This window comes from Ovis aries, chromosome X (assembly GCF_016772045.2).
Source record: "Ovis aries strain OAR_USU_Benz2616 breed Rambouillet chromosome X, ARS-UI_Ramb_v3.0, whole genome shotgun sequence".
Classification (NCBI taxonomy): Eukaryota; Metazoa; Chordata; class Mammalia; order Artiodactyla; family Bovidae; genus Ovis; species Ovis aries.
The window spans coordinates 99,641,630-99,713,718 of record NC_056080.1 but is presented as its reverse complement, the minus strand read 5'-3'; the positions used below and the strand labels follow the sequence as shown (position 1 = coordinate 99,713,718).

Sequence of the window (72,089 nt, the reverse complement as noted above, 5' to 3'; positions counted from 1 at the left end):
CACTCAAAGAGCCTTCTAACCTTCAGTCTCAACAGACAGCTCTGGTTCCTCTGGTTTATTAGTGGTACAAGTTTGAGTCAGAAGCTGGCATCACAGGTCCTGAATTTCACCCACTGATGTTCCAATTACACATTTCCTTTTTGATGGGAAACTAGAGTGTGTGGCTTTTTCCCAGCACATTGACACTCATCTTCTTTTGTTTTACACTTCTAATGGGTTAAATTACTTTAAATCCTTGGATGATGGGTGTCATTGTGGATTCCTCATGAGGTGACAGAATGAAATGTATAATACTGAGAGAAAGGTTTTTCCTAACCTGTGTTCAGTCACCATGAGACATAATGGTGACCAAGCCTGGCTCATCTGCTAGACAAAAGAGTTGTGAAACTTAACACTAACCATGGCCCCTTCTCTCCTTTCCACACAGGCTTGTACTGGCTGTCCATTGCATCCCAGTCATCCTGAATCTCTTCTTTGGAGAGGGCTGTGGGCAGGGCTTCAGTGAATTTTTTCATGCGTGCTTCTGCTGACTATTGTCTTCTTAGGAAGCAATCACAAGGCAGAGCATTCGCAAAGAGTGTTTTGCCCATTGGCAGCAGTCTTGAGAACTGACAGTCTTGAGCAAGAGAAGTGGACAGTACTCAGTAGAGGTCAGATGTGACCTGGCTCCTCTGTGCTGTCCCTGGTGCTGTTCCAGGTGCTGTTCCCTAGCCCTGCGTAGTCACTTAGCCTCCTAAGGCATATATTTGATGAATGTTTTCTCTCAGGTGGGAATGGTAATGTCTTCAATCTAAGTTATATTTATCAAGCTCAATCGATGAATGTATCAAGTTATCTGTGTCAAGTTATCTGTATCAACCTGAATGAATCTATCAAGTTACCTGTATCAGGTTCAAATAATGAATGCTTTCTCTCGGGTGGGAATGGTAATGTCTTCAATCTAAGGTCTTCAATCTAAGTTATCCGTGTCAAGCTCATGCTTGCCCCTGATTTCTGTGGGTGACAGAGAAATGGGAAATATTTGGCACTTGAAGGTGATTATTTTGCAATGGGGTATCTTTTTTTTTTTATACTGCTTTCCTGTTATGTGCAGAAACTAGGTTCATCAGGATACCAGCAGTCATTTGGAGTGGCATGTTAGCCTACTGGAAATGATGATGATGTTGGTGGCCATGATAGTGCTTTTGCTGGTGCTGATGCTAATAAGAAATCTACCACAACCACCACTGATACGAAGGCTAATAGAAGCAAGAACTATCCTCAGTTCCTTTCATTGGTTTATTTCTTAATCTTCTCAGATCCTGTGATTTGAGTACTCTTTGTAATAGATAAAGCTCTATTTTGCAGGGGACATTCGTTGTACAGAATGGGTCATTACATTGCCATGGTAACAGAGCTCCTGGCCCCCCACATATGGTATAGATGGGTGTTAGAGCTGGGTTTAGCTGGCCCCATATCTTGTGATGTTATTTATGAAGCTGTGAGAAGCCTTCTTAAGTAACATTTTCTTGCTTCAAAAGTCAGTGGTTACCCACACCTCCATCTCCACTTCATTACCAGTCAATATGGTTATCTAGGGGGGGACACAGTGTGTTTTTACAGTAGTAGAAATAACTGGTAAGGTAAATGCTCCCCAAATTGGGGAGAATACATGTTGAAATAAATGGATTTCATGGCTGATTGGCCAGCCAGTTTGATTGTCTCTTCTTTTACAGAGAGGCTTATAGAGGTTACAGGGTCACACGAGGGCAGGAGTCTCTCTGATCAGGAAAGATGGAATGGCATACAGACCATGGTCCCTCCTTCTGAGGCCTGCGGGTGGCAGGTGGGCAGAGGGTAGGGAAGAGCAGCACTATATGCAGCTGCTCATAATGATTAAGGACAAAGGACTGTGGTGGGAAAAATACGAGAAGCTTCCTTATTCAAAAAGTGTTTTCTTCCCTTTCCACATCTTCGCCCCTGCCTGGGATCAGCAAAGCATGAAGACTGATGATAGAAATGCACATCTTTGAGTGAGACATGAGAATGGATTGACTTCAGGCACAGGTGAGACTTTTATAACGGGGGCTTTACCCTACTTTACAGCATTCCTCAGACTATTGGATGTCACTGTTAGAGAAGTTCTTGTGTTCCTGCTTCAGTCTGGGCACTGCCTTAGGCTGTTAAAAACAGCTCAGGAAACGTGCCCCTGCCCCTCCTATGCTGTGGCCTAGAAGAGTAATCTGAGGGTCTCCTGGGAGGTGACCATTGAGGTTGACTGTACTTGGTTGAGCTCAGCTCTCCTGTTGAGATGTCCCTGTTTGCCATAAAGAGACAGCTGAAAGTCAGCAGCTATTCTTGGTATGTTCTACTGAGATACCTGCCAGACTCTACTTCCTTCAAAGCTCGCACAACCCAAGTGCCTTGTGAAAGTCCTAAAGAAGGCCCAGGGTGGCATTAGTAGCTTGTGGACATGGTGATTGTTGGCTCCAGAGGAGAAATTGGCTGTGGCTTGTTGTCAGAATTCTGTGTACTATGGTGCTGGGAGGTGTGGGTGATAAGATGGTTCTGGCCTACATCAGACTTCTGTGTCACAGGAAGGTCATGGTAAATATTGGGTCTGGGGAAAAAGTTTGCTCTAGCCCAAGTCAGACATTTGTGTCACACAGGGCCATGGGAAATGTTGGATCCTGAATGTCAAATGGCTCTAATTTGAGTCAGACTTCCCTTTTCCCACCGGAATGGGAAATGTTGGGTCTGGGTGGTAAGTTTGCCCTGGCATGTGTCAGACTTCTGTATCACGAATTGCATAGGAAATGTGGGGTTCCAGGCCTAAGGCAGCTCTGGCCTGAGTCAGACTTCTCTAAAGCAAGGGTCATGGGAAATGTTGGGTCTGGGTAGTAAGGATTCTCCGGCCTGATTCAAACATCTGTGCCACATAGCAGATCGCAAATGTTAGGTTGGGGTAGTAAGTCAGCTCTGGCCTGAGTCATACTTCACTAAAGCAAGAATCATGGGAAATGTTGGGTCCAGGTGTTAAATAGGCTCTTTCCCAAGTCAGACTTCTCTGCAAGGAGCATGCAAAATGTTGGGTCAGGAGCATAAGTTACTTCTGTCCTGAATCAAAATTCTGTGCTACAAGGACCATGGAAAATGTTGAGTCTGGGTGTTAAATTAGCTCTGGCCTGAGTCATACTTTCTGTCTCAAATGACATAGGAAATGTGTGTTTCAGGGAATAAATTGATTCTGGCCCAAGTCAGAGTTTTCTAAAGCATGGTTCATGGGATATATTGGGTCCAGGTCATAAGGTAGCACTTGCCTGTGTCAGACCTGTGTACCGCAAGGAGAAATGTTGTTGTTGAGCATGGAAAGAATCAGGGATTCTTGGCCTCCAGTGGAGAGGAATTCAATTCTGCGCCAGTGATGAGGCCTGATCACTCAGAGCGTTTGTGTAATACAGTTTTATAACAGTATGAAGTAGATAGTGTAAGCTTCCGATGTAGACATCAGAAAGGGGCAGAAAGAGTGTCCCCATGCTAGTCTTTATCAGGCAGTTATATTGCTACCAGCATGCTGTTAACTAGAGAAAGGAAATGTCTCAAAACTTAGAGACTGGCACCAGGCTCCACACCCACACCATGCATTCTGAGAGAGCACTGGCACAAGGTGAGTTGTCCTCAGTCACAAATCCACTGACATGAATCTTGAAGAAAGGCAGGTTTCCAAGAAAGACAGCATCTCCTTGGAACATAGCTTAACAGAACATGTGCATGAGTAAAACATCCTGGCTTTCACGGTCCTTCTGAGTCTTGGGCAGAACCAAGATGAAGGAAGAGAGTCTAGGGTGAACACATAGTTCATTAAAATAGCTTAAGAAAATTATTCCATAAGAAAAACACATTGCTTAGCTCAGGGTTTGAGAAATGTTAAGTTCAGGTGGAACCAGCTGTTGTCAGGGCAAAACAAAATTTTAAAAGAAACCCCCTTTTGAATTTGTTTAGAAATGGGAAAAATATCTGAGGCTTGTAGTTTGTTCCCTCCTACCACTTAAGTGAGAGAGAGTACAATGTCTAACGCTTGCAGCCTATCTCCTCCATTTGGAGACTCCTTGCCTTTCTCCTTGTTACCCTTTCAAATGGACATAACAGGGTGGGTTCAGGGTGTAAGTTGGCATTGGCCTGAATCAGAATTCTCTCAAACAAGGATCAAGAGAAGTGGTTGGTCGGGGTGTAAGTTACATCTGGCCTGAGTCAAACTTCTGTGCCACAAGGAAATTGGAAAATGTTGGGTCTGGATGGTAAATTAGCTCTGGCCTGATTCATAATTTGTGTCGCAAATAGCATAGGAAATGTGGGGTTTAGGGCATCTACTGATTCTGCCCCAAATCAGAGTTTTCTAAAGCATGGGTCATGGGAACTATTGGGTCGAAGCAGTCAGTTAGCACTGGCCTGTGTCAGAGTTGTGAGCCCCAAGGTGAAAGGTTGTTGACTGTGAAAGATGGCAGGGTTCTTGGCCTCCGGAGGAGAGGAATTCAATTTGTGGCCAGTGATGAGGCCTGGTCACTCAGAGCGTTTATGTAATAAGGTGTTATTAACGTATGAGAGAGATAGTGCAGGCTTGGGATGTAGACATAAAAAGGGCGCAGAAAGAGTGTCCCCATGCTAGTCTTTAGCAGGAAGTTATATCGCTACCAGCATGCTGCTAACTAGAGAAAGGAAATGTCTCAAACTCAGAGACTGGCACCAGGCTCCTCACTCACACGATGCATTCTGAGAGAGCACTGGCACAAGGTGAGTTGTCCTCTGTCATAAATCCACTGACATGAATCTTGAAGAAAGGCAGGTTTCCAAGAAAGACAGCATCTCCTTGGAACATAGCTTAACAGAACATGTGCATGAGTAAAACATCCTGGCTTTCACAGTCCTTCTGAGTCTTGGGCAGACCCAAGATGAAGGAAGAGAGTCTAGGGTAAACACATAATTCATTAAAATAGCTTAAGAAAACCTTGCCATTAAAAAAAAAAAAAACATTGCTTAGCTCAGGGTTTGACAAAAGTTAAGTTTAGGTGGAACCAGCTCTTGTCAGGGCAACAGAAAATTTTAAAAGAAACACCCTTTTGATATTGTTTAGAAATGAGAAAGATATCTGAGACTTTGTAGTTTGTTTCCTCCTACCGATTAAGGGAGAGAGAGAAAAAAATGTCTGACGCTCGCAGCCTATCTCTTCCATTTGGAGACCCCTGCCTTCCTGCTTGTTACCCTCTAAAAGGGACATAGGAAATATGGGGTTCAGGTTGTAAGCTGGCACTGGCCTGAGTCAGAATTCTCTCAAGCAAGCATCGTGGGTAATGTTGGCTCCAGGTGTTAAGCATCCTTTGGCCTGTGTCCGATTTTTGTGATACAGAATACGTAGGAAAAGTGAGGCTCAGGTCATCAGTTGGCTGTGGCCTGAGTCTGACTTCTCTAAAGTAAGGGTGATGGGAAATGTATCCACGGTAAGGTAGCTCTGGTGAGTCAGACTTAAATGATGCAAAGGGGGTTCAAAAGGAGGGGTTCCAGGTGTAAGTTGTCTCTGGCGTGAGTCAGACTGCTCTAAAGCAAGGATTATGAGAAACATTGGGTCTGGATGGTAAAGTACCTCTGGCCTTAATCAGGCATCTGTGCCGCATGGGCCATGGTTGTAGGCTCTGGGGCAGAAGTTGTGAGTCATCTTTTGTCAGAATTTCGTGCCATTGTGCAGAGCAAGGGGATATTGTCAACTGTGAGGTGTCTCATCTCCATGTTTAGGTATATTTTTAGAACTTTCCACATTTCCTTTCAGCACTCTTCTGTTGAGCACACTCAGCACTTCAGTTGGAAAAATGAGGTCAGGTGGGTATTGTCAATGAGCCGTACTTAATACAGGCCTTTCTTATACATGCGCCAATGAGCCTAGATGTCCACAAAACTACCGAGTGAGGTGTAAGGACTGGAGGATGAAAATCTTGTTTTCCTCTTTATGGAGAGTGCTACGACTCCAGGCTGTATCTGTTTCTCCCTTTGTGTGTCTGCTAGATAGCCTTTTCTGCTAGGTGGCTGCTTCACTTCCATATGGGTCTTCCTGTTGGTGGGGTTATCATTGCCTCAAGGGGATCTTCTCTGCACCCTCAAGGAAGAAAGTGTTGTTAGTCCCACAGTGGAGGGGCAGTTCTGCATTGTTTGTAGTATTGCGCTACAGGAGTGGGTGAGACGAAAGGGGAGCTCGTTTTGGGTAGGTAAAGGGTCCAGTGGTTTCCCCATTTAAGGTTTTGCTTCCTCTTGATGAGGGTAATTTGGGCCCAGCAGGGGTATGAGGAAGAGGCTCTGAGATTATAAGGAAAGACAGACATTGGAGGGGACAAGGATCTTTGGTGTGAAACATATGGGAGACATTTTGGTTCAGGGCTCTTTCTCCTGTTTCCTGGCCCTGTTCCCTCACACTACCATTGGGTGACCATATCTCTGATATAGAAGATAGTAAAGCACACGGATAGGTGTGAAGTGAGTTAATTTGGACCTCTATTGAAGGTTAGCCATTAATACTGGGATCAGGTCTTCACTTTTCATTTTCCTAGTGAATTGTGGGCCTCTCTGCCGGGAGATGATTTTCCTACCGCTGTTCTTTTCTGTGCACTGTTTAATGTGGTTTACAATGTTTTCTCCTCTTGCATGATAACATAACCTAAGGAAGTTCTGAGAAGGAACACCTCTTGCTTCTGAGGATGCTGTAATCCTCCTGAGATGCTACCTTCCCTCACCTTTTCATGATCTTCTCCTGCAGCTTTACTGACTCTTGTGAACTGCTTTGAGGGCCATTTCTTTCTCTGAGTGTCCAGAAGCTCTAGCAGTTTCTGATTTCAACTGCTTAAGTTGTTCTCTCCTTACCTAGCACCCTGCTTTGCAAGGATTTTCCTGCCAGGTCCTTAAAGGACCATTCCTGGATTGTGAAATTGGCAACAGGCTTATTGAGCTTTTTAAATGATTTTCACACATATGAAGTGGCAGAGGAAGAACTGACATGTTTTCCAAAGTTAACCCTCTAAAGCAAAGGGAGGAGTGAAGGCCTGCTGTCAGTTTTTAATGGGAAAAATTAAACTTTTGTTTCTTATGTAACTTTGTATTTGCCCTGCAATACCCTAACATGAGAAACCAGGTTTCCACAGTGTGTGTCCCCTACGAATTCTGATTGCCGCACCTTGGGCCAAACTCAGGCCACAGGGAACATCCTTCACTGGAACTTGTGCCAATGGTACTTCAAGCGAGGGGAATATGTAAGAACCATTGTTCACCCTCCACTTTGCTGATATTTTACCAAAACCTGTGTCCTTAAGGCGAGTTTTTTGTGGTCCTTTGCAGTAGGGAATATAATCACAGGCCTTGTTTAGAGATGGTTCTATTTGCTATGCTGATCTCACCAGTCTTGGCAAATGGAAGATGTACTGTACCAGTCATGTCAGAGAGGAACAGATGACTGTATGAAATATTTTCAATTTGTAAAATGTTGTTTTTCAATAAAATATATATGATGGAAAAGCTCCCCTTGTAGAAGTTATTCTTTGTGATGAATCCAGGCACCATCAATGAAGAGGTGACTTCGCATGTGCATCACACCAGGTACCGAGTGGGACTCTGGGCTCAGTATTCTGGGCATTGATGAGAGGTGGTGGGTGGCAGAGGGGAGGGGTCTCCAGGCCAGAACTGAAGTTCTGCCCTTTTTAAGGTAAGAAGGATGGTAGGTAATCTTACATCATCCTAGGAGAAGTGATCCTTCTCACCTATTCATGAGGATGATAGAAACATACCTGGATATTGTGTTTGTGGGGGAGGTTTATCACCTATTCCTGCTAAGGGTGAGGATAGGGGTGGTCCAGCATGGTTCTGGAGAACATCTTCTGATGTTTTGTTCTGATGGGAACAAAAACCTGGAAGCACACAATAAACTGCTGGTCCAATTTGAATTAGAATCCAGTCCTTTGAATATTAGGAAATTATTCACTACATGTCACTCATTATCAGAATATGAATGAACAGAATTGAAAAGGTAGCTGACTGGCTGAAGTTTTTGCCTCTGACTAGTCATTAAAGACAGAGAAAGCAATGGCTACCCACTCCAGTGTTCTTGCCTGGAGAATCCCAGGGACAGGGGAGCCTGGTGGGCTGCCATCTATGGGGTCGCACAGAGTCGGACACGACTGAAGTGACTTAGCAGCAGCAGCAGTAGCAGCAGTCATTAAAGAAAACTCAAACTCTACACTCATTACCTAAAACATCTAATAGTAAATTTATAAACCCTTTGTAGAGCTGAGAATGCTGACAACTTTTTCTGAAACAGTCATTCAAGTGGCAACGTGGTGCAGGAATAATAATTCTAGGGAATTTTAAGATAACTCTCTAATCTGCCTACTAAACGTAGGCAGAGTGTGGAGTATTCAGGAGTTGGGCAGGCAGGCAAGTTAGGTGGGTCACAGGTGCACACCTGGTCCCAGATGGGAATGCCAGGTGGTGGGATTATTCCAGGCAGGTGAAAGGAAGTACCAGAAAGAGGGCTTAGGCAGGCAGATCCCCCAGGACATCTGCAGTCCAGCCCCAAGTCAGGTCGTGAGGGCTCAGGCTAGAGCCTGACTCAGGGACACAGTGTTGAGGCCTGGCTCCAGGACCTTGGATGGCTCTACTATGGACTTCCAATTGCTTCGGGCTTCCCTGAGCAGGTAATGGAACTCAAGGTGTGTCTACTAGTTTGATTCAAACACTCTGGGAGGCGGCCAGGGAGGTGTTCATTTCTCTCCTCTGGGTGGTCCAGACAGGTGTTGACCTTATCCAACATGGGATGAGTGGCTGCCGTACTGCTCCTCAGGTGAAGCAATGGTCCTTGCCTTCTGTGTGCACATCCACAGGCACTCCTTCTTCCACACAGCAGCCAGACATGACAGGCTCATGCTTGCACAGGTTCATGTGGCTTTGGAGTGAGGGGGCGCAACTTGGGTGCATGGATGGCCTAAGGCAGGGAGGGCTAGGGAAGTCATTAAAACCTTGTGCTCACTGAAATCATCCTCCTGGGGAAAAGAAAGCAAGACTTTCACAGTCTGTCCTGATTGAAGATGTGCCCACTGGGTGGGTGGGCTCGGGTCTCTCTCCAATTATTCAAAAAGTTCTTAAGACTGCGGGTGTCAGCAACTCATATCTTGCCATCACAGTCTAGGGTCCCCAAAGCTGCAATGTGTGACCTCCTGCCCGAGGGGTTCCTCAGTTCGTGGAGGTCGAACAAGGTCATCTATACAGTCATTACAGCTGAAATTACTTTCTTTATCTCAGTATTATGACCTACTGGTGTTAAAGAATGACTTATGCATTAAGATATGAGCTACCGGACTTAGCTATGCAAGTCCGAGTCAGCAGGCAGGAGAGAAACATGCTGAGATTTGGATGATGGGTAGGATGGGACTACTTCTCATCTGTATTCCAAATACAGGATCTGAGGGTATCAATTACATAATTAATCAATGGATGTGTTTCCTGTTTTTATAGGAGACTAAGGCATTTTGAACCTGGAGAAGACTTGAGAGGAGTGTGTATAATTTTTCCCATTTATTGAGGGCTTTCTATGGGCCAGGCGTATGTGTCTCCGTCATAAATATTGATATGCGGAAAAACGTGATGATGCAAGGGCATCTATGTGAAACACAGGATATCCTGGCACTCAGAAGGAGGGTCTTAGTGCACAGGCACATTCATGAAGCAATACATATAACTCCTGGATGTGGTGTGCACTTATAGAACTCTGTTATTCTGGTGGAGGTCAAGGATCTCGTAAATTGCTAAGGCTCACCTGCCCATTCCACACACACACACACACATTCAGAAAGCAGGGGATCCCTGCCTCCTTCTACTCTTCTTTTTCCTTGAATGTGGTATCACCTTGGAGATAAATGAACGGGTGACAGGAAGCTTATAGGCAAAGAGGATCAGTAGGGACCTGACCATTCTGGGTTCCTTTTCTGCTTTTTGTTCTGATTCATTTCCCCATCCCAGGAATGCCAAGAAGTGAAAGGCTTGAAGCACCTTTCTGCCAAGATTTTGGGACTGACTGGTGGACTGACTGATGATATTTGGGATGGATCTCCAGGCATGGAGGTATTCTGGTAAGGCTTGTAGGAAGGGTGTAGTCAGACTGGAAAGGCTGTGAGTATCTTGGAAGACCCTAGGGCACAAGTCTTCTCCAGACAGAGGCAAATGCAGGCTAGTCTGTACCTTGCTTCCAGCACTGGTGTCTTCTCAGCCTTCCTCCCACTTCCACATTGTTATTTCTGTCTCTATATTCCTCTAGTGATCTTTGCATCTCACTGTATCCCAGAGACACAGGCTACAATTTCCTCCTGGTCTCCAGCCACAGTGGCACAGACATGAAGGTCCAGTTCCTGCTATGTGTGGTCTGAGTTTCTCTGCTGATTGTGACAAGTGATGTGGGTCTATTGAGGTAGCCATTACTCTTCCAGATGTAGATCTACTCTGGGTGACTGAACCAAGTCCCAGAAGATGATGGACGAAAATTTGTATACCCTGGTCCAGCCCTATGTTGTGGCAGCCCATCTCATGAGGGGAAAGGCGAGGGTGGCAACTCTGACACTAAGGATTCCCAGTTCCACTGAACTTCACTGGTTAATGTCACTGTCCTAAGCCAGAATGCCATCACTACAGAAACCAGACACAAGTCTGGGTTTACCAGGGACACCCTCACACTGACCAACTGATCGATGGGCCAAGTTCTCGATCAGGCAATTCACAGAGAATAGTTCCAGAAGTCCAGTGAATATCTGGTATAATTTTCATTCGAATGCTTTTTGTCTGCCCCCAAGTATTATTTAAACACATGCAAACTAAAGAACTTAAGACTCGCCTTTTCCCTATAAGATGTACAATGTTGGTTGGAAAATCTAACATTACGAAAGCAGGGAAACAGGTACTTTCACTCCATTCATGAGTGGATTGAATTTGGGAGACATCTTTTGTAGGAGGTTTGCACATATAATATAAAGTTGATAATGTGAATGACCTTTTGTCAGTGTGTGTGTGCGTTTACCTACACGTGTGGAAACCCTGGTGAACACTACTTCAGTGTGGACACGCAATGCTTTGACAGAAGGAGGGGCATCAAAGATTTGGACAGGCAGGCAAGTAGTGTCAGTAACAGGCCCACACCTGATCCCAGGAAGGGATGCCAGGAGATGTGGTCATGCCAGGCCCCCAAAGGGAGGTACCAGAAGCATGGCTTAGGCAGGCAGATCCTCTAGGACATCTGGAGGCCAGCTTTCAGCCAGGTGGTGAGGGCTAAGTCTAGAGTGTGCCTCAGGGAGGCAGGGTAGAGATCTGGCTCACGGGCTCTTGGAGGGATCCACTAAGGGCTGCCAATCCTTGGGGTCTCCATGCATGGCTGCTGAAACTCAAAATGCATCTGACACTCGCATTCAAGCACTACTGCAGGCGGCCACGGAGGTGGTTCTTCCTCTTCTCAAGATGGTCCTGACAGGCTTGACCTGGTTTACCATGTGGTTAATGGTTGCCTTTATGGCTTCTCTGGTGATACCATGGTCCTTGCCTTCCACGCTTGCGTCCACAGCCACGCCCCATTCCACGGGGCAGCAGACATGTGCTCGTGCATGTGAAAGGCTCAAGTGATGTTGGAGTAAGGTGACCATGGGTGCTCAATCTCCCTCTTCTTCTGACACTCTCTTTTGATCTGTTCTGTGCACTGACACCCAAATGGTAGATCTGAAAAGAAATTGGACCTCAATGGAGTTTACCACATCCAACTCATGTTTCTTTGTCTTGGGCCACTTATCTTTTTTCCCTACATCATTTGCAGGTTATATCATTAACTCTCTTCTTCCATGAGGCCAGAAGATGTGTTCTTCCCTGAGAAGGCCATGTTCTTTCACATTCATGCTCCTCTGCACTCAGTTCAGTTCAGTCACTCAGTTGTGTCCGACTCTGTGATCCCATGAATCGCAGCACGCCAGGCCTCCCTGTCCATCACCAACTCCCGGAGTTTACCCAAACTCATGTCCATCAAGTCGGTGATGCCATCCAGCCATCTCATCCTCTGTCGTCCCCTTCTCCTCCTGCCCACAATCCCTCCCAGCATCAGGGTCTTTTCCAATGAGTCAACTCTTCGCATCAGGTGGCCAAAGTATTGGAGTTTCAGCTTCAGCATCAGTCCTTCCAATGAACACCTAGGACTGATTTCCTTTAGGATGGACTGGTTGGATCTCCTTGCAGTCCAAGGGACTCTCAAGAGTCTTCTCCAACACCACAGTTCAAAAGCATCAATTCTTTGGCGCTCAGCTTTCTTCACAGTCCAACTCTCACATCCATACATGACTACTGCAAAACCCATAGCCTTGACTAGACGGACCTTTTTTGGTAAAGTAATGTCTCTGATTTTTAATATACTATCTAGGTTGGTCATAACTTTCCTTCTAAGGAGTAAGCGTCTTTTAATTTCATGGCTGCAATCACCATCTGCAGTGATTTTGGAGCCCCCCAAAATAAAGTCTGACACTGTTTCCCCTGTTTCCCCATCTATTTCCCATGAAGTGATGGGACCAGATGCCATGATCTTCGTTTTCTGAATGTTGAGCTTTAAGCCAACTTTTTCACTCTCCTCTTTCACTTTCATCAAGAGACTCTTTAGTTCTTCTTCACTTTCTGCCATAAGGGTGGTGTCATCTGCATATCTGAGGTTATTGATATTTCTTCCATCAATCTTGATTCCAGCTTGTGCTTCTTCCAGCCCAGCATTTCTCATGATGTACTCTGCATAGAAGTTAAATAAGCAGGGTGACAATATACAGCCTTGACATACTCCTTTTCCTATTTGGAACCAGTCTGTTGTTCCATGTCCAGTTCTAACTCTTGCTTCCTGACCTGCATATAGGTTTCTCAGGAGGCAGATCAGGTGCTCTGGTATTACCATCTCTTTCAGAATGTTCCACAGTTTATTGTGATCCACACAGTCAAAGGCTTTGGCATAGTCAATAAAGCAGAAATAGATGTTTTTCTGGAACTCTCTTGCTTTTTCCATGATCCAGCAGATGTTGGCAATTTGATCTCTGGTTCCTCTGCCTTTTCTAAAACCAGCTTGAACATCTGGAAGTTCACAGTTCACATATTGCTGAAGCCTGGCTTGGAGAATTTTGAGCATTACTTTACTAGTGTGTGAGATGAGTGCAATTGTGCAGTAGTTTGCGCATTCTTTTGCATTGCCTTTCTTTGGGATTGGAATGAAAACTGACCTTTTCCAGTCCTATGGCCACTGCTGAGTTTTCCAAATTTGCTGGCATATTGAGTGCAGCACTTTCACAGCATCATCTTTCAGGATTTGAAATAGCTCAACTGGAATTCCATCAGTTGTAGTAGTGATGCTTTCTAAGGCCCACTTGACTTTACATTCCAGGATGTCTGGCTCTAGGTGAGTGATCACATCATCGTGATTATCTGGGTTGTAAAGATCTTTTTTGTATAGTTCTTCTGTGTATTCTTGCCACCTCTTCTTAATATCTTCTGCTTCTGTTAGGTCCATACCATTTCTGTCCTTTATTGAGCCTACCTTTGCATGAAATGTTCCCTTGGTATCTCTAATTTTCTTGACGAGATCTCTAGTCTTTCCCATTCTGTTGTTTCCTCTATTTCTTTGCATTGATTGCTGAGGAAGACTTTCTTATTTCTCCCTGCTCTTCTTTGGAACTCTGCATTCAGATGCTTATATATTTCCTTTTCTCCTTTGCTTCTCACTTCTCTTCTTTGCACTTAAATCCTTTAAACCAACTCCTCTCTCTCCCACATTCTCCATCAACTCTCATGCAACACACATTTCAGCCTGTTGCATCTTTTCTTGACAGACGAGCCTGATATGGTCAACCAAATCTTCAGTACATTTTTGCCAATTCTTCTATCAGATACCACCCACATTGTGCTTTCGGGCAAAGCAGTGAGTAGACAATAGGGTTTATGACATTCTCAGTGTGGAATTTCACTGGGGATCTCTTAAGGAAAAGTATGAGTTCAGCATCTCCTTATGTGCTATTGAATCTTCATATGTATTGTGCTCTATATAGCTATATTACATCAGGAAAAAATGAGCTACTAAGCTGATGAATTGGAAACTCGTGGTAAAATTTTAAAGAACAAAACATATACATGAAGACATCTGCAAGAGTTAATAAGTCAACGGAGACATTCACATAGGTGAAAATAATACTTGGGTAACAATACAGCTGGCAAACTGGCCAATATGTTTCTAAGATGTTGATTATGTTACACAAATTGTAAATAGGGAAAGAATCAGAGAAAGTAGACTCTTGTTGGTGGAGCTAGCATGATAAAGTCTCCAGAAAGGAGGGTTTATTTGACAAGAGACATGCATGGTGATAAAGACACAGTCCTAGTTAACTTTACATGAAAGCTTAGTGTGTGTTAATTCAGTTTGATTCAGTGGCTCAGTCGTGTCCTACTCTTCGCAACCCCAGGGACTGCAGCAAGCCAGACTTGTCCATCACCAACTCCAGAAGCTTACCCAAACTCATGTCCTTCGAGTCAGTGATGCCATCCAACTATCTCATCCTCTGTCGGCCCCTTCTCCTCCCGCCTTCAATCTTTCCCAGCATCAAGATCTTTTCTAGTGAGTCAGTTCTTCACATCAGGTGGTTGAATTATTGGTGTTACAGCTTCAGCATCAGTCCTTTCAATGAATATTCAGGACTGTTAGGCACTACTGTAAATGTTTTGCATGAACTCAGTAAGGGTCATGGCAGCTTGATGACATAGTGCTTACTAGTATCCTCACTCTACTTATGAGGAAACTGAGGCACAAAAACAATGAAGGATATTCAGCTCATAGGATTAGTAATTGTGGTTTGAATCCAATCTGCATACCTCAAGCCCTTGTACTGTACACAGTAGATGAGAAGACATTATTTTCTGCAGACAGATCATGAATGTGGAAAGAAATATAAATGAGAGAAGAATGAACGGCAGGACTTTTCTGGTGGTCCAGTGGCTAAAACTCAGTGCTTTTATTGCTGTGGGCCCAGGTTTGATCCCTGGTTGGGGAACTTAGAGCCCACAAGCTGCACAGTTAAACCAGATGGAATGAATTTTGAAGAGCTCACTGTAGTCTTTCTCTGGGCTTTCCAAGGAGCATCAAATCTCTGCTGCTGCTGCTAAGTCACTTCAGTCGTGTCCGACTCTGTGGGACCCCATAGACGGTAGCCCATCAGGCTCCTCTGTCCCTGGGATTCTCCAGGCAAGAACATTGGAGTCGGTTGCTATTTCCTTCTCCAATGCATGAAAGTGAAAAGTGAAAGTGAAGTTGCTCAGTCGTGTCTGACTCTTTGTGACCCCATGGACTGCAGCCTACCAGGTTCCTCCATCCATGGGATTTTCCAGGCGAGAGTACTGGAGTGGGGTGCCATTGCCTTCTCCATCAAATCTCTAGTGGAAAAGAAATCCCTCTGGGCCAATATCTGGCTGTCTGTTTCTGGTATCTTAGTATCCTAACAGATAGCTTGGAATTAATTTTCATGTATTTAATTTTGCTGTTTCTTCCAAGTTCTATTTGAGGACTATGAAGCCAAGTCTAACACAGAATCTGTCTGTGATTTTCCAGGTTTATCAGTCAGAGTTATTCAAAGAAACAGAACCAATCAGAGAAATTTTATATCTACATTTATGTATATGTGTGTGTGTGTGTGTGTGTGTGTATGTATGTAGGTAGGTATTTCTACATACATATATATTTATAGGTATTTATACATATATATATTTATAGGTATTTCTACATATATACACATATATGAAGAAATTTTATCTTGAAGAATTTAGTTCCTTGTTCTTAGAGTCTTAGACATTCCACAGTCTCCTGTAAAGACAGGAAAGGCAATAATATAATTTAGGCCCAGTCTGTAAGCCTGTGAACAAGGGGGTCTGGTGGTGTGAATCTTAGTTGAAGAGAAGGAGAAAGTGAGGAGAAATGTTCTATCTCAAGCAATGATATAGGAAAAAGGGAAAGAATTCTGCCATTCTCTGCCTTTTCTTCCATTTGGGCCCTCAACAGGATTGGACAAAATGGCACCCTACTCCAGTACTCTTGCCTGGAAAATCTCATGGGCGGGGAGCCTGGAAGGCTGCAGTCCATGGGGTCGCTGAGGGTTGGACACTACTAAGTGACTTCACTTTCACTTTTCACTTTCATGCATTGGAGAAGGAAATGGCAACCCACTCCAGTGTTCTTGCCTGGAGAATCCCAGGGACGGGGGAGCCTGGTGGGCTGCCGTCTATGGGGTCGCACAAAGTCAGACAGTACTGAAGTGATTTAGCAGCAGCAGCAGCAGCAGCAGCAGGATTGGGCAATGCCCACACACATTGGGGAAGGTCTTCTATTTTACCAGGTTACCGGTTCAAATGCTCATCTCATCCAGAAACACCCTCACAGATACAACCAGAAATAATGTTTAATTTGGACATTCCATGACCAGCCAAGTTTTCACATAAAATTAGCCATCATAGTGGGTAGGGCAACATCATGGACTGCTGCATAATACTCCTCACTCCATGAGATCTCAAACACCCTCCTAAATGATCTTTCCCATGGGAAGGAAAGTGCTACCATTAGATCATCTTTCCTAGTGGCACTGCAACTTATGACAATGCAATCCAGCTAAGGGACCCAGGGTTTATGTGGTCCACACACCCTGTAGACGTTAGATGAGCTAAACACTTAAGGTAGTTAAGCCTAGGGGAGCTGCACCTTCTTGTCTGTACAACTCACAAGTGGAGAGCAGGTTCTGAAATCTCTTAGGAGGCCTCCAGGGAAAGCAGTGGGCTTCCAGTCTCACTCTGAATATCTGTGAAGTTCCGCAAGGTTTGCAGCAGAGATATGAAGTCCTCTATATTTCTCCCTATAGCAACAGGAGAAACAACGTTTCTTGTGGTTGGGGTGGGAACATGAATTCAGGAAAATTGGTAGAGAAGTGATTTATGCCTGGGCCTTGCAGGGAGGAATAGATTTTCACAGATAGAAAAGCAGGAAAGTATATGAAAATCTTAAGAAGTATGCTACCAATCCTAGCAGGCTTCTATGTGCTAGCTGTTGTCAGTGTTCCCTGGTCTTCCCAAAATGTCTGCAACCTGAACTACTTGCCAAATTTCCAAGTGCAAACCTTGGTTCCTTCACACTGTGCCCAGTCCCCTACTATCTGATCCCAGAGCTCATAAACAATTCCCCTGCATCTCTGGTATATCTCCAAGTCCATATCTAATATGAAGAACTCACATTATGCCTGGAAGGAGTAAAGCTTGGATGGCTTCCTTGAGGGAAAGGTAATTGCCCTAGGCATGGGTAAACTGAATGTGCATGGTTTCCAAAGTCTAAGATGACAAGAAACAAAGTGAAAGATCTGGGTAAAGCTCCAAGAAGTAGAGCTAGGCATTGAGGGAGAAACATATAGAAACACATAGAAACAGGAGCAGAGATTTCATGACTTCAGCTGGGCCTTGGGAAATGGACAGTTTCCCATCAGTAGACCTACGTGCTTGGAATGGCCAATCACCCTGTCAATCATTGCAGGCCCACCAGTAACGACATTGGGAGGCGGGACAGTGGAAATGTGGAAGAAGCCCTAGGGTGTGAGTAAGCACCAGACTAAGCTCCCAACTGTCTAGATTGTCCTCTGGGGTTTCCGTCCACCGTTCTCCTTGGTTAAGATTTGACATGGTGGCTCCCTTTCCCGAGATCTCAAAAGCGTATGTTTTACTTTCTTCCTATGTGGTTTGCGGTGTCATTTGGAGAGTCGGGTAGATGGTGTGTCCTAATGGACACTTTTTCAGACGTGTCTGTCGGCTTCTGGGTGGATAGCAGAGAAGGTCTCTCAGGCACTTGCGGGTTTGGTGTTAGGCGTTAGGCAGTATTGTAACAGCCTGATGAAACCTGGAGAAAATTTTCTTTGTTTAATTGTGGGCTGCCGTCTATGGGGTCGCACAGAGTCGGACACGACTGAAGCAACTTAGCAGCTTCAGTCTAAGCTGCTAGAAAGTTGGAGACCTCTTTCCCATTCATGGTGTTAGTGTTTTGTGGTGTTTGTAGCTTACTGACTGGAAAGGGTGGTTGTGGTTGGCTGAGTGGTGTGGGGATGCCAGACAGTCAAGTGACCTTTGGTCGCCATGGAGCTGATTGAGCCTCTTATTGTTACACATTTGGGGTGGATATATCGCTGCCGGGTTGATTCAAATGTTGATGTTGGCCATTTTTGTGACCTTTCTTAACCATTGAGGGTGTTTTTGTTATTTTCCACGTGAAACGAGAAAGTAAGTCTCTGAGCGAGGGTGTGCCATGTTACGTTAGCTGACAGCCCTTGGCTGCCTTGGTGTTTTGTGTTTTATTTTACAAAATGGTTTTACGTTTAATATCATTTGTTTGTTTGTTAACTTTTGAAATGGTCTTCTTCACGTGTTTCCTTAGAACACAAAACTAGAGAATTTTAACATGAAAATTGAGTAAACAGATGGCTTGATTGGCTCGGGGGTCATTCATGGACACTGGACATGGTCTTCAGTCACCTTGGAAGACTGTTTTGCATTTTGTGTGTGTTTAAGATTGTTGTATTCAAGCACAAATGGCCCTTAAAAATTTTGTTATGTTTGCAGGTTACAAATCGGAAAAAAAACATCTCCTGGGCTGTTGCTTTCTTTCAAACCCAGAAGGGATTCAAGCACCCAGTGTTTTCCTTTTCCTTTTATTATAGATTATAATGGTGTAGGCCTTTTCAGGGCATTGCAATCATTTGACTTTGCTTAATTGTGATCTTGGTCGTGTTTCACAACTATTCTTCAAATAAACTTATTTTCAATGGGCATATTCTGAATTGAATGGTCTGCCTGGGTGCTTGAGTTTGCACAGTCATAGTGCATGTGAATGAATTTCTCTTGGCAGCCACTAATGGACCCTCTTATCATTTTAATTGTACATGTTCCACTGACTCTATTCAATTAAATTTGTTACTGGGGCTCCCCAGAACTTTTTTTAAAGGCTTTTGTGTAAATATCAATTTACAGGAAATGAACTTCACTTCTCATTATGCTTTATTTTGCATTATAATTTCTTGTTTGATAGAGTTATTTTGTTTATATTCTGGTATTGTTCCCTCTTCATAAACCTTCTTGAGAATATACATTGGGGGATAGTCTTGATTTTAAAATGCAGAATGTAATCACGTGACTTTGTTTTTGTCTTCGATGTGTTATCAGATTGATTGCATTTCATCTGACTATGACTGGCATTGACAGAGTTTGGGATATTCTTTTGCTAAAAAAATTACACATTTTGGTATCATTTAACCCAGTTGTATGTGGGTCCAGGGCTGTTTCGTAAGATTTCTGTAAACGTTTTTCAGTATCTTCTTTGCATAAATAAGGAAAAAAAATTGTTCCAATAGCCTTTTTAACCCTTGGATAACAACAGTGACTAGCATCAAGCTGTCCACTGGCCCAAGCTCTGAAAAGAGAAAGAAAAAAAGGTGTTCTCTGAGACTGTCCTTCTTGAAGTAAGGGTCATAGCATTTCACTGTAAAGTTCCATAATTACTGTGTGTTGTTTGGTTTAAGCAGTATGAAGTGGTTCATTTGGAAGGGGCAGCAATATCTCTGAAGATCAGTCTCTCTCTTATGTTACCTTTCATAACATTTGGCCTAGTCTAATGGGCAGAGATAGCATGATTGGGTTTCTGAGTTCAATGTTTTGGGAAACTTCTCTACAGAGGGGGAAGGGCATGTTTGCCCCAGACACCAACCTATATGCATTTCCAAGTTACTTAATTGTCCTGCAGTTGTGATAGTCAGTGTACCCACAGGCAATCTACTTGCTGATCTTCTTCAGGACCTATGATGGAAAAGTCCAGTACTGGTCAGCCTAGAGGACTGTCAAGTAAAGAGTGGATCTGATGCCAATTGTCCTGATCCACTCGACAGTTAAGAGCCAACTTATGTTATGTGGGGCCACAGGTGCTGGGCAGAGGGTAGGACTCCTTCCCTGTCACCTGTAGCATAATTGAAGATGCCAACAAAATACCTTTCCTGGGTCTCTAAGAAAACAATGTCAAGGTCTCTCCCTGGACATGGCTTGCTAATTCTGTGGTAGAGACTGTTAATGGAATCAGTTCGTTAAACAAAATAGTGGTATCTTTTTCCAGTCCTTAATCATGTTCCTCTGTTCGTTGTGGGTGCCTGTTTGGCAGACACGTTGATATTAAGAATGTCACTTTTCAAAATCAACTGATTTTGACTTCTCTACAGAAGAGGAAGGGTGTGTTTGCCCCAGAAAAGGTTTGATGTCTCATCAAAACCTTGATGTCCCATCAAGGGTTTATGTCTCTTTTTATTTTCATTGGACATGCTTGCAGTAGCTGGCAGAAGCAAGATGGATTGGATTGGCCTGTTGAAAATCAACCTCAGGAATGTGGAATATGTGCTGCTTGAGTGCCTCTTTTCCTCAGTATGACAACATGGATCTGAAAGTAATTGAAAACATTTCTGTCTATGAAAAAGGATAAAATGGGACCTGTGGACCAAGTGAGTGGTAGTTAATGGTGGTTTCACAGACACCTTCCACACACGGTAAGGATCCTGGGAATATAGTAGAAGTAACTGTCAAGTTAGGAGTCAGTGCTCCTTCAAATTTTCACCCTTCCAGTAATTCTTGGCCATGTGTTTGCTTGTAGACATTGCTGGGACCATACCTCGTGTTTCATCCACAAACCGCCTCCAGTATCTGAGTCTGAAAGTCTCTTGGCTCTCTCTTACTATCGTCTTTGAGCTTCACTTCCTCCCCCTTTGCACAATGGGATTTCTAGCATGCTGTCTTAGATGCTGTGAGAATCAAGTGTGATACCCTTCATTAAGGACTTATGACACACGTGGTGCTCAAGGAATGTAGTCCCCTATTTCATGAATCCACCTTTTGAAGCAGAATGGGATGTTATTTGGTTCAACTCCTTTTCTTGCCACTGTTTCCTTTTGCAACCTCAGCTCTTTAGACTTTGGCATCTTTTCATCTACACCCTTGTTTCCTTTCTCAGGGCAAGCGAGTTACCTCAGTAGTTACTCAAGCATCTCATTGCAAACCACATGTCTTTAGTCCTGCTTGAAGCAAGTGGCAGCCCGGAACTCCAGGCTTTTCCTTGCTGGGAGTGATGTTCTGCTCTGGTCAACTTGGACCTCTCCCGTGGAGGCTGACATGGATTCCCATCTGTACCTGTGAGGAATTTCCATGGTGTGGACCCTGTGCAGGCCAGAGGGTGCCTGTTACCTGGGAACGTCAGAAAGGTCTCTACTCTTTATCTTTCTACATTATGTTACTACTTTTCTGTGTGGTGATTAATTTGTCACCATTCAGTTCAGTTCAGTTCAGTTCAGTCACTCAGTCGTGTCCAACTCTTGCTACCCCATGAACTGCAGCACACCAGGCCTCCCTGTCCATCACCAACTCCTGGAGTCAACCCAAACCCATGTCCATTGAGTCGGTGATGCCATCCAACCATCTCATCCTCTGTCGTCCCCTTCTCCTCCAGCCCTCAATTTTCCCAGCATCAGGGTCTTTTCAAATGAGTCAGTTCTTCACATCAGGTGGCCAAAGTATTGGAGTTTCAGCTTCAACATCAGTCCTTCCAATGAACACCCAGGACTGATCTCCTTTAGGATGGACTGGTTGGATCTCATTGCAGTCCAAGGGACTCTCAAGAGTCTTCTCCAACACCACAGTTCGAAACCATCAATTCTTTGCTGCTCAGCTTTCTTTATAATCCAACTCTCACATCCATACATGACCACTGGAAATCAGGTGAGAGCTATTGCTCATCTGAAGGGGGCGGAGAAAATGTTCAATAGAAATGTGTGCTATTTAAAATGTATTCAAAAGGCCTTCTAAACTTTAGTCACAATAGATAACTCTGGTTCCCCTGCTTCATTAGTGGTACAAGTTTGAGTCAGAAGCTGGCATCACAGAACCTGAATTTCACCCACCCACGTTCAAACTGCACATTTCCTTGTTAATGGGAAACCAGAGTGTGTGGCCTTTTCCCAGCACATTGACATTCGTACTGTTTTGGTTTATATATGTAATGAGTTTAATTACTTTAAATCCTTGGACTATTGGTGTCTTTGTGGATTTCTGCCTGCAATGCAGGAGACCTGGGTTCGATCCCTGGGTTGGGAAGATCCCCTGGAGAAGGAAATGGCAACCCACTCCAGTACTCTTGCCCAGAGAATCCCATGGACGGAGGAGCCTGGTGGGCTACAGTCCACGGGGTTGCAAAGAGTCGGACACGACTGAGTGACTTCACTTTCACGTGGTGACAAGCTGAAACGTATAATACAGAAAGAAAGGTTTCTCCTAACCTTTATTCCTTCACCAAAAGACATGATGGTGTGCAAGCCTGGCTTATCTGCTAATGAAAACAATTGTGAAACTTAACAATAATGGTGGCCCCTTCTCTCCTTTCCCCACAGGCTTGTGCCTGCTGCTTGTTGCATCACAGTCGTCCTCTCTACATTGGAGGGGGCTGTGGGGAAGGCCTCACTGAATTGTTTCATGGGTACTTCTGCTGACTATTGACATTTTAGGAAGCAGTCACAAGGCAAAACAGTCAAAAATGGTGTTTTGCCGATTGGTGGCAGTCTCAAGAACAGGCACTCTTGAGCAACATGAGGCGACACTACTCAATACAGGTCAGATGTGACCTGGCTCTTCAGTGCTGTTCCAAGTGTTGATCCTTTGGCCTGCCCTGTCACTTAGCCTCCTGAGCCATGTATTTGATGAATGTTTTCTCTCGGGTGGGAATGGTAATATACTACAAAGTCTTCAAACTAAGTTATTTGTATCAAGCACACGCTTTTCCTTGATTTATGTTGGTGACAGAGAAATGGGTACTATTGGGCACTTGAAGGCAAGGCCTTTTAAACGGTGTATCTTTCTTTTTTATACTGCTTTCCTGTTCTATGCAGACACTAGTTTCATCAGGATAGCAGCTGTCATTTTGAGAGGCGTGTTTGCCTCCTGGAAATGATGATGGTGCTGGCCATGATAGTGGTCTTGTTGGTGATGATGCTAATGAGAAAACCACCACAACCACCACTAGGAAGATTAATAGAAGCAAGAACTATCCTCAGTTCTTTTCATTGGTTGATTTCCTAATCTTCTCAAATCCTGTTATTTGTTTACTACTGCTAAGAAATATTGAAGGATAGGTCTGTGTTCCCTCCCTGTTATTTGACCTGAGGCCAAATATGGTGGAGGTAATAAAGATAGTGGCAACCTCCTTCAAAAGGTCCCATGCAGGGAGGGAACACAGCCCTGCCCTTCAACAGAAAATTGGTAAAGATTTACTGAGCAGGGCTGGGTCCTTCTGAACAAGACAAAGATTCCCTCTCAGGCAGTCTCTCCCATCAGGAAGCTTCCATAAGCTTCTTATGCTTCTCCATCAGAGGGCAGACAGCCTGAAAACCATAAACACAAGCTGGTGCACTGGGATGACCCAGAGGGATGATATGGGGAGGGTGGTGGGAGGGGGGTTCAGGGTTGGGAACTCATGTACACCTGTGGTGGATTCATGTCAATGTATGGCAAAACCAATACAGTATTGTAAAGTAAAAAACTAAAATTTAAATTAAAAAAAAAATAAAAGCAAAAAAAAAGGCCAAATAGACCTTAAAACATTAAGAATCTATCCATATATCTATGAATAAATGTACAACAATGAAAAAAAAAACCCAACCAATCTGTTCACATGGAAAAGTGCCTTGTCTAACTCAGTGAAACTATGAGCTATCCCTTGTAGGGCCACCAAAGATGGATGCGTCATGGTGAAGAATTCTGACAAAATGTAGTCCGCTGTAGAAGGGAATGGCAAACCACTTCAGTATTCTTGCCTTGAGATTCCCATGAACACTATGAAAAGGCAAAAACATAGGATACTGAAAGATGAACTCCCCAGATCGGTAGGTTCCCAATATGCTACTGGAGATCAGTGGAGAACTCACTCCAGAAAGGTTGAAGAGAGAGAGAAAAAGCAAAAACAATACCCAGTCGTATACATGACTGGTGATGGAAGTAAAATCTGATGCTGTGAAGAGAAGTATTGCATACAAACCTGTAAGTTCAGGTCCATGAATCAAGGCAAATTGGAAGTGATCAAACAGGAGCTGGCTTGTATGAACATCACCATTTTAGGAATCAGCTAACTAAAATGATCTGGTATGGGTTAGTGGACTGGAATTTTACCAATACCTGTGTTCTTGTGGTGAATTCTCTGCGGTCATTTGCAGTAGGGAGTATATCCAGAGGCCTTGTTTACGGATGGTTTCAGTTTCTATGCTGATCTCACTAGTCTTGGCAAGTGAAAGATGTAGTATTCCACTCATGTCAGATAGGAGCAGTTGACTGTGTAAAATGTTTTAAATTTGTAAAATTTTGATTTTCAATAAGATACATATGATGGAAAAGGCCCCTTTGTACATGTTATTCTTTGTGATGACTCCCAGCACAATTGAATATGATGTGGCTCCCTGTGTGCATTATACCAGATACCGAGTGGGACTCTGGGCTCAGTAATCTGGGCATTGATGAGCGGTGCTGGGAGGCAGGGGGAGGGGTCTCCAGGCCAGAACTGACATTCTCCTCTCATTAAGGTAAGAAGGATGATCAGTAACCTGATAGGTTCCTAGGAGAAGTGAAACTTCTGGCCAATCATGAGGAAGACATGCATACCTGGATATCACGTGTGTGTGTGTGTGTGTGTGTGTGTGTGGCTGGGGGTGTATCTGCTATTCCTGCTAAGAGTGAGGATACGTGCAGTGGCCCAGCATGGTTCTGGAGAAGATCTGAGTCATGGGAACAAAAACCTGGAAGCACACAATAAGCTTCTGGTCCAATTTGTATTAGAATCCAGTCCTTTTATTTTTAGAAATTATTCACCACATATTACTCATTGCCAGAGTATGAATGAGCACAATCGAACAGGTAACAGAATGGCTGACGTTCTTGCCTTTTACTGGTGCTTAAAAAAAAAATCAAAACAAAGGGAACCCTCTTAAGTGCATGAATGGGAGAATCGACGGAGAAAAACTGGCCTAAGAGGCCTTCTGAAGCCAGCTAAAAGAGGTGCGATAAAAGACTATGATAATGCCATAACTCCTGCCATGGAGGCAGTCGTGTCCCTGAAAACTTGGCATTGCCAGGGTCCTTGCAAGCCAAGCAGCTGCACCACTTTTACGCTCTACTCTCACTGGGGCAGAGCTGCCACATTCAAAAGAAAACAACATCTTGTGTTTATGCACGCAGGGTCACTTCGGTTCTGTCCGACTGTTTATGACCCTGTAGACTCTGGTCTGCCAGGATTCTCTGTCAGAGAGGGAGTTCTCCAGGCAAGAATACTGGAGTGCGTTGGCCAGTACTGGTTGCCATACCTTTCTAGAGCACTATATTTCCTGCTGCCCTGGCTGCCAACCCACCTGAGTACCTGGTGCTGCCAGAACCTTTGCGATCCATGCAGCTCCACCACTTCCACACCTGATCCTAACAGGGGCAAACCCAAATCCTTCAGGGAAGCCTCAGGTGCTAAACCCCAGTGGACGACCCACATGTAGATGTGGAAATAAAACCACAATTGAAACCCAGGGGCAGTGTGGCTAAGGAAGAAGAACCAAAACCTCCCTACCAGTTGTACAATCTGCAGATTAAATCTACACAGTCAACTAAGCTGACTCTGTGTCTATGGAATATATCAAAGGATATTGAGAGCTCCCACAAAAGAAAATGCACTAGCTCTGATAGCTGTGGACCTTGGAGGCAAGAACCCACAGGAGTAGGACCAGATTAGAATCTGAGCTGCCCCCATAGTAGGTCCAGAGATCAGTACAGTGTTGGAGGCATCCTAGGGAGGTAAGGTGAACTGTGATTCCCAGCGCGGGAAAGGACTCTGATAGCAGTGACTCAAGAAAAACATTTATCATTCATATTTTTTAAATTGTTCTATAGATTCTTCTGGATTTTTTATGTTTTATTTTCTTTTTCTCCCCCTCTCTTGTAGTTGTCAATTTTATTGATACTAAGTAATCCAGTTAAGCTTTTGAGGTTCTTTTTTTTTCCTTCAGTCACATTTTTTATTGTTGTCATAAACCTCTGCCTTTATGTTGGGCTTTAACTGTTCTGTGGAGTTTTATTTTTTTCCGATTTTTAAAATTTTAATGTTTACACCTATTATAATTTTTCAACATTTATTTCTCTTTGTTTCCTTTCCTAATGTTCTTTTTGCCTTGCAGTTAGTTAATCTTTAATGTATATATATCTACTTCATCTACCTCTATTTAACTTTGCATATCTATTCTTTCTTTCTTATCTTTCCTCTCAACATATTTGTTGGTTTTGTTTTCATTGCTTTATTCCACACTTGGCACCTTGCTTTTGTTTTGTTTTCCAGTCTCTGCTTAAGTTAGTTTTGTTCTTAACAGATAAATATAATTTTTGATTTCCTTGGTTCACTGGATCAATCTACTGTACTTCATTTTTGTTGGACTGTTTTCACTTTGCTCATGGGTGTATATGCATATGTGTATATTCCATTATCTTAATTATTGTCTGCCTGATTTTGTAACTGCCATTTGTCAAAAGATCATCTTTGGTTTCTCCTTTTTTGGATATTTGTTTTACTCTCCCTTAATGCCAAATTAAAGCATTTGTGCAATCTTCATTCCTAACAAGAGTTAACAGCCCTGAGCCTTTGGAGTGGGAGCACTGACTCCAAGACCTTAAGCTACGAGAGAACTAACCCTAGGGTATATCAAATAGTGAGAACTCACACAAAGGAAACCACTTGAATACAAGACCTGGCATCACCCAACCACCAATAGCACCCTGTGGAGGACGCCTCATCTAAACAACAAAGAAAAGAAAAATATAAACCCAATCATTATCAGACAGGAGTACCACCTCACTCAGCCTTGCCCATCAGAGGAAAAGCAAACAAAAACCAAAAAACTCAGCTCAAATCTCACCTTATACGAAGCTCACACAAACGACTGGACCAACCTTTGGAGGGCAGAAACCAAAAGGTAGAAAGAATTCAACCTTCTTTAAAGAAAGGATTTGACTTTCCTTGAAGCCTGCAAAAAGGAGACTTCAAACACAATAACTTAAAAAAAAATGTGAAAAGGCAGAGAAATACTGCACAAGTGAAGGAACAAACTAGAAACACAGAAGTCCAAATAATTAAAGAGGAAACAGGAAAATTACCTGAAAAAGAATTCAGAATAATGATAGTAAGATGATCAAAAACCTTGAAAACAAAATGGAGTAAATTCAAGAATCAAATAACAAAGACCTGAAGAATTAAAGAATAAGCATACAGAGACAACACAATTACTGAAATTAAAAATACTCTAGAAGAGTCAATAGCAGACTATCTGAAGCAGAAGAACAGATCAGTGATCTGGAAGATCAAATTGTGGAAATAACTTCTGAAGAGAAGAATAAAGTAAAAAGAATAAAAAGAGCTGAGGACAGCTCTTTCAGACCTCTGGGACCATATCAAATGCACCAATATTTGAATTATAGGGGTCCCAGAAGAAGAGGAAAACAAAGGGTATGAGAATATTTTTGAAGAGAATATAGTCAAAAATGTCCCCAACATGGAAAGGGAAACAGTCAGTCAAGTCCAAGAGGCACAAAGAGTCCCATAGAGGATAAACCCAAGGAGAAACATGCCAAGACACATACTAATCCAACTAACACAGACTAAACACAAAGAAAGAATATTGAAAGCAGCAAGGGAGAAGCAACAAGTAACATACAAGGGAAGCCCCTATGTTCACAGCTGATCTTTCAGCAGAAACTCTGTAGGCCAGAAGGGAATAAGAGGATATATTTAAAGTACTGAAAGGGAAAAATCTACAACCAAGATTGTGGTACCCAGCAAGCATCTCACTCAAAATTGATGGCAAAATAAAAAGTTTTTCAGACAAACGAAAGTTAAGAGAATTCAGTACCACCAAACCAGCTTTACAACAAATGTTTAAGGGACTTATATAGTCAAGAAATACAACAGAAGGAAAAAGATCTAGAAAATCAACCCCAAATAATTAAAATAATGGCAATAGGTACATATATAACAACAGTTACTTTAAATGTAAAAGGAATAAAAGCTCCAACCAAAAGACACAGACTGGCTGAATGGATACAAAGAGAAGACCCATCTATATGCTGTCTACAAGCAACCCACTTCAGATCTAAAGACATATATAGACTGAAAGTGAGAGGATGGAAAAATATAGTCCATGCAAATGGGAAGCAAAAGAAAGCTGAAGTAGCAGTCATCATATCAGACAAAATAGTTCTTAAATTAAATTACAAGAGATAAAGAAGGACAGTACATAATGATCAAGGGATCAATCCAGAGGAAGACAGGGCAGTTGTAAATATCTATGTACCCAACATAGGAGCACCTCAATACATGAGACAAACAATAGCAGACATAAAATGAGAAACTTAAAGTAACCCAATAATAGTAGGAGCCTTTAACACCCCGCTCACACCAATGGGCAGATCATCAAAACAGAAAATTAATAAGGAAACACAAGTCATATGATACATTAGATGAGATGGATCTCATTGATATCCTCAGCACATTCCATCCAAATTCAGAAGAATACACCTTCTTCTCGAGTGCACATGGAACATTTTCCACAATAGACCACACCCTGGGTCACAAATCAAACCTCAGTAAATTTAAGAAAATTGAAATTGTATCAGGCATCTTCTCTGACCACAACACTGTGAGACCAGATATCATTTACAAGAAAAAAACTGCAAGAAACACAAACACATGGAGATTAAACAACACATTTCTAAATAACCAACAGGTGACTAAAGAAATCAAAAGGAAAATTTAAAAATTTTCTAGATACAAATAACAATGAAAACACAACAACTCAAACCCTAAGGGATTCAGCAAAAACTGTACTAAGAGGGAAGTTTTTAGAAATACAATCCTACCTCCAGAAACAATAAAAGTATCTGATATAGATAACCTAATTTTACACCTAAGCAACTGGAAAAGAAGAAGAAAAAAACCCAAAATTAATAGAAGGAAAGAAATCATAAAGCTTCAAGAAGAAATAAATGAAAAAGAAATGAAAGAAACAATAGTAAAGATTACTAAAACTAAAAGCTTGTTCTTTGAGAAGATAAACCAAATTGACAAAACCTTAGCCAGTCTCATCAAGAAAAAAACAGAAAAACCTAAGCTACAAAATTTGAAATGAAAAAGGAGAGGTTACAACAGACAATCCAAAAATACAAAGATTATAAGAGACTATTATGAACAACTATATGGCAATAAAATATATATCCTGGAAGAGATGGACAGATTCTTTGAAAACTTCAATCTGCCAAGATTGAACCAGGAAGAAATAGAAATTTTGAACAACCCAATTGCAAGCACTGAAGTTGAAGCTGTGATCAAAAATCTCCCAAAAGACAAAAGGCCAGGAGCAGTTGGGTTCAGAGGAGAGATATGTCAGACATTTAGAGAAGAGCTGATGTTATCCTTCTAAAACTCTTTCAGAAAGTTGCAGAGGAAAGAACACTTCCAAATTCATTCTACAAGGCCACCATCACCCTGACACTGAAACCAGACAAAGACAACACACAAGAAAAGGACAATTACAGGCCAATATCACTGATGAACATAGATGCAAAAATCCTCAACAAACTTTTAGCAAACAGAATTCAGCAACACATCAAAAAGATCATATACCATGATGACCATGATCATACACATGATCACCAGGTTGGGTTTCTTTAGGGATGCAAGGATTCTTCAATATATGGAAATCAATCAATGTGATACACCATTTAACTAATTGAAAACTAAAAACAATATGATCATCCCAATAGACACAGAAAAAGCCTTTCACAAAATTCAGCCCCTAATTATGATTAAAACTCTTCACAAAATGGGCATAGAAGGAATCTACCTCAACATAGGAAAGGCCATATATGATAAGCTTTCAGCAAACATTATTCTCAGTGGTGAAAAATGGAAAGCATTCCCCCTAAGATAAGGAAGAAGACAAGGGTGTCCACTTTTACCACTATTATTCAACATAGTCTGGAAGTCTTAGCTACAGCAATCAGAGAAGAAAAAGAAACAAAAGAAATCCATATCACAAAAGAAGAAGTAAATCTCTCACTGTTGGCAGATGATAAGATACTGTACATAGAAAACCCTAAAGATAGTATGAGAAAATTACTAGAGCTAATCAGTGACTTTAGCAAAGTTGCAGGATACAAAATCAATACACAGAAATTACTTGCATTTCTTTATACTAACAATGAAAAATCAGAAAGAGCAATTAAGGAATCAGTTCCAATCACCATTGCAACAACAAAAAATTAAATATCTAGCAATAAACTTACCTAACTAGTGAAAAGAACTGTACACAGAAAATGATAAGACACTAATAAAAGAAATCAAAGATGATGTAAACAGATGGAGAGATATTCCATGTTCCTGGGTAGGAAGAATCAATATTGGGAAAATGTCTATACAACCAACCAAATGAAATCTACAAATTTAATGAAATCCCTATCAAACCACCAATGGCATTTTTCACAAAACTAAAACAAAAATTTCCCAATTCATATGGAAACACAAACGATCCTGAATAGCCAAAGCAGTCCGGAGAAAGAAGAATGGAGCTGGAGGAATCAAGCTTCCCGACTTCAGGCTATACTACAAAGCTGCAGTCATCAAGACAGTATGGTACTGGCACAAAAACAGAAATATAGACCAATGGAACAAGATAGAAAATCCAGAAATAAACCCATACACCTATGGATACCTCATTTTTGAGACAGGAGGCAAGAATATACAACAGGGCAAAGATAGCCTCTTCAATAAATGGTGCTCAGAAAACTGGACAGCTATATGTGAAAAAATGAAATTAGCAGACTTCCTAACACCATACACAAAGATAAACTCAAAATGGATTAAAGACCTAAATATAAGGCCAGAAGCAATAAAACTCATAGAGGAAAACTTAGGCAGAACACTCAGTGACATAAATCAAAGCAAGATCCTCTATAACCCACCTCTTAGACTCATGGAAATAAAAACAAAAGTAAAAAGTGGAACCTGATTAAACTGAAAAGCTTTTGAACAGCAAAGGAAACTATAAGCAAGGTGAAAAGACAACCCTCAGAATGGGAAAAAATAATCGCAAATGAAACAACTGACAAAGGATTAATTTCCAAAATATAAAAGCAGCTCATACAACTCAATATGAGAAAACCAATCAACCCAGTCAAAAAGTGGGAAAGAGAGCTAAACAGACATATCTCCTAAGAAGACATAGAGATGGGTACCAAACACATGAAAAGATGCTCAACGTCCCTCATTATTAAAGAAATGCAAATCAACACTACAATGAGATATTACCCCACACCAGTCAGAAGGGCACTCATTAAAATGTAAACAAACAAGAAAAGCTCCATAGAGTGTGGAGAAAAGGTTCTTGCACTGTTGGTGGGAATCTAAATTCATATAGCCACAACGGAAGACAATATGGAGATTCCTTTAAAAACTAGGAATAAAACCACCATATGACCCAGTAATCCGACACTTAGGCATATACCCTGAGGAAACCAAAATTGAAAGAGGCAAGTATCCCATTGTTATTTGTAGCACTATACAGTAGCTAGAACATAGAAGCAACCTAGGTGTTCACCCACAGATGAATGGATAAAGAAGTTGTGGTATATATATACAGAATGGAATATTACTCAGAAATAAAAAGAAACGCATTTGAGTCAGTTCTAATGAGGTGGATGAAGCTAGAACCTATTATACAGAGTGAAGTGAGTCAGAAAGAGAACGACAAATATCATATTCTAACACATATGTGGAATCTAGAAAAATGGTACTGAAGATATTTACAGGGCAATAATGGAGACACAGACATAGAGAATAGAGTAATGGACATGGGCAGAGGGGAGGAGAGGGTGAGATGTATGGAAAGAGTAACATGGAAACTTACATTACCATACTTAAAATAGATAGCCAAGGGGGAATTTGCTGTATGGCTTAGGAAAATCAAACAGGGGCTCTGTATCAGCCTAGAGGGGTGGGGTGGGGAGGGAGATGGGGGGTAGTTTCAAAAGGGAGGGCGTATATGTATACCTATGGCTGATTCATGTTGAGGTTTGACAGAAAAGAGAAAATACTGTAAAGCAATTTTCCTTCAATAAAAAGTCATTAAAAACAAAAACTTTAAACACATGGCATAAAATTTCTAATAGTATAAGCCCTTTGTAGAGCTGAGCATGCCGACAAAATTTTGTGAAATAGCCATTCATGTGGCAACACGGTGCAGGGATAGTAATTCAGAGAATTTTAAGATAACTCTACTCTGACTAATGAATGTAGGACTTTTGCAGGCAGGCAAGTTGAGTGGACCCACAGCTGACATGAGGTGCAGATGCCAGGAGGTGGGGGTATGACAGGCAGGCGAAGGGAAATACCAGAATGAGGGCCTAAGCAGGTAGAAACCCCAGCACATCTGCAGTCCAGCCCCAAGTCAGGTGGTGAGGGTTCAGGCTCGGGTCTCTACGATTTTTCATAAAGATCGAATAGGCTGCATGTGTCAGCAACTCACATCTTGTGATCAGCCTCTAGGGATCCCCAAAGCTGCAACGTGTGACCTCCTGCCCAGGGGGTTCCTGAGTGTGTGCGGTCGGTTCCGAGAGCTGCGCGGTGGCCCCGCCCCGCCCGGCTCGCGAGCCTCTCCTCCACCCGTTCGGCGCGGGATGGGGAGGGAGACGCGTCCGGAGGGCGCCCCGCCCGGGGCGGTCGGGTCCGGTGGCCTCCCCGGTGTTCTGGGGGACGAGGGGCTGCGCGAGAAGGCTGGGGGGCGGCGTTGCAAGAGTTTGGGGATCCGGTGGGAAGAGGCGGGCTCTCCTCCGCCCTCCCGCCCGCCCCGCCCCGCCGCCGTCCCCGCCCCGCCGCCGTCCCCCTCCGCGCCTCCGTCCCCGGCCGGGGGGGGTGGGGGCGAGCGCCCCGCGCCCGATGGCGTCGCTTCCGGTGTGTGTCCATCTTCCCGCCAGGCCCTCCCCGCCACGTCCCTCGAGGTTGGCCCGAGGGTTCGGGGTGGGCGGGGGTGAAGGGTTTGCTCCGCGCGCGCCCCCCCCCCCCGCCCCACCACGCGCCTTTCGCCCGTGGCGCCGACCACGACTGCCTTTCCCCCCGGCCGCGGACCGCGCGGCGCCGATCCTCCGGTCGCGTCTCGCGGGCTGTGCGGCGTGACGGGCGGCGGCTTCCCCGTCGCGGGGCCGCTTGCCTTTCCCCGTCGCCTCTCGCCGCCGGCCCTGGACCGGTCTGCCTCGGCCGGTCGTCGGTCGTCCGCTGCTCTGGGCCTGCCGCGCGGTCAGCAGGCGCCTCCCCACGCCCTCCGAGCCTCGGGGCTTTCTCCCGCCCCCGCCGCCCCCCGCCCCCCACGCCTCTCGCGGCTTGTGTCTGTCCGGTTTCTCCCGTCCTCTCGACCCCCTGCCCGCTTGGCGCCAAGTTTCCCGTCGGAGCCCCTTCCCTCTGCCCTCGGTGGTGGTGGTGGTGGACGGGTGCCCGGGAACGCGGGCGCGGGTAGGGGCCCCCCCGGTGGTTGGGGGAGAGGACGGGGGCCGGCGGGGCCGGGCCCGTACGGGCGTGTGAGGGCGGGGCGGTGTGGAGGGCTCTGCCCCGTTTCGGGGGGACGGGTAGGGCTGATCGTCTGGTGCCGGCGGGGCCTTCCGGGCGGCGGTCGACTGAGGCCCGCGCGCGGCCGCGGGCGGGGACGCGGTGGTTGGTGGTTGGCGTCGGGGCGGTGGCCCGTGGGGCGCGCCGTGCCCCTCGCTTGCCTCCCCCTTTCTAGGTACCTAGCATGTCCCGTTGCGGAGGTTTAAAGACCCCGGGGGGAGGGGGTCGCCCGTCCGCCTTATGTTTTGTTCTTTTTTGGGCTTCCCTGGTGGCGCAGAGGTTAAAGCGTCTGCCTGCAATGTGGGAGAACTGGGTTCGATCCCTGGGTCAGGAAGATCCCCTGGAGAAGGAAATGGCGACGGAGGAGCTTGGTGGGCTACAGTCCACGGGTCGCAAAGAGTCGGACACGACTGAGCGAGTTCACTTTCACTTTCTTTCATACAGTTTTTACAGCTGGAATTTCATTCTTTGTCCCAGTGTTATGATGTACTCCTGTTGAAGAATAACATCCATTAAGATGTGAGCTACCCAACTTAAGTATGCAAGTCCGAGTCAACTGGCAGGAGAGAAACATGCTGAGATTTGGATTTTTGAGGAGATGGAACTACTTCTCACTTGTGCTGCAAATACAAGATCAGAGGTATTGATTAAATAATTAATCATTGGCCCCTTTTTGTTTTATAGGAGTCCAAGGGATTTTGGACTTGGTGCAGAATTGAGAGGAGTGAGCATAATTTTTTCCATTTAGTGAGGGCTTTTTATGGGCCAGGCTGTATGTATCTCCCTCATAACTGTTGATGTATGGATAAACATGATACTGCAAGGGCACCTTTGCAAAACCCTGGATATCCTGGCACTGAGAAGTAGGGTCTCAGTGCACAGGCACATTCAGGAAGCAGTACACATAACTCCTGGAGCAGGTGTGCACCTTTAGAATTCTGTCATTTTGTTGGAGGCAAGGGATCGCTTAAATGGCTATGGCTCACCTGCCCCTTACACACAAACGCAAGCATACAGAGAGCAGTGGGTCCCTGCCTTCTTTTACTCTCCTCTTTCCTTGAATGTGGTCTCACTTTGGAGAGAAATGAATGGGTGACAGGAAGCTTATAGTAAAAAAGGATGAGTAAGGATTTGCCCATTCTGGCTTCCATTTCTGCTTTTTGTTCTGATTCTTTTCCCCACCCCAGGGATACCAAGACTTGAAAAGCTTGGAGAAACTTTCTCCAAAGACTTTGGGACCGACTGGTGGTCATCTCATGACATTCTGGAAGGATCTCAAGGCATGAAGGGATTCTGGTGAGGCTTGGAGGAAGGATGTAGTCAGACTGGAAAGGCTGTGAGTATCTTGGAAGCCCCTAGGGCACAATTCTCCTCCAGACAGAGGCAAATGCAGGCTAGTCTGTGTCTTGCTTCCAGTGCTGGTGTCCTCTCAACCTTCCTCCTGCCTCCCTGTTCTTCTTTCTGTCTCTGTATCCCTCCAGTGATCTATCTTTCCATCTCTGTATATCCCAGGGACACAGGTTAGGGACACAGGCTACAATTTCTTCCTGATCTCCACCCACAGTGGCACAGACATGTAGGTCTGGTTCCTGCTATGGGTGGTCTCAGTTCCTCTTCTGATTTTCACAAGTGATATGGGTCAACATAGGGCAGCCATTATTGTTCCAGGTGTAGATTGACCCTCGGTGACTGTACCAACTCCCAGAAGATGACCCATGACTATTTGCATACCCTGGTCGAGCCCTATGTTGTGGTAGCATGGAGCCCATCTCATGAAGGGAAGGACGAGGACGGCAACTCTGACAATAAGGATCCACAGTTATGCTGACCTTCACAGGTTATGGTCATAGTCCTAAGCCAGAATGCCATCACTACATAAACCAGACACATCTCTGGGCTTACCATGGACACCTTCACACTGACCAACTGATAGATGGGCCACGTTCTTGATCAGGCAATCCACAGAGGATAGTTACCGAAATGCAGTGAATATCTGGTATAATTTTCATTCAAATGTTATTCAGTCTGCCCCCAGATATTATTCACACACATTCAAGCCAAAGAAATTAAGACTTGCCTTTTCCCTATAAGATGTACAATGATGGTTAGAAAGTCTAACATTCAGAATTCAGGGAAACAGGAACTTTCTTTCCATTCATGAGTGGATTGAGCTTCAGAGACATCGTCATAGGAGGTTTGCACATATTATATAACGTTGAGAATGTGAATGACATTTTGTTAGTGTGTGTGTGTGCGTGTGCATGTGTGTGTGGAAGCCCTGATGCTTACTACTTCAGTGTGGACACTCAGTGCCTTGGCAGAAGGACGAGCATCCAAGATTTGGGCAGGAAGGCTAGTTGTTTTGGTCACAGGCCCACACTTGACCCCAGGAAGGGATACCAGGTGGTGTAGGTATGTCACGCCCTCTAAAGGGACGTACCAGAAGCATGCCCTAGGCAGGCAAATCCCCAAGGACATCTGGAGGCCAGCCCTCAGGTGATGAGGGCTAAGGCTAGAGCCTGGCTCAGGGAGGCAGAGTAGAGGCCTGGCTTGTGGGTTCTTGGAGGGCTCTACTAGGGGCTGCCAGTCACTTGGGGCACCTCTGTGCCCAGCTGCTGAAACTCAAGATGCATCTGACAATTGGATTCAAGCACTGCAGCAGGAGGTAATTGAGGTGGTCATTCCTCTCCTCAAGGTGGTCCCGACAGGCTTGACAGGTTTAACATGGGTTTGACAGTTGCCTATCCTACTTCTCTGGCAATTCCGAGATCCTTGCCTTACATGCCTGCACCCACAGACACGCCCTGTTCCACGGGGCAGCAGACATCGTGTGCTCGTGCATGCACGAGACTCATGTGAATTTGGACCAAGGTGGCCATGTGTGCTCAGTCTTCTTATTCTTCTGACCCTCTCTTTGGATCTGTTCTGCACACTGACACCCAAATCATAGATTTGAAAAGAAATTGGATCTCAGTGGAGTTTACCACATCCAACCCATGGTTCTTTGCCTGGGCCACTTATCTCCTTTCCCTTCATGTTTTGCAGGTTATATTGTTAACTATCTTCTCCCATGAGGCCAAAATATGTGTTCTTCCCTGAGAAGGCCATGTTCTTTCACATTCCTGCTCCTCTGCACTAGTTCATCCTAAATCCTTTAAACCAACTCCTCTCTCTCCCACATTCTCCATCAACTCTTATGCAACACACATTACAGCTTGGTGCATCTTTTCTTGACAGACCGGCCTGATATGGTCAACCAAACCTTCGGTACATTTTTGCCAGTTCTTCTATCAGATCCACCCACATTGTGCCTTCTGGCAAAGCAATGAGTAGACAGTGGGGTTTATGACATTCTCATTGGGGAATATCACTGGGGATCTCTTAATAAAGAAAGCTGAGCACTGAAGAATTGATGCTTTTGAACTGTGGTGTTGGAGAAGACTCTTGAGAGTCCCTTGGACTGCAAGGAGATCCAACCAGTCCATCCTAAAGGAGGTCAGTCCTGGGTGTTCATTGGGAGGACTGATGTTGAAGCTGAAACCCCAGTACTTTGGCCACCTGATGTGAAGAACTGACTCATTTGAAAAGACCATGATACTGGGAAAGATTGAGGACAGGAGGAGAAGCGGACAACAGAGGATGAGATGGTTGGATGGCATCACCAACTCAATGGACATCAGTTTTGGTAAACCCTGGGAGTTGGTGATAGACAGGGAGCCCTGGCATGCTGTGGTTCATGGGGTCTCAAAGAGTCGGACACAACTGAGTGACTGAACTGAACTGAACTGAATGATTTCAGTGTCTCTTTATGTGCTATTGAGTGTCTATGTGCTATGTATTGTGCTCTATATAGCTATATTATATCAGGAAAAAATGATCAACTTAGTTGATGATTTGGAAAATCGTGGGTAAAAATTTAAAGAACAAGACATATACATAAAGACATGTACAAGAGTTAATAAGTCAACAGAAACATTAACATAGATGAAAGTAATAATTACGGAACAAAACAATAGGCGAACTGGCCAATATGTTACTAAGATGTGGATTATGTTTCATGAATGACAAGTAGGAAAAGAGTCAGAGAAATTAGACTCTTGTTTGTGGAAGCAGCATGATAAAGTCTCCAGGAAGGAGGGTTTATTTGACCAGAGACATTCATGGTGATAAAGTAACAGTCCAAGATAACTACATGAATGCTTCTTGTATGTTAGTTCAGTTCAATTCAGTGTCTCAGTCATGTCCGACTCTTTGTGACCCCAGGGGATGAAGCATGCCAGGCTTCCCTGTCCATCACCAACATCTGAAGTTTACTGAAACTCATGTCCATCGAGTCAGTGATGCCATCCAACCATCTCATCCTCTGTAGGTCCCTTCTCCCACCTTCAATCTTTCCCAGCATCAGGTCTTGTCTAGTGAGTCTGCTTTTCACATCAGGTGGCCAAAGTATTGGAGTTTCAGCTTCAGCCCTTCCAATGAATATTCTGAACTATTAGGCACTACTGTAAATGCTTTGCATGAACTCCTTAAGGGTCATGGCAGCCTGATGACATAGTTCTTATTAGGATCCTCACTCTACTGATGAGGAACTGAGGCACAAAACAATGAAGGGTATTCAGCTGGTAGGACTAGTAATTGTGGTTTGAATCCAAACAGCGTACCTCAAGCCCATGTACTGTACACAGTAGAAAAGACATTATTTTCTGCAGACAGACCATGAACATGGAATGAAGTATAAATGAGATAAGACTGAAAGACAGGACTTTCCTAGTGGTCCAGTGGCTAAAACTCAGTGCTTTTATTGCTATGGGTCCAGGTTCGATCCCTGGTTGGGGAACTAATAGCCAACAAGCTGCACAGTGACACACACCAAAAAAAAAAAAAAAAGGATGGTGACCATCAGTCGAGGAGACATTGGTGATCTGAAAGGACCTGTGTGGTAGTGGTCATTGCACGCCAGGGCTTGAGAGAGTCCAACACATATGCATCTGCTGATGCCAGTCAGAGGGACAAGCCTAGTAACACATGGGGAAGACTTGGCAGATCCTTAGACATGATTCACAGCCACGGCCCCAGTCTTCATTATTGTCCTCTCCATGTGAACCAGTCGTTTCTTATGGATGACTGGAGAAGGCCTGCAACTACTCTCCTGCCCTCTGGATATTTGTCAAAGGCTCACCCAACAACCCCAGGTATGGAAGAACTCACCTGTAATCTTTCTCTGGGCTTTCCAAGGAACATCAAATCTCTAGTGGAAAAGAAACCCCTCTGGGCCAATATCTGGCTGTCTGTTTCTGGTATCTTAGTTTCTTCACCCATAGTTTGGAACTAATTTTCATGTATTTAATTTTGCTGTTTCTTCCAAGTTCTATTTGAGGACTATGAAGCCAAGTCTAACAACAGAAGCTGTCTGCGATGTTTCAGGTTTATTAGTCAGTTATTCAAAGAAACAATAAGAGACATTTTCTATCTATATTTATGTGTGTGAAGAAAGTTTATCTTGAGGAATTTAATTGCCTATTTATGCAGGGTTAGAAATTCCACAATGTCCTGTCTACAAGGTGTAAAGCCAGGAAAGCCAGTGATATAATTTAGTCCCAGTTTTGTAGGCCTGTGAACCAGGGGCTGTGGTGGTGTGAATCTTATTTGAAGAGAAGGAGAAAATGAGGAGAAATATTCTATCAAAAGCACCGAGTTAAGAAAAATGGGAAGAATTCTTCCTTTCTCTGCTTTTTGTTCCACGTGGGCCTTCAACAGGATTGGATGATTCCCACCCACATTGGGAAAGGTCTTCTATTTTACTAAGTCAACAATTACAATGCTCATCTCATCCAGAAACACCCTCACACATACAACCAGAAATAATGTTTAATATGGACGTTCCATACCCAGTCAACTTGGCACATAAAATTAGCTGTCTCACTGGGTAGGGCAACATCGTGGACTGCTGCATAACACTGTTCACACCATGAAGTCTCAATCACCCTCCCAAATGATCTTTCCCATGGGAAGGGCAGTGCTACCATTAGATCATCTTTCCTAGCAGCACTGTGCAACTTATGACCATGCAGTCCAGCTAAGGGACCCAGGGACTATGTGGTCCACACACCCTTTAGAGTGTAGATGAGTTAAACACTCAAGGTAGTCAAGCCTAGGGGAGCTGCACTTTCTCATTTGTACAACTCACAAATGGAGGGCAGGTGTCGAAATCTCTCAGGAGGCCTCCAGGGAAAGCAGTGGACTTCCAGTCTCACTCTGAATATCTGTGAAGTTTCATAACCATTGTAGCAGAAATATGAAGTCCTCATGTTTCTTCCTATAGCAAGAGGAGAAATAACTTTTCTTGTGGCTGGGGTGGGAACATGAATTCTAGAAAAGAGGAAAGGAAATGATTTATGCCTGGGCCTTGTAGGGAGTAAAAGATTTTCACAGATAGAAAAGCATAAAGGATATTAAAATCCTGAGAAGGGTGGTACCAATCCTAGGAGGCTTCTAGGAGTTAGCTTGTTGCCAGTGTTCCCTGGTTGTCCCAAAATGTCTGCAAACTGAATTGATTTGCCAAATTTCCAAGTGAAAACCTTGGTTCCTTCACACTGTGCCCAGCCCCCTACTATCTGATCCCAGAACTCATAAACAGTTCCCCTGCATCTCTGCTCTCATATATCTCCATGTTCATATCTAATACAAAGAACTCGTATTATGCCTGGGAAGGATAAAGCTTGGATGGCTTCCTGGAATGAGAGGTAATTGCCCTAGGCCTGGGTAAACTGAATGTGAATGCTTTACAAAGTCCAAGATGACAAGAAACAAAAGATCTGGGTAAAGACCCAAGAATTAGAGCTAGGCATTAAGGGATAGACACACACATAGAGAGACATAGAAATAGGAGCAGCGATTTCATTACAGCTGGGCCATGGGAAAAGGACAGATTCCCACCAGTAGACCTACCTGAGTGGAATGGCCAATCTCCCTGTCAATTATTGCAGGCCCACCAATGAGAGGTGGGAGGCATGGCCATGGAAATGTCATGAAAGAAGCCCTAGCGTCTGAGTAAGTGCCAGACTAAGCTCCCTACTGGAGAAGGAAATGGCAAGCCACTCCACTGTTCTTGCCTGGAGAATCCCAGGGACAGAGGAGCCTGGTGGGCTGCCATCTATGGGGTCGCACAGAGTCCTGTGGGGCTTCCATCCACGATTCTCCTGGGTTAGGATTTGACGTGGCGACTCTGGTTTGTCCTGTGGGGCTTCCATCCACAATTCTCCTGGGTTAGGATTTGACGTGGCGACTCTTTTTCCCAAGATCTCAAAAGCTAAGTTTTACTTACTTTATGTTTTGCTATCTGCAGTGTGATTTGGGGAGGCGGGTAGATGGTGTGTCCTAAAGGTACTTTGACAGACGTGTCTGTCAGCTCCAGGTTGGAAGGCAGAGAAGGTCTCTCAGGAACTTCCTGGTTTGCTGTTGGGCGTTATTGTAACAGCCTGATGAAAATGGAGATTTTCTTTGTTTAATTGTGGATCTTGGAGACGTCCTTCCCATTCATGGTCTTAATGTTTTGTAGTGTTTGTGTCCTACTGTGAGGACAGGGTGGGTGCGGTTGGCTGGGTGGTGTGGGAGTCTTGGAAAGTTGGGTGACCTTTGGTTGCCATGGAGCTGATTCTGCCTTGTATTTTGCCTTGCACGTTTGGGGTGGATATATCGTTGCCGGATTGGTTCACATGTTGATCTTGGCCATTTTTGTGACCTTTCTTAACCATTGAGGATGTTTTTGTTGTTTTCCACGTGAAACAAGAAAGTAAGTCTCTGAGCGAGTGTGTGCAGCATTATATCAGCTGACAGCCCTTGGCTTCCTTGGTGTTTTGTGTTTTATTTAACTGCATGGCTTTAAGTTTAATATAATTTTTTCCGTTAACTTTTGGAATGGTCTTTTTCACGTGTTTCCTTAAAATGGAACACAAGTCCTGAGAGTAAACAGATGGCTTATTTGGCTCGGGGATCGTACACGAACCCTAGACATGACCTTCTGTAACCTTAGAAGGCTGTTTTGCACTTTGTGTCTGTTTAAGATCGTTGTATTCAAGCACAAGTGTCACTTAATACATTTGGTGATGTGTGCAGGTTACAAATAAGAAAAAAGCTGTCTCCTGGGCTGTTGCTTTCTTTCAAACCCAGAAGGGATTCAAGCAACCAATGTTTTCCTTTTCCTTTTATTATACATTATAATGGTTGGGCCTTTTCAAGGCATTGCAATTGTCTGACTTTGCTTAATTGTGTTTTTGGTCGTGTTTCACCAGTATTCTTCAAATAAACGTATTTTCAATGGGCATATTCTGAATTGAATGGTTTAGCTGGGTGCTTGAGTTTGCACAGTCACGGTGGATGTGAATGGGCTTCTCTTGTCAGCCAGAATGGACTCTCTTACCATTTTAAATTTTACATGTTCTACCCACTGTATTCAATTAAGTTTGTTCCTGGGGCTCCCCAGAACTTTCTTTAAATGGTTTTGTGTAAATATCAATTACAGGAAATGATCTTCACCTCTGATTATGCTTTATTTTGCATTATAATTTCTTGTTTGATAGAATTATTTTGTTCATATTCTGGTATTGTTCCCTCTTCAAAAACCTCCTTGAGAATAAACACTGGGCGATAGTCTTGATTTTTAAATGCAGACGTTATCATGTGGCTTTGTCTTTGATGTGTTATCACAGTGAATGCATTTCATCTGACTATGTCTGCCATTAACAGAGTTTGGGATCTTCTTCTGCCGAGCAGTTACGCATTTGGTGTCATTTTACCCAGTTAAATGTGGGTCCTGGGCTGTATCATAATATTTCTGTAAAAGTTTTTCATTATCTTCTTTGCCTAAATATAAAAAACATTGTTCTAATTGGCTTTTTAACCCTTGTTTAACTACAGTGACTGGCGGCAAGCTGTCCACTGGCCCAAGCTCTGAGTAAAGGAAAAATAAAAGGTGTTCTCTGAGACTGTCCTTCTTCAAATAAGTGTTATAGCCTTTCACTGTAATGTTCCATAATTACTGTGTGATGTTTGTTTAAAGCAGGATCAACTACTTGTTCATTTTGAAGGGACAGCCGTATCTCTGGAGATCAGTCTCTGTCTTATGATACCTGACATAACATTTGACCTAGTCTATAATGGGCAGAGGTAGCATGATTGGGTTCCTGTGCTCAACTGGGTTCCTGGGCTTCCTTTGTTTTCAGAAGCTTTTCTACATAAGGGAAATGGGGTGTTTGCCGCAGGCACCCACCTATAGAGTTTCCAAGTTACTTAAATTTCCTACAGTTGCGCTAGTCTGTGAACCCACAGGCAATCTTCTTTCAGGTCTCCTTCAGGACCTGTGATGGAAAAGTCCAGTACTGGTCAGCCCCTAGGACTGTCAAGTGAAGAATGGATCTGGAAGCAACTGGCCTGACCAACTAGACAAGTAAGATGTAATAAACTTATATAATATAAGAAACTTATATTAAGTTCATTATAATATAATAAACTTATAATAAACTTATAATAAACTTATATTATGTGGGGTCACCAGTGCTGGGAGAGGGTAGCACATTCAGTACATTGGTTGAAAAATGAGGTCAGGTGGGTCTTGTCAATGAGCAGTCCTGGAATTGGCTGTTTGTTTCCTTCCGGTCATGTGCTGATGAGCCTGGATGACCAGGAAACTCGAGAGTCAGGTGTGACCACTGGAGGATGAAGACCTTGTTTTCTTCTTGTTGGAGAGGGTTACACCCCCAGGCTTTAGCTGTCTGTCCCCGTGTGTATCTGCTGGAAAGCCTTTGTGCTTGGTGGTGGCTTCTCTTCCATTTGGGTCTTCCTGTTGTGGGGGTGACATTGCCTCAAGGGGACCTCTGAAATCTCAAGGAAGAAGATGTTGTTAGTACCACAGTGGTGGGGCAGTTATGCATTGTTTGTTGTATTGCGATATAGGAGTGGGTGAGAGCAAAAGGGAGCTCAGTATGGGGAGGAAAATGGTCCAATGGTTCCCCTATTTCAGGCTTCTGCTTCCTCTTGATTAGGGAAATTTGGGCCCAGCAAGGGTATGAGGAGGATGCTCTGAGAGTATAAGGAAAGACTGACAGTGGAAGGGCAAGGATCTTTGGTGTGAAATATGTGGCAGACATTGTGGGTTCAGGGCCCTGTCTCCTGTCTCCTAGCCCAGTTCCCTCTCACTACTATTGGGTGGCCATAACTGTGACATAGAAGATAGTAAAGCACATGGATAACTGTGAAGTGAGTGAATGTGGACCTGTACTGAAGGTGAGGCATTAATATTGGGATCAGGTCTTCACATTTCATTTTCCTAGTGGATTGTGGGTCTCTCTGCCAGGAGATGATTTTGCTACCGCTGCTCGTTCTGTGCACTGTTTAATGTTATTAATAATGTTTTATACTGTTGCATAATAACATAACCTGAGGGAGTTCTGAGAAGAAACACCTCTTGTTTCTGCACATGCTGTAATCCTACTGAGATGCTGCCTTTCATCACTTTTTCATGGTTTTCTCCTGGAGCTTTATTTACTTTTATTTAGCTTTATTTACTCTTGGTCATTGCTTTGATGGTCATTTCTTACCCTGAGTGTCCAGAAGTCTCTGTTTCAACTGCTTAAGTTGTTCTCTCCTACCTCAGTTCAGTTCAGTTCAGTCTCTCAATCGTGTCTGACTCTCTCCTACCTAGCACCCCTCTTTGCATGGATTTTCCTGTTGGGTCCTTAAAGGAGCATTCCTCAGTTGTCAAGATGGCAAGAGGCTTACTGAGCTTTTTAAAAGATTTCCACACATATAAAGAGGCAGAGAAAGAACTGACATGTTTTCCAAAGTTAACCCTCTAAAATGAAAGGAGGGGTGAAGGACTACTGTCAGTTTTCAGTGGGAAAATTAAACCATTTTTCTTATGTAACTTTATATTTGCCCTGCCATACCCTAATGTGAGATACCAGGTCCCTGCAGGTGTCTGTCACCCACAAATTGTGATTGCTGCACTCAGGGCCAAACTCAGGCCACAGGGAACTACCTTCAGTAGAACTTGTCCCAAGGTACCTCAAGGAAAAGGATTATGTAAGAGTCATTGTTCACCCTCCAGTTCAATTATATTTTACCAAAACCTGTGTTCTTGTGGTGAGTTCTCTGTGGGCCTTTGCAGTAGGGAATACAACCACAGGTGTTGTTTATAGACAGTTTCAGTTGCTATGCTGATCTCACCAGTCTTGGCAAATGGAAGATGTACTTTACCACTCATGTCAGAGAGCAACAGACGATTGTGTAAAATATTTTTAATTTGTACAGTGTTGTGTTTCAATAAAATTTGTATGATGGAAATGCTCTCGCTGTAGATGTTATTGTTTGTGATGACTCCAGGCAGCATTGATGAAGATGTGGCTCTGCCTGTGCGTCACAACAGGTACTGAGTGGGACTCCGGGCTCAGTAATCTGGGCATTGATGAGAGGTGGTGGGTGGCAGGTGGAGGGTTCTTGAGACCAGAACTGAAGATCTCCCCGTGCATACCTGGATATTGTGTGTATGTGGAGGGTGTATGTCCTATTCCTTCTAAGGTTGAGGATACGAGGAATGGCCCAGCATGGTTCTGGAGAACATCAGAAGTCATGGGAACAAAAACCTGGAAGCACACAATAAGCTCCTGGTCCAATTTGTATTAGAATCCAGTCCTTTGAGTATTAGGAATTGTTCACTACATGTCACTCATTACCAGAGTATGGATGAACAGATTTGGAAAGGTAACTGAGTGGCTAAAGCTTTTGTCTTTACTAGTGCTTTAAAAAAATTAAAACTCTACACACATTGCATAAAATTTCTAATAGTAAATTTAAAAACTCTTTGTGGAGCTGAGCATGCCGACATTTTATGAAATAGCCATTCAAATGGCAACATGGTGCGGGAATAGTAATTCCAGACAATTTTAAAATAACGCTTCAATCTGCCTAAAGAACGTAGGCAGAGGGGGGAGCATCGAGGAGTTGGGCAGGCAAGCAAGTTGGGTGAATCACATGTACACACCTGGCCGAAGATGGGAATGCCATGAGGTGGGGTATGCCAGGCAGGTGAAGGGAAGTACCAGAAAGAGGGCCTAGGCAGGTAGATCCCCCAGGACATCTGCAGTCCAGCCCCAAGTCAGGTCGTGGGGGCTCAGGCTAGAGCCTGGCTCAGGGAAGCAAGGTTGAGGCCTGGCTCTAGGACCTTGGAGGGGTCTAGTATGGACTGCTAATTCCTTTGGGCCTCCCTGAGCAGCTCCTGGAACTCAAGGTGAGTCTACTAGTTAGATTCAAGCACTCTGAGAGGTGGCCAGTGAGGTACTCATTTCTCTCCTCCAGGTGGTCCAGACAGGTGTTGGCCTTATCCGAATGGGGTGGGTGGTTGCCATACTGCTCCTCGGGTGAGGCCATTGTCCTTGCCTTCCATGCGCACATCTACAGGTACACCCTGTTCCATATGGCGTCCGACATGGCATATTTGTGCACGCACAAGGCTCACGCGGCCTTGGAGTGAGGCGGTGCAACTTGGGTGCGGGAACGGCCAGAGACATTGAGGGCTAGGGAGGTCATTAAAACCTTGTGCTCATTGAAATCGGGCTCCTGGGGGAAAGAAAGCAAGACTGTCCCAGGCTGTCCTGATTGAAGATCTGCTCGCTGGGTGGTGGGCTCGGGTCTCTCCCCAATTTCTCATATAGATCTTATAGGCTGCAGGTGTCAGCTACTCACATCTTGTGATCAGTGTCTAGGGGACCCCAAAGCTGCAATGTGTGACCTCCTGTCCTAGGGGTTCCGCAGTATGTGGAGATCGAAGAAGATCTTCTATACAGTCATTTCAGCTGAAATTTCTTTCTTTGTCTCAGTATTATGATCTACTCGTGTTAAAGAATGACTTATCCATTAAGATGTGAGCTACCTGACTTAACTATGCAAGTCCAAGTCAGCAGGTAAGAGTGAAACATGCTGAGATTTGGATGTTGGAGGGGGTGGGTCTACTTCTCCCCTGTACTCTGAATACAGGATAAGCAGGTATGAATTACAGAATTAATCAGTGGACATGTTTTCTGTTTTATAGGAGACCAAAGAAATTTGAACTTGGGGAAGACTTGAGTGTGCATAATTTTTTCCATTTATTGAGGGCTTTTTCTGGGCCAAGCTGTATGTGTCTCCCTCATAAATACTGATATGAGGAAATATGTGATGATGCCATGGAATCTTAAGGGAAACACTGGATATCCTGACACTCAGAAGTATGGTCTCAATGCACAGGCACATTCATGTAGCAGTACACATAGCTTGTGGAACAGGTGTGCACCTTTAGAACTCTGTTATTTTGCTGGATGTCAGGGATCTCATAAATCGCTAAGGCTCACTTGCCTCTTACACACACACACACACACACACACACACACACACACACATTCAGAGAGCAGGGGTCACTGCCTCCTTCTACTCTCCTTTTCCCTTAAATGTAGTCTCACCTTGGAGAGAAATGAGTGGCTGACAGGAAGATTATAGGAATAAAGGATGAGTAGGGAGCTGCCCATTCTGGGTTCCTTTTTTGCTTTTTGTTCTTTCACCACCGCAGGAATGCCAAGACTAGAAAGGCTTGGAGCACCTTAGTGCCAGTACTGTTGGACTGACTGGTGGTCATCTCATGACATTCAGGATGGATCCCCTGGCACAGTGTGATTCTGCTCGGGCTTGGAGGAAGGGTGGACTCAGACTGCAAAGGTTGTAACTACCTTGGAAGCCCCTAGGGCACAATTCTCCTCCAGACAGAGGCAAATGCAGGCTAGTCTGTGTTTTGCTTCTAGCGCTGGTGTCCTCTCAGCCTTCTTCCTGCCTCCCCATTCTGCTTCCTGTCTCTATATCCCTCCAGCGATCTATCTTTCCATCTCTCTGTATCCCAGGGACACAGGCTAGGGATACAGGCTTCGCTTTCCTCTTAGTCTCCAGCTGCAGTGGCACCGACATGAAGGTCTGTTTCCTGCTATGTGTGGTCTGAGTTTCTCTTCTGATTGGGACAAGTGATATGGATCAATTTGGGGAAGCTATTACTCTTCCAGCTATAGATGTATTCTCAGTGACTGAACCACGTGCCAGAAGACAACCCACAGCAATTTGTGTACCCTGGTCCAGCCCTATGTTGTGGCAGCATGGAGCCCATCTCATGAGGGGAAGGGCGAGGGAGGCAACGCTAACACTCACAATCCACAGTTACACTAAACTTCACAGGTTAAGGTTACACTGCTAAGCCGGAATGCCATCACTACAGAAACCAGACACAAGTCTGGGTTTACCAACGACACCCTTACCCTGACCAACTGATAGATGGGCCACGTTCTTGATCAGGCAATCCACAGAGAATCATTCCATAAATGCAGTGAATATCCGGTATAATTTTCATTCAAATGCTTTTCAGTCTGCCCCCAGGTATTGTTCAAAACAGTCAAACCAAAGAATTTAAGACGCGCCTTTTCCCTATAAGATGTACAATGATGGTTAGAAAATAACATTCAGAATGCAGTGAAACAGGCGCTTTCATTTTGTTCATGGGTAGATTGAGTTTGGGAGACATCTTTGCAGGAGGTTTCAACACATAAAGTTGATAATGTGAGTGATGTTTTGTCAGTGTGTGTGTGCATTTGTGTGTGTGTGTCTGTGCATGCAGAAGCCCTGATGCAGACTACTTCAGTGTGGACACTCACCACCTTGGTAGAAGGAGGAGCACCCAAAATTTGGGCACAGGCCCACACCTGGCCCTAGGAAGAGATGCCAGGAGGTGGGGCTGTGCCAGGCCCACAAAAGGAAGTACGAGATGCATGGTCTAGGCAGGCAGATCCCCTAGGATATCTGGAGGCCAGCCCTCAGCCAGGTGGTGAACGCTTAGGCTAGAGCCTGGCTTAGAGAAGTAGGGCAGAAGCCTGGCTCAGGGGCTCTTGGAGGGCTCCATGAGGGGTTTCCAATAGCTTGGGGGCCCCGTGCATGGCTGCTGGAACTCAAAATGCATCTGACACTTGGATTCAAGCATTGCTGCAGGCGGCCAGGGAGGTGGTCATTTGGCTCTTCAAGATGGTCCCGACAGGCTTGACCTGTTTATCATGTGGTTCATGGTTGCTTATACTGCTTCTCCAGTGATACCATGGACCTTGCCTTCCACGCTCGCTTCCACAGCCAGGCCCTGTTCCACACGGCAGCAGACATGGTGTGCTCGTCCACGTGTAAGTCTGACGGGATGTTGGAGGGAGGCGGCCATGGATACTCAATCTCCCTTTTCTGCTGACCTTCTCTTTTGATCTGTTCTGCACATTGATACGCAAATGGTAGATTTGAAAAGCAAATTGGATCTCCATGGAGTTTACCACATCCAACACATGGTTCTTTGCCTTGGACCACTTATCTTTTTGCCCTTCATCTTTTGCAGGTTATATCATTGACTGTCTTCTCCCATGAGGACCAAATATGTGTTCTTCCCTGAGAAGACCATGTTCTTTCACATTCCTGTTCCTGTGCACTTGCTCCAATTTAATCCTTTAAACCACTTCCTCTCTCTCCCATATTCTATGTCCACTCTCATTAAACACACATTTCAGCTTGTTGCATCTTTTCATTTTTTTCATTAAAAAAGTTATTTATTTTAATTTGAGGCTAATTACTTCACAATATTGTTGTGGGTTTTTCCATACATTGACATGAATCAGCCATGGGTATACATGTGTTCCCCATCCTGAACCCCCCTCCCACCTGCCTCCCCATCCCGTCCCACAGGGTCATCCCAGTGCACCAGCCCTGAGCAACTTGTCTCATGCATTGAACCTGGACTGATGATCTGTTTCACATATGATAATATACATGTTTCAACAGAGAGGCCTTATATGGTCAACTAAATGTTCTGTACATTTTTGCCAATTCCTCAGTCAGATACCACCCACACTGTGCCTTCTGCCAAAGCAATTAGTAGACAATGGGTTTATGACATTCTCAGTGGGGAATATCACTGGGGATCTCCTAATGAAAGGTACTATTTCAGTGTCTCCTTATGTGCTATTTAATCTTCATATGTATTATGCTGATATAGAGCTATATTTTATCAGGGAACAAAATGAGCTATTTAGCTGATGAATTGGAAACTGGTGGTAAAAATGGTAAGAACAAGACATATACATGAAGACATGTACAAGAGTTAATAAGTCAACAAAGACATTAACATAGATGAAAGTAATAATTGTGGAACAAAACAACTGTCAAACTGGCCAATGTTGCTAAGATGTGGGTTATGTTACATGAATGGTAAGTAGAAAAATAATCAGAGAAATTAGACTCTTGTTGGTGAAGCTAGCATAATAAAGTCTCCAGAAAGGAGGGTGTATTTGACCAGAGACATGCATGGTGTTAAAGTAACAGTACTAGTTAACTTTACACGAAAGCTTAGTGTGTGTTAGTTCAGTTCAGTTCAGTCGTTCAGTTGTGTCTGACTCTTTGTGACCCCATGGACTGCAGCATGCCAGGCTTCCCTGTCCATCACCAACTCCCGGAGTTCACTCAGACTCATATCCGTTGAGTCAGTGATGCCATCCAGCCATCTCATCCTCTGTTGGCCTCTTCTCTTCCCACCTTCAATCTTTCCCAGCATCAGGGTCTTTTCTAGTGAGTTCATTCTTTACATCTGGTGGCCAAAGAATTGCAGTTTCAGCTTCACCATCAGTCCTTCCAGTGAATATTCAGGACTGTAAGGCACTGGTCTGAATGCTTTGCATGAACTCACTAAGGGTTATGGTAGCCTGGTGATATAGTTGTTATTAGTGTCCTCACTCTACTGATTAGGAAACTGAGGCAAAAAAACAATGAAGGATATTCACCTGGTAGGATTAGTAATTGTGGTATGAATCCAAACAGCATACCTAAAACCCGTGTACTGTACACAATAGATGAGAGGTCATTATTTCTGCAGACAGACTATAAATGTGGAATGAAGTATAAATGAGACAACAATGAATGGCAAGACTTTCCTGGCGATCTAGTGGCTAAAACTCAGTGCTTTTACTGCTGTGGGCCCAGGTTTGATCCCTGGTTGGGGAAATAAGAGCCCACAAGCTGCATGGTGCACACACACATACACACACACAAAAAGGAATGAATAGTGACTACAGATTGAGGAGACAATGGTGATCTGACAGATAGGACCTGTGTGGTAGTGGTCAACAGATGCCAGGGATTGAGAGGGTCCAGCATATATATGCATCTGATGATGACAGTCAGAGAGACAAGCCTAGTAGCACATCAGAAAGACTTGGCAGATCCTAAGACAGGATTCACATCAAAGGCCCCAATCTTCCTTGTTGTGCCTCCCCATGTGGATTAATCATTCTTTCGGATTACTGGACATGGCCTGCAACAACTCTCCTGCCCTCAGGATCGTATCAAAGTCTCACCCAACAACCCAAGATTTGGAAGAGCTCACCTGTAAGCTTTCTCTGGGCTTGTTAAGAAGCATCTAATCTCTAGTGGAAGAAAAACTCCTCTGGGGCAATATCTGGCTGTTTCTGGTATCTTAATATCCTCATGCATAGTTTGGAATGAACTTTCATGTATTTGATTTTGCTGTTTCTTCCAAGTTCTATTTGAGGTCTATGCAGCCGAATCTAACAAGAGCAGCTGTCTGCAATATTCAGGTTTATCAGTCAGAGTTATTCAAAGAAACAGAACCAATGAGACATTTTATTTCTATATTTATATGTATGTATGTGTATGTATGTATATATACATATATAGGTATTCCTACATGTGTATATATATGAAGAAGGTTTATTTGGAGGAATGTATTCCTATTTAGAGGAATGAGAAATTATACAATCTCCTTTCTGCAAGTTGTAAAGCCAGGAAAGCCAGTGATATAATTCTGTCCCAGTCTGAAGGCCTGTGAATCAGGGGTTCTGGTGGTGTGCATCCTGTTTTAAAAGAAGTGAAAAATGAATAGAAATGTTCTATCTCAAGCAATGAGATAGGAAAAAGGGGAAATAGTCTTCTTTTTTCTGCTTTTTGTTCCATTTGGGCCTTCAACGGATAGGATGATGCCCACCCACACTGGGGAAAGCCTTCTGTTCTGCTAAGTCACTGATTCAAATGCTCATCTCATCCAGAAACACCCTAACAGTTACAACCAGAAATAATGATCAATTTGGATGTTATATTACCAGTTGAGTTGTCACCTAAAATTAGCCATCACAGTGGTTAACGCAACATCATGGAGTGCTGCATAACACTGTTCACACCATGAAGCCTCAAAGACCCTTCTAGATGACCTTTTCCATGGGAAGGACAGTGATAGCATTAGATCATCTTTTCTAGGAGCACTGTGCAAATTGCGACCATGCAGTCCAGCTAAGGAAGCCAGGGTCTATGTGGTCTGCACAATCTGTAGAGTGCAGATGAGTTAAACACTCAAGGTAGTCAAGCCTAGGGGAGCTGCACCTTCTTGTTGGTACAATGGCAGAGGTCTCTCAATGTCACCCCACTCTAGTACTCTTGCCTGGAAAATCAAATGGGCAGAGGAGCCTGGTGGGCTGCAGTCCATGGGGTCACTGAGTCGGACATGACTGAGCGACTTCACTTTCACTTTTCACTTTCATGGATTGGAGAAGGAAATGGCAATCCACTCCAGTGTTCTTGCCTGGAGAATCCCAGGGACGGGGAGCCTGGTAGGCTGCTATCTATGGGGTCACACAGAGTCGGACACGACTGAAGCGATTTAGTAGCAGTAGCAGCAGCAGCAGAGGTCTCTTAGCAGGAGGAAAGAAGTGGGCTTCCAGTCTCACTCTAAATAACTGTGAGGTTTAGCGACCTTTGGAGCAGAGATATTGACGTCCTCGTATGTTTCCTCCTATAGCAACAGGAGAAATAACTTCTTGTCATTGAGGTGGGAACATGAATTCAGGAAAAGAGGTAGAGAAGTGATTTATGACTGGGCCTTGTAGGGAGGACAAGATTTTCACAGATAGAAAAGCAGGAAAGGATATGAAAATCCTGAGAAGGGTGGTACCAAGATGGTGACTGCAGCCATGAAATTAAAAGACGCTTACTCCTTGGAAGGAAAGTTATGGCCAACCTAGGTAGCATATTCAAAAGCAGAGACATTACTTTGCCGACTAAGGTCCGTCTAGTCAAGGCTATGGTTTTTCCAGTGGTCATGTATGGATGTGAGAGTTGGACTATGAAGAAGGCTGAGCACCGAAGAATTGACACTTTTAAACTGTGGTGTTGGAGAAGACTCTTGAGAGTCCTTTGGACTGCAAGGAGATCCAACCAGTCCATTCTGAAGGAGATCAGCCCTGGGATTTCTTTGGAAGGGATGATGCTAAAGCTGAAACTCCAGTACGTTGGCCACCTCATGCGAAGAGTTGACTCATTGGAAAAGACTCTGATGCTGGGAGGGATTGGGGGCAGGAGGGGAAGGGGGTGACAGAGGATGAGATGGCTGGATGGCATCACCGACTCGATGGACGTGAGTCTGAGTGGACTCCGGGAGTTGGTGATGGACAGGGAGGCCTGGTGTGCTTCAATTCATGGGTTCACAAAGAGTCGGACATGACTGAGTGACTGAACTGAACTGAACTGAATCCTAGGAAGCTTCTATGAATTAGCTTGTTGTCAGTGTTCCCTGGTCTTCCCAAAATGTCTGCAACCTGAACTGACTTGCCAAATTTCCAAGTGCAAACACTGGCTCCTTCACACAGTGCCCAGCCCAGTACTGTCTGATCCCAGAGCTCATAAACAATTCCCCTGCATCTCTGCTCTGGTATATCTCCAAGTCCATATCTAATATGAACAAGTCACATTATGCCTGAAAGGAGTAAAGTTTGGATGGCTTCCTGCAGGGGGATGTAGTTGACCTGGTTAAACTGAACATGCAAATTTCCAAAATCTAAGATGACAAGAAACAAAGCAAAAGATCTGGGCAAAGACCTAACAGTAGAGCTAGGCATTGAGGGATGGACACAGATACAGGAAGAGATAGGAATACGAGCAGAGATTTTATTACTACATCTGGGCCTTGGACAACGGACAGTTTCCCACTAGTAGACCTACCTGAGAGGAATGCCCAGTCTCTCCGTCAATCATTGCAGGCCCACCAATGACGACGTTGGGAGGTGGGGCCATGGAATCATTGCAGAAGAAGCCCTAGCATGTGAGTAAGGGCGAGACTAAGCTCCCTACTGTCTGGATTGTCCTGTGGGGTTTCCATCGACCGTTCTCTTTGGTTAGGATTTAACACGGTGGCTTCCTTTCCTGAGATCTCAAAAGCATACATTTTCGTTACTTTATTCGAATTTTGCTGTGATAGGATTTGAAGAGTCGGGTAGATGGAGTGTCCTAAAGGACCCCTTGACAGACATGTCTGGAGGCTCTTGGGTGGATGGCACAGAAGGTCTCTCAGGCACTTCCTGGTTTGGTGTTGGGCCGTATTATAACAGCCTGATGAACCTTGAAGATTTTCTTGGTTTAATCGTGTGTCTTGAAGATACCTTTCCCATTAATGGTGTTACTGTTTTGTAGTGTTTGTGGCTGAAGCGAGGGAAGTGAGGCTGAGTGGTGAGAGGGTGGTGGACAATCAGATGACCATTGGTCACAATTGGACTGATTCTGCCTTGTGTTGTAGGGAGTTTGGGCTGGATATATCGTTGCCGGGTATTGGTTCAAATGTTGATCTGGGCTATTTTTGTGACCTTTTTTAACCATTGAGCGTGTTTCTGTTATTTTCCACATGAAACAACAAAGTCTCTGAGGGAGTGCATGCCGTGTTATGACAGCTGACGACCCTTGGCTGCCTTGGTGTTTTGTGTTTTATTTAACAACATGGCTCTAAGTTTAATATCATTTCTTTGTTAACTTTTGGAATGGTCTTCTTCACGTGTTGCCTTAAAACAGAACACAGATTCTGAGAATTTTAACGTGAAAACTGAGTAAACAGATGGCTTGATTGTCTCAGGGCTCGTTCAGGGACCCTGGATATGGTCTTCAGTCACCTTTGAAGGCTGTTTTGCATTTTGTGTTTAAGATCGTTCTATCAAGCACAAAATGCCCTTAAAAAATTTGGTGATGTTTGCTGGTTGCAAATAAGAAAATAGCAGTCTCTTTGCCTGTTGTTTTCTCTCAAACCCAGGAGGGAATCAAGCACCCAGTGTTGTCCTTTTCCTTTTATTATACATTATAATGGTGTGGGCCTTTTCAGGGCATTGCAATCGTTTGACTTTGCTTACGTGTGATCTTGGTCGTGTTTCACAACTACTCTTCAAATAAATATATTTTCAGTGGGTATATTCTGAATTGAATGGACTGGCTGGGTGCTTGAGTTTACACAGTCATGGTGGATGTGCATGAGCTCCTCTTGTCAGTCAACATTCCACGCTATTGCTGCTGCGGCTGCTGCTGCTGCTAAGTCGCTTCAATCGTGTCCGACTCTGTGCGACCCCAGAGACGGCAGCCCACCAGGCTCCCCCGTCCCTGGGGTTTTCCTGGCAAGAACACTGGAGTGGGTTGCCATTTCCTTCTCCAATGCATGAAAGTGAAAAGTGAAAATGAAGTCACTCAGTCGTGTCTGACTCCCAGCGACCCCATGGACTGCAGCCCACCAGGCTCCTCCGTCCATGGGGTTTTCCAGGCAAGAGTACTGGAGTGGGGTGCCATTGCCTTTTCCACGCTCGTAACATCTTCATTTTACATGTTCATCCCACTGAATTCAATTATGTTTGCTCCTGGGGCTCCCCAGAATTTTCTTTAAATGGTTTTGTGCAAATTTCAATTTAGAGGAAATGAACTTCACTTCTGATTATGTTTTATTTTGTATTATAATTTCTTGTTTGATAGAGTTATTTTGTTTATATTCTGGTGTTATTCCCTCTTCATAAACCTCCTTAAGAATAAACACTGGGGAACAGTCTTGATTTATAAATGCAGAATGTAATCACGTGACAGTCTTTGATGTGTTATGACACTGGATTCATTTCATCTTACTATGTCTCCCATTTACAGAATTTGGGATTTTGTTTTGCTGAAAAATTGCAATTTTGTTATCATTTAACCTAGTTAAATATGGGTCCTAAACTGTTTCATAAGATTTCTGTAAATGTTTTCATTATCTTCTTTGCATATAAATGAAAAAATTGTTCCGATTGGATTTTTACCCCTTGTTTAACAATAGTGACTGGCATCAAACTGTCCACTGGCCCAAGCTCTGAGAAAAGAAAAAGAAAAAGGTGTTCTCTGAGACTGTCCTTCTTCAAACAAGTGTTATAGCATTTCACTGTAATGTTCCATAATTACTGTGTGATGTTTGGTTTAAGCAGGATGAACCACTAGTTCATTTTGAAGGGGCAGCCATACTTCCGAAGATCAGTCTCTGTCTTATGTTACATTTCATAACATTTGGCCTAGTCTAATGGGCAGAGGTAACATGATTGGGTTCCTGAGTTCAATGGTTTTGGAAGCTTCTCTACATAAGGGAAATGGGGTGTTTGCCCCAGATACCCACCTAAATGCATTCCGTGTTACTTAAATTTCCTGCAGCTGTGCTACTCAGTCTACCCACAGGCAATCTACTTGCAGATCTCTTTCAGGACCTGTGATAGAAAAGTCCTGTACTAGTCAGCCTAGGGGACTGTCAAGTAAAGAGTGGATCTGGAACCAACCTACCTGGTCAACTAGACAAATAAGAGCAAGCTATGTTATGTGGGCCAAATTTGCTGGGCAGAGGGTAGGACTCCTTCCCTGTCACCTGTAGCATAATTGAAGATGGCATCAAAATGTATTTCCTGGGCCTCTAAGAGAACAATGTCAAGGTGTCTCCCTGGACATGGCTTGGTAATTATGTGGTAGAAACTGTTAATGGAATCAGTGCATTAAAGAAGACAGTGGTATCTTTTTTCAGTCCTTAATCATGTTCCTCTGTTCATTATTGGTGCCTCTGTTGCAGACACATTGACTTTTATAATGTCAGTTACCAAAATCAAATGATTTCGACAGTGTACCATCAGAGAGTTGATCTTTGTTTTTATTCTGGTTGGAAACTCTCACACTAGCTGGCAGCAGCGAGATGGACTGGACTGTCCTGTTGAAAATAAACCTCATGAATGCAGAATTTGTTCTGCTTGGGTACCTTTTTTCCTAGTATGACAATATGGATCTGAAGGTAATTGAAAACATTTCTGTCTATAAAAAAGGGTAAAATGGGACTTGTGGACCAAGCACATGGTGGTCAATGGTGGTTTCCCAGACCCCTTCCACATGTGATAAGGATCCTGGGAATATAGTGGAAGTAATTGTCAAGTCAGGAGTCAATACTCCTTCAAATTTTCACCCTTCCAGTAATTCTAGGCTGTTTGTTTGCTTGCAGATATTGCTGGGACCATACATAGTGTTTCATCCACAAACGGCGTCCAGTATCTGAGTCTGAAAGTCTCTAGGCTCTCTTACAATCATATTTCAGCTCCAATCTCTCCTCCTTTGCACAATGGGATATCTAGCATGCTGTTTTGGATGCTGTGAGAGTCAAGTGTCATAACCTTTGTTAAAGACCTAAGGTACAGATGGTGCTCAAGAAATGTAGTCCCCCATTTCATGAATCCACCTATTGGAGCAGAAAGGGATGATATTTCGGTCAACTCCTTTTTTGGCCACTGTTTCCTTTTTCTGCCCCAGCTCTTTAACTTTGCCATCGTTTCCCATGCTTGTTTCCTTTCACAGGGCCACTGAGTTACCTCAGGAGTTACTGAAGCATCTTGTTGCAAACCACATATCTTTAGTCCTGCTGTGATGCAAGAGGCAGCCCGGGACACCAGGCTTATCCTTGCTGGGAGCGATGTTCTGCTCTGGTCAACTTGGACACCTCACGTGGAGGCTGACACGGCTTCGCATTTGCAACTGGGAGGACTTTCCACGGTGTGAACCCTATGCAGGCCAAAGGGTGCCGGGTGCCTGTTACCTGGCAGTGCCAGAAAGGTCTCTGCTCTTTCTTTTTCTATATAATGTCACTTCTTTTCTGAGTGTTGATTTATTTATCAACATTCAGGTGAGGTCATTAGCTCATCTGAAAGCAGAGGGGAAAATGTTCAATAGAAATGTGCATTATTTAAAATATCCTCAGAGAGCCTTCTAACATTTAGTCTCTATAGATAACTTTGGTTCCCCTGCTTTGTTAGTGCTACAAGTTTCAGTCAGAAGCTGGCATCATAGAACCTGAATTTCACCCACCCACATTCAAATTGCACATTTCCTTGTTGGGAATACAGAGTGTGTGGCCTTTGCCCAGCACACTGACATTCAAACTCTTTTGGTTTATACCTGTAACGGGTTAAAATACTTCTAATCCTTGGATGATGGGTGTCTTTGTGGATTCCTCATGCAGTAACAAACTGAAACGTATAATACGGAGAAAAAGCTTTCTCCTAACCAGTGTTCCTTCGCCAAGAGACATGATGGTCACCAAGCCTGGCTGATCTGCTAGTCAAAAGAGTTGTGAAACTTATCAATGACGGTGGCCCCTTCTCTCCTTTCCCCACAGGCTTGTGCCGACTGCCCATCACATCACAGTCGTCCTGAGTCTCTTCATTGGAGGGTCTGTGGGAAAGGTCTTAGTGAATTTTTTCATGGTTACTTCTGCTGACTATTTTCATCATAGGAAGCAGCCACAAGGCAGAGCATTCAAAAAGCGTATTGGCCGATTGACAGCAAGAACTTATCTCACTCAAGAACTGGAACACTCTTTAAAAAGACAAGGGGACACTACTCAGTACAGGTAAGATGTGACCTGGCTCCTCTGTGCTATTCCAGGTGTTGATCCCTAGGCCTGCCTTGTCACTTAGCATCCTGAGCCTTGTATTTGATGAATGTTTTCTTTTGAGTGGGAATTGTAATGTACTACTGCTGCTGCTAAGTCACTTCAGTTGTGTCCGACTCTGTGCGACCCCATAGACGGCAGCCCACCAGGCTCCCCCATCCCTGGGGTTCTCCAGGCAAAAACACTGGAGTGGGTTGCCATTTCCTTCTCCGATTCATGAAAGTGAAAAGTGAAAGTGAAGTCGCTCAGTTGTGTCTGACTCTTAGCGACTCCATGGACTGCAGCCTACCAGGCTCTTCCATCCATGGGATTTTCCAGGCAAGAGTACTGGAGTGGGGTGCCATTGCCTTCTCCGTAATGTACTACAAGGTCTTCCAAATATGTTATTTTTCAACCTCATGCTTGCCTCTGATTTATGTGGATGACAGAGAAATGGGATATATTGGGCACTTGAATGCACAGCCTTTGAAACAGGGTATCTTTCTTTTTTATACTGGTTTCCTGTTCTATGCAGACACTAGTTTCAGCAGGATAGCAGCAGTCAGTTTGAGATGCATGTTAGCCTACTGGAAATGATGATGGCTTTGGTGGTGATGATACTAATAAGAAAACCACTACAACCGCCACTGATATGAAGAGTAATGGAAGTAAGAACTATCCTCTGTTCTTTTCATTAGTTTATTTCCTAATCTTCTCAAATCCTGTGATTTGAGTACTACTTGTAAAAAATGTTGAAGGCCAGGGCTATGTTCCCTGCCTGTTATTTGACCTGAGGCCAAACTATGGTGGAGGCAATGAAGATAATGTGACCTCCTCCAAAAGGTCCCATGCAGGGAGGGAACACAGCCCCACCCTTCAACAGAAAATTGGATTAAAGATTTACTGATTACGGCCTTACCCATCAGAAAAAGACCCAGTTTCCCCCTCAGTCAGTCCCATCGGGAAGCTTCTATAAGCCTCTTATTGTTCTCCATCAGAGGGCAGACAGACTGAAAAACACAGTCAAAGAAAACCAACCAATCTGATCACATGAACCATAGACATTTTTAACTCAATGAAACTATGAGCCATGCCGTGTTGGGCCACCCAAGATGGATGGGTCATGGTGGAGAGTTCTGGCAAAGTGTGGTGCACTGGAGAAGGGAATGGCAAACCACTTCAGTATTCTTGTCTTGAGATCGCCATGAACAGTATAAAAAGGCAAAAATATAGGACACTGAAAGATGAACTCTCCAGGTCAGTAGGTGCCCAATATGCTACTGGAGATCAGTGGAGAACTAACTCCAGAAAGAATGAAGAGACGGAGAAAAAGCAAAAACAACACCCAGTTGTGTACATAACTGGTGATGAAAGTAAAATCTGATGCTGTGAAGAGCAGTATTGCAAAGGAACCTGGAATGTTAGATCCTTGAATCTAGGCAAATTGGAAAGGGTCAAACAGGAGATGGTGTGTATGAACATCGACATTTTAGGAATCAGTGAACTAAAATGGTGTGGAATGGGTGAATGGATTGAAATTTAATCAGATGACCTTTATATCTACTACTGTGGGCAAGATTCCCTTAGATGAAGTGGAGTAGCCATCAGAGTCAACGGAAGAGTCTGAAAGGCATACTTGGATGCAGTCTCAAAAACAACAGAATGATCTCTGTTCATTTCCAAGGCAAACCGTTCAATATCACAGTAATCCAAGTCTATGCCCCAACCAATAATGCTGAAGAAGCTGAAGTTGAACGGTTCTATGAAGACCTACACCAACTTCTAGAACTAACACCCCTGAAAAATATTCTTTTCATTGTAGCAGACTGGAATGCAATAGTAGGAATTCAAGAAATACCTGGAGTGTTTTTATAGTAGTAGAAACTACTGGTAAGGAAAATGCTCCCCAAATTGGGGAGAATAAATGTTGAACTAAATGGATTTCATGGCTGATTGGTTAGCCAGTTTGATTGTTTCTTCTTTTACAGAGAAGCTTATAGAAATTACAGCATCACACCAGGGCAGGAGCCTCTCTGATCAGGAAAGATGGAATGGCATATAGACCATGGTCCCTCCTTCAGATGGAGAAGGAAATGGCAACCCACTCCAGTACTCTTGCCTGGAAAAGCCCATGGACGGAGGAGCATGATAGGCTACAGTCCATGGGGTCGCAGAGTCAGACACGACTGAGTGACTTCACTTTTCCTCCTTCAGAGGCCTGCTGGTTACAGGTGGCCAGACAATGGAGAAGAGCAGCACTGGATGCAGCTGCTGATAATGATTAAGGACAAGGGACTGTGGTTTGAAAGATATGAGAAGCTTCTTGTATTAAAAGAAGTGTTTTCTTCCCTTTCCATATCCCTGTCCCTGCCTGGGATGGGAAGAGCATGGGGACCGATGATAGAAATGCACATTCTTGAGTGAGACATGAGAATAGATTACCTTCTGGTACAGGTGAGACTTTCATAATGGGGGCTTTACTGTACTTTACAGCATTCCTCAGACTTTTGAATATCAATGTTAGAAAAGTTCTTGTGTTCCTGCTTCACTATGATCACTGCCTTAGGCTGTGAATAGCAGCAGAGGAAAGGAGGACACTGCTGGTCCTATACTGTGGCCTGGAAGAGTAATCTGAGGGAGTCTCTGGGGAGGTGCCCATTGAAGTTGATTGTACTTGGCTGTGCTCAGTTCTCCTGTTGAGATGTCCCTGTGCATCCTAAAGAGACACCTGAAAATCAACAGCTATGCTTGGTATGTTTTACTGATATACCAGCCAGACACTACTTCCTTCAAAGCTCAGGCATCACAGGTGGTTGCAAAAGTCCTAAAGAATGCCCAAAGTGGTAGTGGCAGCATGTGGGCATGGTGAATGTTGGCTCCAGGGCAAAAATTGGCTGTGGCCTTGTTGTCAGAATTCTGTGTACCATGGGCTTGTGGAAAGTTGGGTTGGGTGGTAAGTTAGCTCTGGTCTGAAACAGACTTCTGTGTTGCAAATGGCCTAGGAAATGGGGGTTCCAGGCCTATGGTAGCTCTGGCCTGAGTCAGACTTCTCTAAAGCAAGGGTCATGGGAAATGTTAGGTTCGGTTGTTAAGTCTTCTCCGACCTGGGTCAAACTTCTGTGCCATAAAGGGCATCAGAAATGTTTGGTCGGGGTAGTAAGTCAGCTCTGGCCTTAGTCAGACTTCACTAAAGTGAGGGTCATGGGAAATGTTGGGTCCAGGTGTTAAATAGGCTCTTGCCCGAGCCAGGCTTCCCTACTGCAAGAAGCATGAGAAATGTTGGGTCAGGGGTATAAGTTACTTCTGGCCTGAATCAAAGTTCTGTGCCACAGCAACATTGGGAAAATGTTGAGTCTGGGTGGTAAATTAGCTAGGAAATGTGGGGTTTCTGATTCTGATTCTGGCCCAAGTCAGACTTTCCTAAAGCATGTGTCATAGGAAATATTGGGTCCAGGTGGTAAGGTAGCACTGGCTTGTGTCAGGCTTGTGTGGCCCAAGGAGAAAAGTTGTTGTTGAGCCGGGATAGAATGGGAGGTTCTTGGCTTCCGGGGGAGAGGAATTCAATTCGTGGCCAGTGATGAGGCCTGACCACTGAGGCTTTTGTGTAATAAGGTTTTATTAAAGTATGAAATAGTGTAAGCTTCTGACATACACATCAGATTGAAATAGGTTGAAGTGAGTGAATGTGGACCTATATTGGCTGTGAGGCATTAATATTGGGATCAGGTCATCACATTTCATTTTTCTAGTGAACTGTGGGCCTCTCTGCCAGGAGATGATTTTCCTACTGCTACTCTTTCTGTACACTGTTTAATGTTGTTTATAATGTTTCATACTGTTGCATAATAACATAACCTGAGAGAGTTCTGAGAAGGAAACCTCTTGCTTCTGTGGACTCTGTAATCCTCCGGAGTTGCTGCCTTCCCTCACCTTATGTTACTTTGTATTTCTCCTGCAACACCCTTGCATGAGATACCAGTTCCCCACAGGTGTCTGTCCCCCACAGATTGTGACTGCCACACCCTGGGCCAAACTCAGGCAACAGGGAACTTCCTTTAGTGGAACTTGTTCCATTGGTTCCTCAAGGAAAAGGAATAAGTAGGAGCCACTGTTCACCCTATAGCTCGGTCATATTTTACCAATACCTCTGTCCTTGTGGCGAGTTCTCTGTGGTCTTTTGCAGTAGGGAAAATAACCAGAGGCCTTTTTTACAGACAATTTCAGTTGCTATGTTGATCTTACCAGTCTTGGCAAGTGAAAGATGTACTCTTCCACTCATATCAGACAGGAACAGTCGATTATGTAAAATGTTTGAAATTTGTAAAACCTTGATTTTCAATAAAATGTGTATGATGGAAAAGGTCCTGTTATACATGTTTTTCATTGTGATGACTCCAGGCACGACTGATGATGATGTGGCTCGGTATGTGCATCACACCAAGTACCGAGTGGGACTCTGGGCTCAGTATTCTGGGCATTGATGAGAGGTTTTGTGTGGCAGGGGGAGGAGTCTCAGGCTGGAATTGAAGTTCTCGCTTCATTAAGATAAGAAAGATGATAGGTAATCTGACATCTTCCTGGGAGAAGTGACCCTTCTGGCCATGTCATGAAGATGACAGATTCTTATCTGGATATCATATGTGTGTGTGTGTGTGTGTGTGGGGGGGGGGTGTATCTCCTATCCCGGCTGAGGGTGAGGAAATGAGCAGTTGCCCAGCATGGTTCTGGAAAACATCAGAAGTCATGGGAACAAAAACCTGGAAGCACACAATAAGCTCCTGGTGCAATTTGTGTTAGAGTTCAGTCCTTTGAGTATTACGAATTATTCACTATGTATTACTCATTACCAGAGTATAAATGAACTCAATCGAACAGGTAACTGAATGGCTGAAGTTTTTGCCTTTGACTGGCACTTAAAAAAAAAAAAAAACACAACAGCAACAACTCAAAATGAAGAGACCTCTCTAAGTAGCTGAACGGGCGAATCTCCAGAGAAAGACTGGCCAAAGAGGCATTCTGATCACCACCTACAAGAGGCTCGAAAAAAGACTCTGATAGGGCCATAATTCCTGCCATGGAGGCAGTCATTTCCCTGAACACTTGGTGGTACCGGAGTCCCTGAAAGCCAAGCAGCTGCACCACCTTCACCCTCAACTCTCACCAAGGGAGAGCTGCCACAGACAAAAAACAAAAACAAAAAAATCTTGTGTTTATGTATGCACGATCATGTCTGTTCTGTCCTACTCTTTGCCACCGTGTAGAATGTGGCCTGCCAGGCTTCTCTGTCAGAGAGGGAGTTCCCCAGGCAAGAATGCTGGCGTGTATTGGCCAGTACTGGTTTCCATACCTTTCTAGAGAAATATATTTCCTGCTGCCCTAGCTGCCAACCCCCTGAGTGTCTGGTGCTGCCAGAACCCCTGTGACCCAAGCAGCTGCATCACTTCCACACCTGATCTTAACAGGGGCAAATCTAAGCCCTCCAGGGCAGCCTCAGGGGCTAAACCCTAGTGGATGACCCACATGTAGAGGTGGAAATAAAACAATTGAAAGCCAGGGGCAGTGTGGCTAAGGAAGAAGAACCAACACCTTCCCACCAGCTGTAAAAGTTTCCGATTATATTCAGATGATCGACTAAGCTGACTCTGTCTATGGAATATATAAAAGGACATTGAGAGCTCCCTCAAAAGAAAATGCACTAGCCCTCATAGCTGTGGACATTAGAGGCAAGAACACACAGGCATAGGACCAGATTAGAACCTGAGAAGCCCCCACAGCAGGTCCAGAGATCAGTACAGTGTTGGAGGGCATCTTAGGAAGGTAAGGTGGACTGTGATTCTAGCTCAGGAAAGGACTCTGACAACAGTGACTCAAGAAAAACATTTATTCTCTTTTGTTGTTGTTGTTCTATATATTCTTTTGGATTTTTTCCCCTTCTGTTTTAGTTGTCAAATTTATTGGCACTAAGAAATCCAATTAAATTTTAACCTTTTTTTTCCTGTTTACCCAGTCACATTTTTTATTGTTGTCATAAATCTCTACCTCTATGTTGGGCATTTGCTGTTCTGTAGAATTTTCCTCTTTTTTTTTTCTTTTCTCTATTTTTTATTTTAATTTTTAAGCCTATTATTTTCAACATTTATCCCTTCGGTTGCCTTTCCTACTGATCTTTTCCCCTTGCAGTTAAGTTTTAATGTATATAAATCTTCTTCATCTAACTTTATTTAAGTTTGCATATCTATTCTTTCTTTCTTTTCTTTCTTTCCTCTCCTGTCAACATACGTGTTGGTTTTGTTTTCATTGCTTTATTCCCCACTTGCAACCTTGCTTTTGTTTTGTTTTCCAGTGTGTGCTTAAGTAAGTTTTGTTCTTAACAGATAAATATATTTTTGATAGCTTTTGTTCGCCAGATCAATCTACTGTACTTTATTTTTTGTTGAACTGTTTTCACTTTGCTCATAGGTTTATATGTATATATGTATATTCCATTATTTTAATTATTATTTGCTTGATTTTGTAACTGCAATTTCTCTGGGGTTCATCTTTGGTTTTTCTATTTGGATATTTGTTTTCCTCTCCCTTAATGCCATAACAAACCACTTGTGGAATCCTCGTTCTTGACCAGAGTTCAAACCCTGAACCTTTGGATTCGGAGCACTGACTCCAAGACCCTAGGCTATGAGAGAACTAACCCTAGAGGTATCAAATAGTGAGAACTCACACAAAGGAAACCACTTGAATACCAGACCCAGCATCACCCAACCACCAATAGCACCCTGTGCAGGATGCCTCATCTAAACAACAAAGAAAACAAAAATACTATCCCAATCGTCATCAGACAGGAGGACCACCTTGCTCAGCCTTTCCCATCAGAGGAAAAACAAGCAAACAAACAAAAATTCAGCACAAATGTCACCCTATACAAAGCTAACACAACCACTGGACCAACCTTAGGGGGGCAGAGACCAAAAGGAAGAAAAACCTTCTTCAAGGAACTTTCCTTGAAGCCTGTGAAAAGAAGACTGCAAACACAATAACTTAAAGAAAGTGAAAAGGCAGAAAAATATGGCACAAATGAAGGAACAAACTAGAAACAGAAGTCCAGATAATTGAAGAGGAAATAGGAAAATTACCTGAAAATTCAAAATAATGATAGTAAAGATCAAAAACTATGAAAACAAAATAGAGAAAATGCAAGAATCAATTAACAAAGACCTAGAAGAATTAAAGAATAAGCGCACAGAGACAAACAACACAATTACTGAGATTAAAAATACTCTAGAAGGAATCAATAGCAGACTATCTGAGGCAGAAGAACAAATCAGTGAGGTGGAATATCAAATTGTGGAAATAACTTCTGAAGAGAAGAATAAAGTAAAAAGATCTGAGGACAGTTTCAGAGACCTCTGCGACCATATCAAAACACACCAACATTCGAATTATAGGTGTCCCAGAAGAAGAAGCATCTGAATGCAGAGTTCCAAAGAATAGCAAGAAGAGATAAGAAAGCCTTCTTCAGCGATCAATGCAAAGAAATAGAGGAAAACAACAGAATGGGAAAGACTAAAGATCTCTTCACGAAAATTAGAGATACCAAGGGAACATTTCATGCAAAGATGGGCTCAATAAAGGACAGAAATGGTATGGACCTAACAGAAGCAGAAGATATTAAGAAGAGGTGGCAAGAATACACGGAAGAACTGTACAAAAAAGATCTTCATGACCCAGATAATCATGCTGATGTGATCACTAATCTAGAGCCAGACATCTTGGAATGTGAAGTCAAGTGGGCCTTAGAAAGAAAGCATCACTACGAACAAAGCTAGTGGAGGTGATGGAATTCCAGTTGAGCTGTTTCAAATCCTGAAAGATGATGCTGTAAGTGCTGCACTCAATATGCCAGCAAATTTGGAAAACTCAGCAGTGGCCACAGGACTGGAAAAGCTCAGTTTTCATTCCAATCCCAAAGAAAGGCAATGCCAAAGAATGCTCAAACTAATGCACAATTGCACTCATCTCACATGCTAGTAAAGTAATGCTCAAAATTCTCCAAGCCAGGCTTCAGCAATACATGAGCCGTGAACTTCCTGATGTTCAAGCTGGTTTTAGAAAAGGCACAGGAACCAGAGATCAAATTGCCAACATCCGCTGGATCATGGAAAGAGCAAGAGAGTTCCAGAAAAACATCTCTTTCTGCTTTATTTACTATGCCAAAGCCTTTGACTGTGTGGATCACAAGAAACTGTGGAAAATTCTGAAAGAGATGGGAATACCAGACCACCTGACCTGCCTCTTGAGAAACCTATATGCAGGTCAGGAAGCAACAGTTAGAACTGGACATGGAACAACAGACTGGTTCCAAATAGGAAAAGGAGTACGTCAAGGCTGTATATTGTCACCCTGCTTATTTAACTTATATGTGGAGGACATCATGAGAAATGCTGGACTGGAAGAAACACAAGCTGGAATCAAGATTGCCAGGAGAAATATCAATAACCTCAGATATGCAGGTGACACCACCCTTATGGCAGAAAGTGAAGAGGAACTAAAAAGCCTCTTGATGAAAGTGAAAGAGGAGAGTGAAAGAGTTGGCTTAAAGCTCAACATTCAGAAAACGAAGATCATGGCATCTGGTCCCATCACTTCATGGGAAATAGACGGGAAACAGTGGAAACAGTGTCAGTCTTTATTATTTTGGGCTCCAGAATCACTGCAGATGGTGATTGCAACCATGAAATTAAAAGATGCTTACTCCTTGGAAGAAAAGTTATGACCAACCTAGATAGTATATTCAAAAGCAGAGACATTACTTTGCTGACTAAGGTCCGTCTAGTGAAGGCTATGGTTTTTCCAGTGGTCATGTATGGATGTGAGAGTTGGACTGTGAAGAAGGCTGAACGCCGAAGAATTGGTGCTTTTGAACTGTGGTTTTGGAGAAGACTCTTGAGAGTCCCTTGGACTGCAAGGAGATCCAACCAGTCCATTCTGAAGGAGATCAACCCCGGGATTTCTTTGGAAGGAATGATGCTAAAGCTGAAACTCCAGCACTTTGGCCACCTCATGAGAAGAGTTGACTCATTGGAAAAGACTCTGATGCTGGGAGGGATTGGGGGCAGGAAGAGAAGGGGATGACCCAGGATAAGATGGCTGGATGGCATCACAGACTCGATGGACGTGAGTCTGAGTGAACTCCAGAAGATGGTGATGGACAGGGAGGCCTGGCATGCTGCAATTCATGGGGTCGCAAAGAGTCGGACACGACTGAGTGACTGAACTGAACTGAACTGAGAAGAAGAAGAGGAAAAGAAAGGGTATAAGAAGATTTTTGAAGAGAATATAGTTTAAAATTTCCCCAACATGGGAAAGGAAATAGCCAATGAAGTCCAAGAGGCAGAGTCCCATACATGATCAACACAAGGAGAAACACAGCAAGACACATACTAATCCAGCTAACAAAGACTAAACACAAAGAAAGAAAACTGAAAGCAGCAAGGGAGAAGCAGCAAGTAACATACAAGGGAAACCCCATACGCTTCACAGCTGATCTTTCAGCAGAAACTCTGCAGGCCAGAAGGGAATGGCAGGATATATTTAAAGTACTGAAAGGGAAAAATCTACAACCAAGATTACTGTACTGAGCAAGGATCTCATTCAAAACTGATAGAGAAGTAAAAAGCTCTTCAGACAAGCAAAACTTAAGAGAATTCAGTACCACCAAACCAGCTTTATAACAAATGTTAAAGAAACTCAGAAACATGTATACTATCATGTAAGAAATGAATCGCCAGTCTAGGTTCGCTACAGGATACAGGATGCTTGGGGCTGGTGCATGGGGATGACCCAGAGAGATGATATGGAAAGGGTGGTGGGAGGGGGGTTCAGGATTGGGAACTCATGTACACCCGTGGCGGATTCATGTCAGTGTATGGCAAAACCAATACAATATTGTAAAGTTAAAAATAAATAAATTAATTAAAAAAAAGAAATACAAAAGAAGAAAAATGATCTACACAATCAACCCCAAATACTTTAAAAAATGGCAATAGATACATATATATATCAATAATTACTTTAAATGAATTAAATGCTCCAACCAAAAGACACAGACTGGCTGAATGGAAACAGAGAAAACCTGTCTATAAGAAGCTGTCTACAAGAAACCCCCTACAGATCTAAAAACACATATAGACTGAAAGTGAGAGAATGGAAATATATATTCCATGCAAGTGGGAAGCAAAAGAAAGCTGGAGTAGCAATCCTCACTCATATCAGACAATATAGACCTTAAATTAAAGATTACAAGAGGTAAGGAAGGACACTACATAATGATCAAGGGATCAATCTAGAGGAAGACATAACAATTGTAAATATCAATGCACCCAACCTCAATACGTGAGACAAACAATAACAGACTTAAAATGAGAAATTGACAGTAACACAATAATAGTAGGAGACTTTAATACTCACACCAATGGACAGATGATCAAAACAGAAAATAAGGAAACACAAGTCATAAATGCTACACTAGATGAGATGGATCTCACTGATATCCTCAGGACATTCCGTCCACATTCAGAAGAGTACACCTTCTTCTCCAGTGCACGTGGAACATTTTCCATGATAGACCCCACCTTGAGCCACAAATTAAACCTCAGTAAATTTAGGAAAATTGAAATTGTATCAAGCATCTTCTCTGACCCAACGCTATGAGACCATATATCATTTACAAGAAAAAAACTGTAAGAAACACAAACACATGGAGATTAAACAGCACATTTCTAAATAACTAACAGGTTATTGATGTTACTGAAGAAATCAAAAGTAAAATAAAACAATTTCTGGAAACAAATGACAATGAAAACATGACAACTCAAACCCTATGTAATGCAGCAAAAACAGTACTAAGAGGGAAGTTTTTAGCAGTACAAGCCTACCTCAAGAGACTAGAAAAACATCAAACAGATAAGCTAACTTTACACCTAAAGCAACTGGAAAGTGAAAGAAAAAAAATTAGTAGAAGGAAAGTAATCATAAAGATCCAAGCAGAAATAAATGAAAAAGAAATGAAAGAAACAATAATAAAGAATAATAAAATTAAAAGCTTTTTTTGAGAAGATAAAATTTACAAACCCTTAGCCAGTCTCATCAAGGAAAAAAGAGAGAAGAATCGAAGCAACATAATTAGAAATGAAAAAGGGTGGTTACAACAGAATGCAGAAATATAAAGAATTATAAGGGACTATTATGTACAACTATAAGGCAATAAAATAGATAACCTGGGAGAAATGGACAGATTCTTAGAAAAGTTCAATCTGCCAAGACTGAAGCAGGAAGAAATAGAAATTATGAACTACCCAGTGACAAACACTAAAATTGAATCTGTGATCAAAAACCTCCCCAAAATCAAAAGCCCAGGACCAGATGGCTTCACAGGAGAATTCTATCAAACATTTAAAGAATAGCTAACGCCTATCCTTCTAAAAGTCTTTCAAACAATTGCAGAGGAAGGAACACTTCCAAATTCATTCTATGAGGCCACCACCACCCAAATACTGAAACCAGACAAAGGCAACACAAAAAAAGAAAACTACAGGCCAATAACACTGATGAGCATAGATGCTAAAATCGTCAACAAAAATTTTAGCAAACAGAATTCAGCAACAGATCAGAAAGCTCATACACCATGATCAAGTTGTGTTTATTTCAGGGATGCAAGGATTCTTCAATATACAGAAATCAATCAATGTGATACACCATGTTAATAAATTGAAAGATCAAAACCATATGATCATCTCAACAGATGCAGAAAAAGCCTTTGACAAAATTCAGCACCTATTTATGATTAAAATTCTTCAAGGTAGGTGCCTAGAAGGAACCAAGCTCAACATAGGAAAGGCCATATATAATTAGCCTACAGCAAACATTATTCTCAATGGTGAAAAATGGAAAGCATTCCCCCTAAGATAAGGAAGAAGACAAGGGTGTCCACTTTCACCACTATTATTCAACATAGTTCTGGAAGTCCTAGCTATAGCAATCAAAGAAGAAAAGGAAATAAATGGAATCCAGATTGGAAAAGAAGAACTAAAGCTCTCACTGTTTGCAGAGGATGTGATACTGTACATAGAAAACCCTAAAGATGGTATAAGAAAATTACTAGAGCTAATCAGTGAATTTAGCAAAGTTGTAGGATACAAAATCAGTACACAGTAATCACTTGCATTTCTATACTAACAATGAAGTATCAGAAAGAGCAATTAAGGAATCAATCCCATTCACCATTGCAACAAAAAGAATTAAGTATCTAGGAATAAACTTACTTAAGGAAAGAATAGACACTAATAAAAGAAATCAAAGATGACATAAACAGATGGAGAGATATTCCATGCTCCTTGGTAGGAAGACTCAATATTATGAAAATGACGATACAACCAAATGCAATCTACAGATTTAATGCAATCCAGATCAAACTACCAATGGCATTTTTCACAGAACTAGAACAAAAAAATTCACAATTCATTTGGAAACACAAAAGACCCTGAATAGCCAAACCAGTCTGGAGAAAGAACAATGGAGCTGGAGGAATTAAGTTTTCTGACTTCAGGTTATACTACAAAGCCACAGTTATCAAGACAGTATGGTGCTGGCACAGAAACAGAAATATAGACCAATTGAACAAGGTAGAAAACCCAGGAATAAACCCATACACCCATGGATACCTTGGTTTTGAGAAAGGAGGCAAGAATATGCAATGGGGCAAAGACAGCCTCTTCAATAAATGGTGCTCAGACAACTGGACAGCTACATGTAAAAGAATGAAATTATAACACTTTCTAACTCCATACACAAAGATAAATTAAAAATGGATTAAAGACCTAAATGTCAGACCAGAAACTATAAAACTCGTAGAGGAAAACATATGCAGAACACTTGATGACATAAATTAAAGCAAGATCCTCTATGACCCACCTCCTAGAGCAACAGAAATAAAAACAAAAGTAAATAAGTAGGACCTGATTAAACATGAAAGGTTTTGAACAGCAGAGGAAACTATAAGCAAGGTGAAAAGACAACCCTCAGAATGGGAAAAAATAATAGCAAAGGAAACAACTGACAAAGGATTAATTTTAAAAATATACAAGCAGCTCATACAACTCAATACCAGAAAAACAAACAACCCAATCAAAAAGTGGGAAAAAGACCTAAACAGACATTTCTCCTAAGAAGGCATACAGATGGGTAACAAACACGTGAAAAGATGCTCAATGTCACTCAGTATTAGAGAAATGCAAATCAAAACGACAATGAGATATCACCCCACACCAGTCAGAAGGGCACTCACTAAAAGTCTACAAACAATAAATGCTGGAAAGGGTGTGGAGAAAAAGGAACACTCTTTCACTGTTGGTGGGAATGTAAATTGATACAGCCAATATGGAAGATGGTATG

At 43.3% G+C, this 72,089-nt stretch overlaps 1 long non-coding RNA gene across 16 annotated transcripts; it reads left to right on the top strand.

Moving 5' to 3' along the window:
- The first annotated feature begins 33,193 nt into the window (after positions 1 to 33,193).
- On the top strand, positions 33,194 to 63,003 carry LOC105605573 (uncharacterized). 16 transcript variants are annotated; one of them, XR_009598841.1, is made up of 8 exons: positions 33,194 to 33,219; positions 34,265 to 34,460; positions 35,008 to 35,156; positions 43,163 to 43,265; positions 57,222 to 57,408; positions 57,572 to 57,826; positions 58,389 to 58,622; positions 60,632 to 63,003. It is a non-coding gene; the product is annotated as an uncharacterized LOC105605573 (long non-coding RNA). The 16 variants fall into 16 exon arrangements; XR_009598840.1 differs by lacking the exons at positions 57,222 to 57,408; positions 57,572 to 57,826; positions 58,389 to 58,622; positions 60,632 to 63,003 and adding exons at positions 45,175 to 45,242; positions 46,693 to 46,776; positions 46,905 to 49,053; positions 49,257 to 49,431; XR_009598832.1 differs by lacking the exon at positions 57,222 to 57,408.
- The last annotated feature ends 9,086 nt before the right edge of the window (positions 63,004 to 72,089 follow it).